The sequence below is a fragment of the Chroicocephalus ridibundus genome, chromosome Z, assembly GCF_963924245.1.
Source record: "Chroicocephalus ridibundus chromosome Z, bChrRid1.1, whole genome shotgun sequence".
NCBI classification, from domain to species: domain Eukaryota; kingdom Metazoa; phylum Chordata; class Aves; order Charadriiformes; family Laridae; genus Chroicocephalus; species Chroicocephalus ridibundus.
In genome coordinates this window covers 71,740,137-71,801,084 of record NC_086316.1, presented here as the reverse complement: position 1 = coordinate 71,801,084, position 60,948 = coordinate 71,740,137, and the positions used below count along the sequence as shown (strand labels likewise).

At 41.3% G+C, this 60,948-nt stretch overlaps 2 protein-coding genes across 4 annotated transcripts; both read right to left on the bottom strand.

The window, feature by feature from the left end:
• Positions 1 to 3,566: 3,566 nt before the first annotated feature.
• Positions 3,567 to 27,068, bottom strand: C9 (complement C9). Of its 2 annotated transcripts, none has more exons than XM_063321527.1 (12): positions 26,914 to 27,068; positions 21,286 to 21,379; positions 20,545 to 20,692; positions 17,054 to 17,201; positions 15,231 to 15,369; positions 13,797 to 14,015; positions 11,142 to 11,382; positions 9,633 to 9,761; positions 7,431 to 7,609; positions 6,995 to 7,223; positions 5,971 to 6,150; positions 3,567 to 3,726 (listed from the first exon to the last, which is right to left on the bottom strand). In XM_063321527.1, exons 1-11 carry the CDS (start codon positions 26,997 to 26,999, stop codon positions 5,993 to 5,995), a joined length of 1,770 nt encoding a protein of 589 aa, XP_063177597.1. In that variant the 5' UTR covers positions 27,000 to 27,068; the 3' UTR covers positions 3,567 to 3,726; positions 5,971 to 5,992. The 2 variants fall into 2 exon arrangements, with proteins under 2 accessions (XP_063177597.1, XP_063177596.1); XM_063321526.1 differs by having other exon boundaries at positions 21,286 to 21,433; positions 26,914 to 27,066.
• Positions 27,069 to 29,522: 2,454 nt separating this feature from the next.
• On the bottom strand, positions 29,523 to 57,116 carry DAB2 (DAB adaptor protein 2). Of its 2 annotated transcripts, none has more exons than XM_063321523.1 (14): positions 47,411 to 47,532; positions 44,267 to 44,386; positions 43,020 to 43,159; positions 42,190 to 42,288; positions 41,722 to 41,853; positions 39,863 to 39,946; positions 39,591 to 39,614; positions 39,026 to 39,088; positions 36,047 to 36,682; positions 35,068 to 35,221; positions 33,943 to 34,464; positions 33,315 to 33,406; positions 32,410 to 32,477; positions 29,523 to 31,703 (listed from the first exon to the last, which is right to left on the bottom strand). In XM_063321523.1, the coding sequence occupies exons 2-13, from the start codon at positions 44,358 to 44,360 to the stop codon at positions 32,415 to 32,417; spliced, it is 2,103 nt and encodes a 700-aa protein (XP_063177593.1). In that variant the 5' UTR covers positions 44,361 to 44,386; positions 47,411 to 47,532; the 3' UTR covers positions 29,523 to 31,703; positions 32,410 to 32,414. The 2 variants fall into 2 exon arrangements, with proteins under 2 accessions (XP_063177593.1, XP_063177595.1); XM_063321525.1 differs by lacking the exon at positions 47,411 to 47,532 and adding an exon at positions 57,059 to 57,116 and having other exon boundaries at positions 29,524 to 31,703.
• Between the last annotated feature and the right edge of the window lie 3,832 nt (positions 57,117 to 60,948).

Below are 60,948 nucleotides of genomic sequence, written 5' to 3'. Positions count from 1 at the left end.
AGAAACAATTTGAAAGAAAAAATATTAGATGTACGTAGCTACATTTAAGGTAGGTTTTGTTAAAGTTGGATTATGCCTGAATAATTTAGTATCTGTTTTACAAAGTTTAACTGGAATTTTAGGCAAAGGTAATACAATTAACTTGATCTATCTAGACTTAAGCAGAGTATTTCATATAATGTCCTTTGTTGGATTTTAAATGATGAGAATCAAGAGAAGATGTGACCTGTCAGAAAGACTGCGAGGTAGACAAGGAGCTCACTAAAGCAACATCAGTTTAGAAGTGGAATGGGAATTCCTGAGTTTAACTGGGATTACTAGCAGTGTTCTGCAGTCATAAGTCATGATTTATTCTGCTCAGTACTTGGGTCAGAAACCTGGTTCAAGAGCTAGGCCTATACCGACGTTATCTGAAGAGGTATTAAACTGAATGGTTCTACTAATACTGGAGAGAATCAGGTCATTACACAGGAAGAATGAGAAGACTTTGTGTATTGGAGTGGTAGAAGTCAACCAAAGTTTAATAATAAAGTCATATACTTAGGGCTAAGAACAAGAATTTTTGCTTTGAGCCAGAGAGACAGTAAGTATGAGGCACTGACATGCACATGTGAAAAGCATGTGTGATTCAAGTACACAGTAGGCAAATGATTTTAGGAGATGCACAAAAAGAATTTGTGTGGAACAGTGATGAGTGCTTAGAGTATTGTGTGCAGTTCTAGTTAACTATGTTGAGTGACCACGAATTTAAACTGACGCAGATACAGGTGAAGTCTTTTAGTATGAGTAGAAGGACTTCCTAGCTTCTGAAAGGGCACTAAAAGCTTGTCTTGTCTAACTTAAGAAAGTGGACATGAAATTGGCTGTGGCAAGCCTGTAAGTATCAGGAAAGAATGATTATTTATACTAAAAAATAAAGGATTGAAATCAAATGGATATAAATAGGTTGTGAGTACATTTAAAGTGGGAATTAGACAAAATTTTATATTCATTTATATTCATTCATATTTAATAATGATCTTCTAAAGAGGATTGAAGAAGAAGGAGATCAATAAGGCTTCCACAGGCTATATGAGCTATTTATGAAAGAGACTTACTGACAGGACAGGGAGGATTCTGACGTTAAGAAAAAAATCCGTTTGTCAGATGCAGAATAGTAACTGTACTGGAAAGATGCTTGGTCAGCATGTCTGGCCACATTGAGGGTTAAATCTCAGATTATGGTAGGTTTTCCTGGGCCTATCCTCTTTTCATTTTTTTAACCAGGAGTGTTTGCATGTGCAGCTTCTGAGGAATTGCTCTGCCTGCTAAGGATTTCCTGATTTCTGATAGCTCTTGATGAAGGTTCCTGCTGTTCCCACAGTGAGGCAGTAGCATCAGATCGTCCACCAAGAACAACTTTATTACAGGTGCACAGGGCAGCAAAGTACATAAATATTAGGTTTCAGGCTTTCTGAAATGTCCCAGGAAGACTGCAGGGATGCTAAGTGCACGTGTGCTCTGTCCATTGACAAAACCCTGTGTTTGCACTTGGGAACGTTAGTGGAAGTTAGTGGAAAGTTAGTGGAAGCCTATTAATTAGCGGAAGGCTAATTCCACTTCTGTGGTGTGAAGGGGACTGTTAATGATGGCAGGAACCAGTGAAAGGCCTTTTTTGGTCTGCCTTTGTAGCACAAGGTGTGATTCACTTTCTTTGGTCATCAGTACACTTTCACTTTCTGAATGCTCTCCTACCGTAGGGTCCCGGGAAGCACTTCTCTATCATAGAATCACAGAATCACAGAATGGTTCGACTTGGAAGGGACCATAAAGATCATCTAGTTCCAACCCCCTTGGCACGGCCAGGGACACCTCCCACTAGACCAGATTGCTCAAAGCCCCATCCAGCCTGGCCTTGAACACCTCCAGGGATGGGGCATCCACAGCTTCTCTGGGCAACCTGTTCCGGTGCCTCACCACCCTCACAGTAAAGAATTTCTTACTGATAGCCAATCTAAATCTACCCTCTTTCAGTTTGAAGCCATTACCCTGTGTCCTATCATTACGCTCCCTCCACATAAAGAGTCCCTCCACATCCTTCCTGTAGGCCCCCTTCAGGCACTGGAAGGCTGGTATAAGGTCTGCCTGGAGCCTTCTCTTCTCCAGGCTGAACAACCCCAACTCTCTCAGCCTGTCCTCGTAGCATAGGTGCTCCAGCCCTCTGATCATCTTCGTGGCCCTCCACTGGACCTGTTCCAACAGGTCCATGTCCTTCTTGTGCTGAGGACCCCAGCGCAGGACGCAGTCCTGCAGGTGGGGTCTCACCAGAGCAGAGTAGAGGGGCAGAATCACCTCACTCGACCTGCTGGCCACACTTCTTTTCATGCAGCCCCAGATGCGGTTGGCTTTCTGGCCTGCAAGTGTGCACTGCCTGCCCATGTTGAGCTTCTTGTCCACCAACACTGCCAAGTCCTTCTCCTCAGGGCTGCTCTCAGTCCATTCTCCAGCCTGTATTTGTGCCTGGGATTGCCATGACCCAGATGCAGGACCTTGCACTTGGCCTGGTTGAACTTCATGAGGTTTGCACAGGCCCACCTCTCGAAGCTGTTTTCTTTTGTGATGCCTGGTCTTTGGTACTGAATGTCTTCACAGTCGCTTGTGATGGGCAGGAGGCAGGGAAAGAAGGTTCCAGGGGACCCTTCCAGACCTGGACTGCAAGTATGCGAGGGACTGATCTCATTGAAATGATGGCTTTTACCACTCCTGTGTTTCCAAACCACTCAGCCCTTTTATACCTTTGTTCTTCACTTTTAAAAAGAAATCTGTTTTCTTGTATCTTGCTTCCATGTAGATCTTCTGGTGTCTAGTAGAATAGTTAAGTTAACATTAACAACTTTTCCTCATCAGGGACACAATTTTTATTTTTTTTAAATCAATTTAGCTGCCTTTTTTCATGAAACTTTGAGAACTATCCTTTCTCCCCACCCCAAACAAATTTTCCAGTAATTATCCGCTAAGTTCAAAAGTCACAGAGGAAGACTGACAGGTAGGTGCAATGAGGTACAATTGCCTCAGCCTTGTTTCCTTTGGAAGTTTTGCTAAAAATATGTATGGTAATATAACAACTCTTCTATCCGTTTGTAATTTGTCTCTGATTTAATGTAAAAATCTTTAACATATTGACATAGACAAGATACAATGTCAGGCTATTCAGCAAATGTTGGGAGGAGCAAGAGTAATAGCTCTAGTAAAGCTGCATGTCTTCATAAACACACTAGTGACTCAGGGTGTAAACTAGATGTAAATGGTGGGGTTGGAAATAAAACCACAAGGACATTTTGCTGAAGATAATGGCTCTCCCAGGTTCTTTACTAACAATGTACCGTCAATCAGCTGATGTTACATACATTATTCTGATACTCAGGCTGGACTTGAATTCTTGAAAATCAGTTTGAAAACATACCACAAAGAACTGTGAAAAAAACATTGACAAGGGGACACTGTTATGCCATTGACTAAGAAAGATAGGTAATGTTCTAATGATGGCCACAGAAAAATAAAAGATGGACCACATCTACTGCATCAGCTCATTTCTTTTAAGATGTTTATTGGTGTATTATTTTGTTTTGATTAGTGATCTTTAAGCTGCAGGTGCTTTTAAATCATGGCATTCCATTGTTCTTGTGTTGCTAGCTGGCTAGCAGAAACTGTGATTTGTAGAATTGGTTTGGAATCCATTGAAGATTTCTAAAAAAGGAGAAAAAATAGTAAAGAAATGATAGAAGACAGTAGCTACAATGTATATATTGGTCAAAATTTAAATGAAATAGTACTGTTGTTCACCAAGAACATGATTTCACTGTGTCTCAAATATGACTGTAATGTAAAGTAATTATAATGAAGAATGAGTCAGAACATATACCATGATTTTCAGAAGACTTAAGTATCTTACTTCTGCTGGAAGAGTGAGTACTCAATATGTTTGCTATATCAGGAGCCAAAGTTAGGTTAATTTTTTTAAAAGAGCTTTTACTATGCCATACCAGAGGAAACATATCTGAATACGTATGTATCTGCTGTCATGTCTGAATAGAAGCATGTCAATGATATAATGCAGGAATAAAATTAGGCTGCTTATGAGCATTTTTTAAGATAAGACCAACTTCACTGCATTAAGCAAAGGCTAACTTGATACCTTGCTTTTCACAAGAGGGCAGTAACACTGATCTGGGGCACATTCAGGAGTAGGGAAACACTTCCACAGAATACTTTATCATCCTGCCAAAATTAATGCTTCAGAGACTTCCTGAGCAAGCATGATTATCTACATGTTTGAGAACCTTCCATTAGTTTGTTTTGAGGTTTTTAAAATGCATATTTACTTTTGGTATGCCCACTGTGTGAAGGACCAGACTTCAGTTTGTTTTGAGTCTGTCACTTGCTAGTTTTATTTAGTTTTCCAGCTCTGTATCATATTCTTCTCTCATTTTCTCTCTTCCATCTGTGGAATAGCTTATGGATTAATTAGTTTTGATAGCCTGGAGATGTAGTGCTGCATGGCCCATGAGTACTGTTATGTTTTGCTGGCCATGCTTTCTTCAGAATCACAGAATCACAGAATGATAGGGGTTGGAAGGGACCTCTGGAAATCATCTAGGCCAACCGCCCTACCAAAACAGGGTACAAGTAGAATATTAGATACAACTGAACTCTACTTAAGCTGGGAGAAGGCAACCATAGAATAAATCTTCAAAGAAGAATCTTTAGCCTTCCGGTACCTGAAGGGGGCCTACAAGAAAGCTGGAGAGGGGTGTTTTACGAGGACATATAGTGATAGAGAGTAACGGCTTTAAACTGAAAGAGGGTAGATTTAGATTAGGTATAAGGAAGAAATTCTTTACTCTGAGGGTGGTGAGACACTGCAACAGGTTGCCCAGAGAAGCTGTGGATCCCCCATCCCTGGAAGTATTCAAGGACAGGTTGGATGGGGCTTTGAGTAACCTGATCTAGTGGGAGGTCTCCCCGCCCCTGGCAGGCAGGTTAGAACTAGATGGTCTTTAAGGTCCCTTCCAACACAAACCATTTTATGATTCTGATACATATTTTTGGTGCAGGCAGAGATCTTGTTGCGAGACTTACCACCAGGGTGTTTCAGTGGGGAAACACTAAAAATCCTTTCCCTATCTTGCCATCTCTTTTCTTCTTGTGGTCTCCCAGAAGAGAGGGAACTTATGGTATCATGTTAAGAATAAAACCCAAGCACTTCCTGAAAACTGTCACATCCAAGTGGCTTGGAAGCTGCTTGCTCTCAAAAGGTGAAGAAAGTTGAGACCACCTTGCCATTTTATAGACCAGAGCATCAATCCTCAAAATCCTACTTATTTTTTTTGGTTTGCTTTGCCGTATTATATTAAAAATAAATATATAAAAATATAATATATAAAATATAAAATAAAATATATTAAAAAATAAAAAAACCCTGACAAAACCTTGTAGATAATAATTTTCTTAAACTATTTTTTTTCCAAGCTAAATGTTTCAAAACTGCTACAACAGTAACTTTTTTGGATTTAAGCGTTCTACTTGTCAAGTAATAGAATTCAGACTCCCAAACTGTCTCTATATTTTGTTTCTGGAAAATATGTCTCTCTCCCTTTCCATAAGACATACCTTTTTTGATGGAGAGTCTGACTGGAAATGAAATCTGGATTTTAAGAGCTAGGTTTTTAGTTTGTTCTTATCCAGAACTTCATTTTAATCTTGGAGTTCTGTGATATGACATTGCTTGTCAAGAGTTTCAAACACAAATCTAAACATTCACAAATTTGAGCTACAGGGTAGCTGTTTTTAAAAGCTGTATCAAGTCACAGATTTAAGTGAAACATACCTTACCCATCACTTCTTCAACTGTGTCACTGAAATGCCCCGAACACTGCCAGACCATTTATTCTAAACAGCAATAAAACATTAGTACTTAGAGAGGCTAATTACCTATTTTTGAGCAGCATAACTATTATGGTTCTCCACAGGGCCGTTTTTCAATGCTTTCTCCCTGGCATGGTCTGCCCCCAGGTTCTGGTGTAGGATTATTACACTGGCGAGTTCGAGTGCTTTCTCCATTGATGCAGGTGGACCAGGCACTCCAACAGCTCCAGCCTCCATCAGTGACAACTGGTATTAAGACATCATATTAAGATTAGTCCAGCACCTCTCTGCCTTCTGTGCGGTGACAGAAAGATCAATTAGAGCTTTTTAGTTTGTACTTTTGAGGGTGGACAAGGTAGACCATTATTCAATTCTTACATTCTCGGTTGTGGTAACTCTGCAGATCACTGCAGCCTTCAGCATACAACACATCACACAGATTCGGCTTTTGAAAATGCCCTTGTCACTTGTAGCACTTGTTAAGAGCCCAGGGGTTTCAATATTTTTGTCACCCTAGGAAGCTGCCTGAATATCAAGTTCTAAGGGCCATTTTGGGCACTTGTGCTTTAAAAACCTGGCCACAGAGAATGAATTTACTGCACACACAATAAATTTTTTACATTTTCAGTTGCGGAACTATATTCATCTCCCTCTTCCTCTTTGTGGACCAATCTAATGTTAAGCTGGCACAATAATTATGAAATGTGATCATGTGTTAGCAAACAGTGCTTTTGCAGGAAACTGAAGACAAAACAGCTTATGACGTGGTGAGATTGCTTTTTCCTGAAATCAGTTTACCATTATTGCACCATGCTTCAATAATGCTCCTATTTACTTAAATGAACTTGGGGTATCATTCCAAGACAAAATAACGTATGTGGGACAGTGAACTCTAATTTAGAGTGCCCTCTTTATGGAAAGAACTCTGTAACTTACACTAACTTCTACACCATATACCCATGAGATTTGACAGCAGTAAGTATAAGGGAGTACTACAACATCCTTCTATCTTTATGAAGGCTCATTTTGTCAGGATATTGTTCACAATAACAAATATGCTCATTTTAGTCTGTCTGGAGTATTTACTAACCTTTAATTAATGTAGATCTGGGAATCTGACAAGCGATTCCCTTAAAGTAGCTTGAGCACATGCAAGTACAGGCTCCATCTACCAATACAAGGGTGCCTCCATTTTTGCAGGGTTCACATTTGCACACACTGTATTCGGTAATGTAGTCTTTAATTGCTCTTTCCAAATTTTGTTTCTTTAAATATGCATCTCTCATCTTAACTGGAACAAGTGTCTGTATTGGAGAAGGCTGTAGAAGAAAAAAGCCCACGCATTACAGAATTTTCTGAAAGTTCTGAATCCTTTTGATATACCCATCACTAGAGCAAGCATCTGAAGTAACTGTCAAGATGAAGAAAATACCTGAAAGTTTATCATAAACTTGGAGTATCACCTCCATCTTAGAACAAAAGCTTTCAGACTGTAAGAGCCATGGCTTTGAAGAAGTTGTACTTACCCGTTGCTGTATCACTACTGGAGCATCAACCAAAGACTTAGCCCACTGTATGTAATCCTCTACATTAACCATTTTGGATCCTCTCAGTAACATTTCTTTTATTTTAACAGAAAAGTCAATCTTCCCTCCATCAACTAAGGAAATGACATCATCAATGACAGCATCATCCTGATGTTCTGCTGCAGAAAGAAAGAAGAGAGGCTGAAGAAGAAATTTTAATGCCCATGTTATCTTGAAGAACAGTTGTCCTTTCAGCGCAACCAGTCCATCTCTATAAAAGGATCACAGAGAGAAGAACACTTCACTCACTCATTGGGGCGGAATTCAGTCTTTCTTTGCTCATACCTCTTATGGGGAGGAAATCTATTTTGCAAGTAAATTAGAAAACCCTATATCTGAAAGGAAAAGAAGGGGTAGTGTAAAATGAAAGACGTTATGGAGGTCATAGCCATTTGATAACAAGCCAAAGATAATACGAGTCATGCTACTGTATCACCTGAGCTGAGCCAGAAGAGAGCAGGAATTGGAGTAGTAGGAGCTTTTACTTCATAACTAAAACACAAGAACAGAGCACTGAAAACTATTGCCTCTGACGGGCTCAGTAGTAAATCTCCTTGCCTTTTGCAATTTTTAGGTCATGTGATAAAAGACTCATCTCCAGATGCACAAAGGAGCAGAGAGGACCAATGACAGGCAAAGAAACTTAAGTAGCCTAATCAGAGAACAGGGAGGCCCTGCTTGACTCCTCCTAGGCCTGTCTCAGCCCCACAGGGTGAGGCTGATGCTGAGTCAACAACAAGATGAGTTAATGAAAAAGCTCTCTGGATGCAAAATAGGGCATTTTGGGATTGCACAAACTCAAATACCTAGAGTATACTTACAGGAGTGCCATTGAAGATGTAAGGGAGTATCAAAGTGGCTTTAGGAGGAACGAGCATGGGAAAATACAGGGTTAAAGGCAAAAAAGGAGACTGATTGCATATAGAAAAGTGACTGATCAGTGAGCTTGTCTGCCATCTACTGTCCTTGACCTTTGCAGTCTGTTCTGGCTTACCAGTAAATTCCATTTCTAAGTTTTTCCTGGCTGAGAGGACTCTATTTTATGTACATACATGTGTAAGGAGATCTGTGTGCCAGCAACTGAAGTTGCACACTGGCTGATAGGGACATGGTATTTGTGGTGCCAATAACTGGAGTGGGTTGGGATACATATGTCAGTGTGTGATCAGTAGCAAATATCGAGCAAACCTAGCAGGTGAATGGGAGCCGGGTATCAAAGTGGCTGTTAGTCTGGCCTAGATATGTACATGTCTCTAGAGTGCGACAACTGGAGGAGCTGGCTATTGGAGTTACCAGGGGTTCTAGGCCAAATACTGGAGAGACTCCAAGGTCCCGAGGTTGACTGAGACCTCTTTGGAAGTGATGGTGTGTCTGTGTAAGGCATCTGGAGACAAGAGGATCCAAGGGCCAATTGGCCCTGCGTAGACTGAGCACCTAAAGCCAGCTACTGGAGGTATCCATTGTGTGTGAGTGTGGGTGTGTGTGTTGGTGTGCATCAGGTGGTCTCTACCAGCAATGGCAGTGGAGCTGTGGGCCTTGGGGTCTTATATATCCGGGTGCCAGAAACAGGGGAGACTAAGGATCCAGTTGCTGGTTCAATTGAATGCCTAAGGTCAGCTGCTGGAGGGATCTGTATTGGCTATATATGTAAATTAAAAAGGGGCTGAAATACCTGAGGACTGTGTTGCCTGAGGAGAACATCTGCTCTAGCTGACCCTGCTTGAGCAGGGGAGTTGCACGAGATGGCCTCCAGAGGACCCTTCCAACCTCAATCGTTCTGTGATTCTGTGATATTTCCCACTGACAGACTTTCACACGGATCAGATGGAGAGAACAGGGTGAAGCCATTGGTGCTGTCTGTGTTTGTCTGAGTACTGTGTTTTTGTCTATATTGATTGTGTGGCTAGCAATGTGTGTATGTACGTGTGCATTATCTAAGTGTGTTTGTATGTGTGCCTACTGGGAACACATGCTCAGCCTGGCTTGACCTGAGAGCATGGAAGTACAGCAGCCTTACCTCTACTGGTCTACTAGATTTGTCCTTTCCCTAACAGCAATAACTATATCTATTATAAAAGGGCAAGGAACTGGTATAATCTTTCCTTAAGCAAAAGATATAATATAAAATAAGGATATACTTACATCTGTCCTTCACATAAATCTTTTCACATTTACCACGATCAATATTAACATCGGCATCTAAGTTTTTATATGTAATACTGGCATCTAAGTGATAACCGAGGCATTTTTTCACATCTTCTACAGTGATACCTGAAAGTGGAAGTAATTAGGTGATTAGAGGGACTGAATGACCATAAATAATGTGATATTATTATTATTATTCTTGGAGAATAAATTTTAGAGATATTGCAAATGTTTATGGCTTTCTTGTTCCCATTTATCCTCTGCTTTTTGCATTTCCATGAAGTGAATGTGAGGATGATTGTATCTGAAGTGTCTGCACAGAGGCATGTGAGATCTACAATGATTCAGAAAATACCAAAACCCTGCAAAAAACGATTTCTGTTTTCCTTGATCTAGATGAAAGCAGATGTCCCTCTAGGGGCTACTCTTTCCATATTGGAATTGTGTCTTTCTCAGCTGATTATCATTTGGTCTTTTTATGTGCTAACTTGCTCAGTCCTCCCAGTCCCTCTCTCCCAATCTCAAACACGTTTCTCTTCTCCTTCTCCCAATAAAGTTATTTAAGTCCACTGATATCTTACAAGTACGCCATTCCCATAAGTTCTAATCCTCCTCTATCTGCTACTGCCTCCACCACCTCCTTTCTATTTATGAAACTCAGACTTCACTTGTGTATTCAGAAAGATTTTTGCTTAAGATTGGTACTTTAAAAAAAAATAATCCAGCACCGCAATCTCCAGGTGCTGAACAGAGTTATAGTGGGATACATAAGTGACATCTTTGCCCCATGTCCTTTTGCATAGTCTGAACATCTGATAGTAATATTGTTGTTGGTGTTGCATGCAGCAGGTACTTATTTTCTGATCTCCAAAATCAGCATGAGTATTGCCTTTTCTAACTTTATTCCAGAGTGTTCATTTTAATACATCACAAAACCATATACATCTGAACTGCACGTGAGGGAGGACTAAATTGCTACTTTCATATTTTAACCAGGGCAAGTAAAATTCCAGTGTGATGTTAAAGTCTATAAAAACAGTTTTAACACACTCAAGTACACAATGTGATTTCTAGGGAGTTCTTCAATTTGTTCCGTATTTTTTGCCACCACCATACTCTTAGACTGATTGTACCACAAGAAGGTACCAATTAGCAAATTGGATTTAAGGTTAAGGCAGATCTTCTAGGCGTTGGGAATCTCTTGTGAATCATTTCACACCAATTAGTATTGCTAATATTTTGAAGAGGTTTCTCTAAGATTTTTTTTTCTCAGTTACAGACTTACAATAGAGGCTTCAAATAATTTTGGAAATTACGAAGACTGACTCTCATCTTTGTTGAACTCATGTAATACTGTAAAGTCATTGGTGTGCCACAAGCAGCACACGCTGAACTGTGCTTTCCTCAGCAGTGCTCCATATACACAAATCTGTTCTCATACATCTCTGCATGACTGGAGACTTGGTGATAATCTGCATACCATAGCAAGACCAACAAAATGCATACCTAATCGAGACATAGCGTAATTATCCAGCACGTACACAAGTTCATATTTTCCTCCTACAGTTCCGGAGACTGCATAGTGAGTTCCATAATCTTCCAGGAATTTGAAATATTCCCCCTTATCATATTCAGCAGGCAGAGAGTTTAGATCATCAAGGAAACTATCTGTGAGACGGACATCACGACTCCGCATTTGGAATCTTCCCAGCTGAATCTTTCCTTTTATAAGCAGAAAGGTTTGGTTCTGAATGCAGGGAGAAGAAAGCAGATGAATGTGCCATTCTATCATGTGGCACAGCAGGAAAATGTGTTCTATTTTACTTACAAAGAAACTGCAGCACTTTTAAACATGACATTCAATCTAGCATTTAGGAACAGAGACAAACTTGTTTAATTCAAATTAGAAGTTCTCCAATTTAAACTGAGGAAGCAGCAAGACATTTAGATCATTTCAGTTCTTGCAGTTCTGCAGAACTCTCCCTTTACTAATTTCAGCGAGCACTTTGTGATCTATTTGACAAGGCCTTCTCTTTAACTACACTATCTACCGAAAGTGCCTTTCTGACTTTCATAACGTTGGAAAGTAATTCCATATGGCTCACTAGATAACGGAAGCTTCCCACTGAGGTCAGCTGGAGTTTTGTCTTTGTTTACCGTCAGAAAAGAACTAAGTTCTCTCTTTTTTTGGATCACTTCTCTATTATTCTCACACTGTCACAAGGAAGGGCAAAGCCCGAATTAAAAACAAACAAAAAAAGAAAATAACATCATAAAATGAAAATTAGTCAGGAAAAAATCCCACTGAGACATTCGACCCATACATACATTCTAACTCTAGTTTTAGTGACTGATATTTTCATAAATTACACTGCAGATGTTTTTATATCATAATGTAAATTAGGACATAGCTGCTGCCTGTAACACATTACATTCGTGAAATAGTTGCACTTAAGACTCTAAGCAAACACATGCCTTCCAAATCCCATTATAATTTGCAGTACTAATGTCACTCCCTTAGCAGTAGTGCCTAACAGGGGGTACATAAATGGGATTTAGGAACTGACCATCACATTTGCTGGCACCATTTAAAGGATCTTAAACTGCTGACTCAGATGCTGCTTAGGACTGGCAGAAATTTTCAGGCACAAAAATCTCTGTGAGGAAATTTTTGTACGTGCAAATATTCCTGCCATCTGGCATGTAAAAAATCCCTTGCTCTCCTGGTGTCCCCAGGCTGCTCCTGGCTTTAACTTGCAGGTGAGCCCTGGAGTGTTCTTGTCCAGGAACTGCCACTCTAATAACTTGCAGCAACATGAGTTTACAGTGATAGACCTCTGCTGGTGACAGAATATGACTCATTTTCTGAACTGATCTCTGAGCAAGAATTTGAGACCAAAACTCCTATGACAGGCCACTAGACTACGAGCATCCTGAGCTACAGAACTTGATCTTTTGTGTCTGTGGAGATAAATGCTTTGAGATTGAAATAGTCCATTTCCATCCCAAGAAAACTCATACCAATACAAAATCAGTGCTGTACGTCAGCTTTGCTTTGTAGGACAGACCTTTCTCTTCAGCATAATTTTAATTAATCAGTTATAAAAGTTATCTTAGTTTTCCTTTCTATCCATTTGATCTCTAGAGCTCTGAGTGTGTCCTAGACAACAAGGCTGACAAGAAACTTGAAAAATTGAATTAGTTGAGGCAGATCTATTCTTCCTTGCATGTGGTGCATTTCAGCATTATGGAGTTGATGTACCTTGTGATGGCATGTTGTGATCACATACTTTGGTGTATGTGGTGGGAAAGGGCATATGACCTGGTCAATTAATTTCACTAACACCCAGCTGCTGGATTAGGCCATAGTGAATAGCATGTCTAGTGTCACTTTTTGTGGTCTCTCTCTCTTTGACCTCACTAGATGCCAAGGCTACTTCTTTACTAGTAAATAAAATGAGGCCTTTCCTCTGTCTCAAAGGGCAGGTAGAGTGCTATGGCTTGCGTGCAGCCCCAAAATAGGCTTGCTTTCTCCAGACTGGCTCCTAAGAACATTCCCTTCAAATATGCTGCAGGGGACCACAGGATGGGCATTGCTTATGAGCGCATGAGAGCTGGCACAGACCAAAATCATGGCAGTATGCTAGTAAAACTAGGGATTATCGTATGCCAGTGCTAATGTCTGTGCCTCTTAGCCCAGGGTAGTTAATTAGTACAGACATACCTGAATGGCCGAGATCTGCCCTTTCAGTTTTCTACATGTCTATTTTTTATTTACCTAGTGTAGGTGTACTCAGTGGCAACTTTTTGTCCCAAGACTTGACTTAATTTGTCCACATTGCACAAGATTAGAGCTGCTCTTTAAACAGGATGATATCAAAGATCTTTGGCCCTTTCTAAAATCAAGATCCTGTTAAAGACGAGGGTGGTTGCTAGTCATCAGTAAACAGTGGGAAAATGAAGCTACATTTGGTTACCCTTTGGTCATGTCTGAAATCTTAACCCTAGTATTGCCAGTATTTCATTTTTGTGAATAAATGACAGAAAAGCAGCAGGCAACTAAAATACTTAGAAGGATTAATCTTGCATTATTCAAACACTGTGTAAATTTTACTGTTTGTAAAATAGTTACATTAAATCCTTTAGCTTGATTAAACTTACCCTTTCTGTGGAGCTTTGCAGGATAGAACTTAAACTTGAATTCTTGCTGTAGTGATACTTGAAATTTACTTCTGAACCATTTTTTTTACTTCCTTCAGTAGGTGTGTATTTGAGAGACAGGTCAGCGTTAAAGTGTTTTTGTTTTTCTACGTAAACCTCTCGTAACATTTTTACACGATCATGGTAAAACACAGATGTGAAGGTTTTGTCTGCTTTTGTCTTAGGAAAGATAATGAAAAGGTTGTATGAGAAAACAAACCAGGCAGTAATACGAAAATGTAAGTAGCACTTTAAAGTCATATGTTTTACATAGCTTAACAATACATTTTCTTACAGCTCTTTTTACTTTTAAAAGAAAACAAATGGAAAAATCACTTCATCCCAAACCACCTAATCTGGATCAAAAGTGGTTCAAAAGTGAACAGAAAACTGCAGTGACAACATTCAGTGATTGTTAAATCTCAGCATGTAACACTGTTAAAGTAATTTATGTGTGTCAACAGTTCCTTTACATGTAAGGAACTCCTTACATTCTAGGAAACATTCCTACATTCTAGGAAACTCCTTCCTCGAATGCAGACAAGATTTGCTAATAGGTCCTGACATCTTAAATGAATCAGAATTAGGATTTTTCTTTCTTTCCTTATGGCAGACAATAGCTAATTCAGAATACTTATTTTAGTGTTGCTTATTTTTGTATACTTTAGCAGAATATAGAGCTTTAGTAACTGAAAATGGTTATGCATCAAAATCAAATATAAGCAGTTATCTCTGGGTCAGATTTACTCATTTTGGGCAGAATCTGGTTTAAATTGTAATTGTTCCATGAAGTTCCTACTTACAGTGATAGGCAAAGCATTTGGTAAGCAAAATACTGCCTTGATTTCTGAAATGAACCTGACTTTGATGTTTCTAAAATCATCAGCATTTTTCGGGTTCAAATCTCAGTGGAAGTCATAGTCTGAATCTCAAAAGCCTATTTAATTTTTTTTCACTGGGAAAGAGGAAGTCATCACTCATTAGAAAACCCAAGCAGGGCCTGAGTATCATAATAGTATTCCTGCCTTTTTATCAGTGCCTTTTGTGTGTCCTTGAAAAAGCAGCTTGATTGCTGCTCTACCCAGTAAAAGGTATCATACTCCTTTCTGTACATCTCCTGTTTATCTCATCCACTCATGTTGTAAACATTCCAGAAATAGGTTCGTTTACTAGGCACAGGTGCAGCAAAGAAGATGTGGGAATTTATCTGGCACTGAGCTTAACTGCTAAAGCAAATGATAACATAACCTGTTTCTGTCTGGACTTTATTAAAAGCTTGATGCTAAAAAGCTGCTGCTGCCTGACTCAAGAGATACGCTGAGGCTTCCAAGAACATGTCAGTGTTCAGCATTCAGTTAAAGAAATCCTAAGTTGCACAGAGGGACTTAGACTTACATCGTAAACGAGAACATGCACATTCCATGGCTTGCGGTAGTACGTCCGGGTGTTTCCATCACGCACTCTTTCACAAAGACCATTGAAAAATTCATTGTCAAATGGGCTGGCCATTGGCTGCATCCCTAAAACATTGATTCTACAAGAGAAGCACATGAGAGGTTATGCTTCAAAAAAGGAGGTGTCAGCACCCTTGCCTGTAGACAATGGTGTTGTAACTGGAAAAGTCAGATCCTGTAAGAGATGGAGACTGTAGCTGTGGGAACTGAATCTTGCTTCTTCCACAGCAGCTTGCCTCATCTCTTGTGATCCTCTCATCTGTGTAGTGAAGATAACAATAGATCTTTTGTAAAGCACTTTAAGGGCCATGTATGAGAAATAAAAGATAAGATATTAAACACCAAACCCAGTGAGAGCATTAGGAATGAAAGGAGGTAAAAACCCATTTCTTCCTGACCAATATGTTTGTGAGGAAGCATTTCTTATAGGTTTAAAATGGACATCTCAACAGCTATTTTTAACCTGGTTTTTTCATAACTTATATTAGTTTGTTTCCTGGTAGGAACTTTGGTATCAAGCGTGTACAAGATCCATCAAATCTGTAGAAGGAATATACAGCTAGTCCTAGCATTATCTGTTCTCAAAAGGTGTGACCTTGTAGAATAATAGCATTGTCTGAAGCAGAGAAGAGGAAATCTGAACCATTACAAGTCCAGAGAAGAGGGCATATTGGCTGGATAGCTCTATGCTTCTATGTACTGATGTACAAAAGATACCTCCAAAAATAACTGCAAAAGATTCTGTATATGGTTTTTTTCCTTTCTATGTCTGTTTCATAGATCGAAATCTTTTCAGTATTTCCAGTATTTATGTTTGATACATGTCCTATCTGAGTGTAGATACGTGTACTTATGTCAGTGTAGAAAAGTGGCTATCAATTCATCAAATTTGCCAGTATACTACCGCACATCTATAAAACATTTTGTCATGGAAGATTTTAGCAATGGATTGTAATAGGAAAAATAAATAAAGTACTTCTAACTAAAAATGCCCGACTTCCCCATGCTACAGCGGCAGCATTTTTGCTCTTGTGCAGTAATACTATCATCAAAACCAAATGACAATAACGCATCCTTTTCATTTAAACACAAGGTGGTGCTGTCGTACTCTTTTATTTTCGTTTCTTCCAGTTTGAATAGCTGCCTTCTAGCTCGGTTTGGAGGTAAACAATATGTCAGACTTTCTTTTTGTTTGAAACGAAAGAAATCCAGCAGGGTCAGAGAAGAGAAAGATTAATTTTTTAAGTAGATTAATGAGGAAAACTCCTGTAAACAATGAGGATCTGGAAAGTGGAGAATGGAATACTGGAAAAAAGCCACAGGCAGAGTGCTGTTGCAGTAAGGCATCCCATTGTATAAATAATCAAGATACTTTTTCTCCTTTTTAGACATGCATGTTAGTAAAGTAATTTGTAATGACTGATTGGTTATGAAATATCACTTGAAACATATCTATATATCTATAAGCTTTACATTTAAATAGTATCGTGTATATTCATGTAACTTCTATATATGATACTGCGTATTAAAATAATAATTGATTTACACTGTCTGTATAAATATTTTATCCTCCCCAAGCAAACAAAATAAAACAGTAGTTAGGTGCTCCTTCCAAAAGCTACGTAGCATTTCTAAATACAAATGCGAACATGATTCAGCTTCTACTTTTCAGAATGTCAGTGTGCCTCAGTATTTTCATCTGGCTTTGGAGACAGTCCTATACTCTTCACAAGGGCTAATACTACTTTTTCTTTCGTTACATACCCTTGCCCTGCGGTCCTGCCAACTTCAGACACATCAATATCATGTTGACGGCATGGTGATTGCGGATCGGAATCACAGTCATCTTCATCAGAAAAGTCTCCACAGTCATTATCTACATTACATACAAGTCGTCGCTTTATACATCGACCTAGTCAAAGAATAAAACTTTGAATGAATACATTATTTTTCCCAAGATGGACTTTAAATGATATCCCCAGCTACTCTTTATTGAGATATCTTGATTGAGGGCAAGAACGAGATGCACATGCAGTGGAAGCAGGGACAGGTATCCTGGGAAGAGTATAGGGACACTGCCTGGTTGTCTAGCGATGGGGTCAGGAAGGCCAAGGCGCACCTGGAGCTGAACTTGGCAAGGGATGCAAAGAATAATGAGGTCTTCTGCAGGTATGTCAGCCAGAAAAGGAATGTCAAAGAAAGTGTACATCTCCGTGGTGAGCAAGACCGGCAAACTGGTAACAACTGAGGAGGAGCAGTGTGAGGTACTCAGCAACTTTTTTGACACAATCTTCACTGGCAATCTCTCTCCCCACTTCTTGAGTGGATGGTCCACAAGGCAGGGACTGGGGAAGCAAAGTCCCTCCCACTGTAAGAGAATATCAGGTTTGTGGCCACCTGAGGAACCTGAACATAAGGAAATCTATGGGACCTGACAAGATGCAACTCAGAGTCCTGAGGGAATAGGCTGTTGTAGTTGCCAAGCCAGTCTCTATGACTCTTCATGAGATTTGAAAAGTCATGGTAGTCAGGTGAAGTCCCCAGGGACTGGAAAAAGGCAAACACTGCACCCATTTTTAACAAGGGTAGAAAGTAATTACTGACATGTCAGCCTCACCTCTGTGCCTTGAAAGAGCATGGAACAGACCCTCCTAGAAGCTGTGCTAAGGCACATGGAGGACAGGGAGGTGATTTGAGACAGCCAGCATGGCTTCACCAAGGGCAAGTCCTGTCTGACCACCCTAGTGGCCTTCTCTGATGGAATGACTACATCAGTGGACAAGGGAAGAGCTACCAATGTTGTCTATCTGGACTTCTGTGAGAACTCTGACACAGTCCTGCACAACATGGGGATTTGGGGGATGGACTGTTCAGTGGATGAGAAATTGGTTGGATGGTCACATCCAGAGGGTAGTGGTCAATGGCTCAATGTCCAGATGGAGACTGGTGACAAGTGGTGTCCATCAGTGGTCCGTATTGGGACCAGTACTGTTCAATAGCTTCATCATATAGACATATGTGACACAGACAGTGGGATCGAGTGCACCCTCAGCAAATTTGCAGATGACACCAAACTCAGTGGTACAGTTGACATGCCTGAGGGACAGGATGCCATCCAGAGGGACCTGGACAGGCTTGAGAAGTGGGCCTGTGTGAACCTCATGAGGTTGAACAAGGTCAAGTGCAAGGTCCTGCACCTGTGTTGGGGCAACACCCAGTATCAAGACAGGCTGGGGGATGAAGGTATTGAGAGCAGCCCAGTTGAGAAGGACTTGAGGGTACTGGTGGATAAAAAGATGAACATGAGCCAACAATGTGTGCTTGTGATGTAGAAAGCCAACCATATCCTGGGCTGCATCAAAAGAAGTGTGGTCAGCAGGTCAAAGGAGGTGATTCTGCCTCCCTACTTTGCTCTGGTGAGACCCCACCTGGAGTACTGTGTCCAGCTTTGGGGCCCCCAGCACAGGAAGACATGGACCTGTTGGAGTGGGTCCAGAGGAGAGACAGAAAAATGATCAGGGAAGGGAACATCTCTCCTATGAGGACAGGCTGAGAGAGTTGGGGTTGTTCAGCCTGGAGAAGAGAAGGCTGCAGGGAGACCTTATTGTGGCCTTTCAGTACTTAAAGGGTGCTTACAAGAAAGATGGGGACAGACTTTTCAGCAGGGCCTGTTGCAATAGGACAAGGGGCAATGGCTTTAAACTAAAAGAGGGTAGATTTAGACTAGATATAAGGAAGAAAATTTTTACAAAGAGGGTGGTGAAACACTGGCACAGGTTGCCCAGGGAGGTGGTAGATTCCCCATCCCTGGAAACATTCAAGGTCAGGTGGACGAGGCTCTGAGAAACCTGATCTAGTGAAAGGTGTCCCTGGTCATTGCAGAGGGGTTGACTAGATGACCTTTAAAAGTCCCTTCCAACCCAAAGCATTCTATGATTCTATGATTCTATGAGATCTTTCTCTTTGTATATTTCTATCATAGTCATGAGGAATTTGACTCTTACACCCTGCCTCCTTCAAATGAAAAATACCCCATACTACTACATTTAATTATGAGTTTACTAAGGTGGCTAGGAAAAGCAGGTGACAGGAGAACTGCTGTCATTTGCAGAAACTTGTTACTTGCTGTGATTGTTTCTATATTAATATTTGATTATTAGTGTTGTTTTTTTAAAAAAATATATGAAGACAACACAGGAAAATAGTAATTCAATATCAACAAATAATTATTTCTGAATTGTTTAAATTTTTGCTATTTGGCCTATGTTATTTGGACACTGTAGTGTCCAAAACTATAGTAATTTGTGTTCTAAAGCAACAGTGAAGTAGAATTCTCCTGAAGTTGTGTATCACAGGTTTTACAAAGACTGGTGTTTTTTTTCTACAGGATTTAAAGATTTGGGGTAAATTTACCCTAGCATAATAAGCCAACACCTGTTGCTATCGACCGTCTCACCTGTAAGTGCCACACAATGGCTATGAAGCAGTAGTTAACCACATAGTTTCTCGTTCTTCTTTCTCTGCTTGCACTTCAGAGTACTTGAAATAAAGACAATACTGATAATGGCTTGGGACTCAAATTTCACTTACCATCTTTCCTTTTCTGTTTTGACTAGTTTTATTACCATTAAATTTTCTTATTTTATTTTGATTTATGATGAATCTTGAACATTACATTCATTCATATGCCATGCATGTATCACTTTAAAGTTTACATCTTACTTTGGATCTATAGGCATTCTGGTCTCCAGCTAGCATCTATCATACTACTTTGGTCAGTAAAACTCCCTGTTCATTTTGTTAAAGTTCCTTCAGTCCTAGTTTTTCCCAGTGATTTTTCATAAAACACTGATTCTGTAGCAGGTGGAGCAGTTACACTAGAAGAAAGGACACTCATAGTATGGTCAACTTTTAACCAGAGTACAAATTACAGGAGAAGAATTTAAATTAGATGCAAATTATAATGGGAGATGAGAGGAATATACCCCTCTAAAGCGTTGTTCATGCTGTGGTTTTGGCTTTGTGGCTTTGCATCCCACCTGTCTACCTTCTGAGGAATCTCTTTAAACCCTAGAAATAAGGGTTTAACAGTTTCGAGAAAGCATACCCAACTAGAAAAGCACTGAAGCATATCTTTCTTTTTGTGTATGCATTTTGTCCTGAAAGTAAATGGATTTAACTCCTTCACAGTACTAAGTAAAATGCGTTTTCCTGAGTTATTGCATAACTCGCTATGACACAAAAACAAAACCTACCAGAACTGCATTGAAAGTCAGCACCACAACCTGGTTCTGGTTCTTCAGGACAGACTTGGCTGGTTTTACAGCTTTGTGTATCTCCTAAGGTCTCCAGGCATGGTGTTCCACCAAACTGTCCAAATTGTTGAATATATCTAGAGCGATACTTGAAAGAAAAATAACACTATTAGCATTGCTAAGAGACAACACAGAACTACCAGAACCGAAGGATTTCCATCTGAACTTAGAACTTTTCAAAATGAATCATCTTTGGTGAAATTTTTGGTTGAAAATCCAAAGGCACAGCCCATAGTGTAAAAAAAGTGTACAGGAACATTGAATTAATAACAATGTCTTAGCAAGTATGTAGAAATAGTTATTTTTAACTATTTAGTTATTTCACGATTTTCATTATTTTCAACCCAGGGATGAAATGCATCATATATATTTTGTATGCTTCCAAGTCTTTCATAGAAAATGTATTGAAAAGTAACGTTCTTAACAGAAACATCCATTTGGCCAAAAAAAGATAATTTCTATCAACAAAACATTTTGAATGAGAACTGCTGACCAGTTTCGTACATCTGGATGTAGTCTTTTCTTACTCTTATGACTTCAGATCTGAAATTATGGGTTTCATCAAAACACGAACATACAATATTAAGAGTTGTAATCTGATATTTTTGCATTACCAAAAGGCAGACAGATAATGTTCCTTTGGTTGTGGCTTTGGAACAAAGACTTCCAACTATAGCTTACCCTTTGATAGGTGCACGGGTCGCAGGGGCCCCAAGCGCTCCAGCTGCTCAGCTTACAATCTATCGGAGATGGCGCATTCAGTTCTCTTGTTCCCCTGTGGAAAGCTTTTTCTGAAGAGCCGTTAAACAAAACAGTCCTGGGCAGTACACTAAAATCATATGCGAGTTTGTATTTAAACCATAGACTGATATTTTAGAAGCATCTTCAAGCTGTTTTCTTCTTCATTTTCACAACAGTACTTGGTACTTAGATGTATAAACAACTGCCTAATCTTAAATTCTTCAGTGGTTTAAAACTACATGAAAAAAAACCCTTGACTTAATGGGACAGCTCTTTTTTAGATCTCTGTGTGTACTCATGCTTTTCTGGTGGGTCATGTGATTGAAGAGAATCAAATAGCACATGGAAGACATCTGCAGTTCCCCTGTTCAGACAGTGGCTGTGTTGCCCATACTTAGAGCTGAAGACAAAGGCACAGCAGCACACCTCAAATAGATGAGGCACTTAAATACATGTCTCTGATTTTTTGAGCTTATTAGCTTTAATGGGTGTCGTGGTTTGGCCTCAGACGGCAACAAAGAACCATGTGCCGCTCGCTCGGGCCTTCCCAATACGGAAAGAATCAGAAGAAAAAGGCAAAACTCTTGGGTTGAGACAAAGGCAGTTTAACAGAACAGCAAAGGGAACAAGCAAACAACAACAATAACACGGATAGAGGAGTATATGAACAGGATTACGGAACGGCCGCTCCCCGACTGACCCGGGGCCCCCGCCCATTCCAAGCGGTGACTTCTTCCTGCCCCAGCAGCTCAAGGTGGGCATGGCTCACATGGGATGGAATACCCGTGTCCCTGCTGGAGCCCGGGGAGAATTAACCCTATCCCCACTGGAACCAGGACAACGGGGTTGCCCTTAAGCCTAGATAAAAGTTTAAATGCTTTCTTGAGTTGAAAGAAGACTCATAAATAGAGGTATTATTTGCCAATAAGCTAACGTATAGTTGGAAAATACAGACAAGTGTTTAACTATATAAGTATTCTTCAGTCGAACAGTTGAATACTTTGCCAGTTAGGCCTGTATTTTCTAGAGTTGCTCTTTCATTTCGGTGCCCAGTTTTAAAAACCATGGAACTCCAGGCTGTCAGTAAGTGAAAGGCTATCACTATATAGAAATCAAATTTATATGAAGCACACACAGTTAGACATTAAAACTGATGCACTGTAGGATGAGTTGTTAATTTTAAAAAGCAAGGCCAGTAGTTTACTGGTGACCTTATCTTTGTAGGTAACAATGCTGGAAAGCAGAGGAATGGAGGAGCACTGAGGTCTAGTTTGCCTGGTTTGCTCTCTCTAATTTACTCTGATTTGGCCTTACATGCTGAGTATTCATCTACTGCAAAGCAATTCTCTCTCTGCATCTCTCCATGTTAATGCTCTACAGTGGACCTTCTTTGCTGAGCCCAGCTGCCTGGCAGATCTGTAGCTGCTGCAGCATGATGTATGGGCTTTTGTTGCAAGCAGGGCCTTGCCCTTCACTCTTTGACCCCCTTCCCTTGTACAAATATGGTAGGAGTCCAAACAAACATAACCTGATTCCAGATTCCACGGGATTGAGAAATCTGCAGTTTGGACAAGGAAGGTATACCAGTTGGTTCAACTTTCTGATGCCATTTATTGTATGTTCAGGTTACACACGTAGTAAGTTGTTATTGAGACACTAGATCAACCTATGTCTCTTTGCAACTATTGAATCTTAAAGAGCTCAGGGATCACAGAGTAGTTGTGCAACCTTTTATGCACTCAGCTGTCCCTGGCTGGCTCTTATGCCTCAGACTTTCCGCTGTCACACACACCAGCAGTAAACATGCACCACAGCTGCTGCGGGAAGTATCTGTCACGCACTCCCACTGTCTTGCCTGCTGTCTTGCCTCCTAAACAACTCTCTTCCCAGAAGTCTCCTGACCTCAAGCTAGGGCCTGCAGTAATTGGATCCTCGGCTGAGGAAGTTGATTTTAACAGGTGGGATTCTCAAAAAAGAAAACAGCAAAAAGCACAAATATGCCCAATAACTATGGATAGCAGAAATAAGAAAAGAATTAAGAATTCTTTCCATACAATAGGTACCTCCCAAACTCTTAGCTGGTAGGGAAGTGTGAACCTTTTCCACACGTCCGGCACCAGGAATTGGGGTACCTGATAGAGGATGCAGATCCAAGTCCATTTTATACAGAATTCCCTTTCACTAATTCTCTGGTGGTGTCTGAGCACCTAAATGAATAACCCACTGGTTGGCAGATGAAAGTGATGGGAACTTGGGAGATGGCATTGCCTTGTTCTTACACTTCTCCCTGAGCATGCTTTAATGATCATTATCAGGAATAGGGTAATGGATCAGCTGTCTCTTTGCTCTGACCCAGAAAAGACTGTGATTAGATTCATCATGGTACTTTTAATCTGAGCCTTTTCTTCTACTTTCATATGCCCACTTAGGGGCCAGCTTTCTTTCTCCAGTGCTGTTGAGGTTTGCAGATCCAAAACACTCTGCAAGGTGTGCTTATGTACATTGGAATGATACTTCATCCTGGGAACTGATACAGATATTTGAAATTATAATTCCACCTGAATCTATGCTGCAGTCACACTTTGAGTAATATTAAGATTTATAACTCAAAGACAAGAAAGAAAAGGAAAGAAGTATACAGCTTCTCTTAGAAATGTCTACAGAAAAGGCAAAATCCTAGAAGGTAGCTGTATAGACATGGAGGCAACATCAGTTGCTTCAGGGGAAATGCCATCTGAATATGAAAAAGCTCAACACTTCACCATGAGAACAATTAAATATTGGAATAGGTTACCCAGGGAAATGGTAGAACATCCCTTACTGGAAACATACAAGACTGACTGACACGAGAGGACTCCTGGATGACCTAATCTAAGGCCCTGTTTTGAACAGAGCATGGTACAAAACCTCCAGAGGTCCCTTCCAACTTAGACTTTTCAAAGTATTCTACAGTTCTATGAAATTCTGGAAAGTTGTAATGTATTTGAAGTTTGATGTAGCCCTCCAGCCTCTTCAAAGACAATTAATTTGCCTGTAATTAGCTCATCTTACAAATACTTCAGCAATAATACAATTACTGTAACTCCATAATAAGCAGGCAATGCTTTGAAAAGTTGCTGTACAATATGCTATTAAGTATTTTTCCACAACTCAGCATGACAGTAACATCAATGGGGGGAAGAAATGAAAATCTGCTGGTCTGGCAAATGGATGAGAGTCACCTTGTTCCTTCCTGTATCTGCAAATATGGCTGCATATATGACCTTTCCATCTCTTTGCTTGTGTAGGAATGTAAACCTCTGAGTAACAACATCCATTCAGACATCTTGGGTTGAAAACTGACAGGTTGTCCTTAAAGATGGTAGGAGCAGGAACCCTGAGACACTAGACCTTAAAGATACCTCAAGGCAACTAATAGGATTTCTAAAGGCAGATGGATGTCTTATTCCTAGAAATTATCAGGTATTTAGGAAGGGAGGTATTTATTTCAGGAAGGATGGGGAGGGACCCTTTTTCAGGAAGAGTAATGGTAGGATGAGGGGTAATGGTTTCAAACTGAAAGAGGGTAGATTTAGATGGGATATTAGGAAGAAATTCCTTACTGTAAGGGTGGTGAGGCACTGGAAGAGGTTGCCCAGGGACGCTGTGGATGCCCCATCCGTGGAAGCGTTCAAGGCCAGGCTGGATGGGGCTTTGAGCAGCCTGGTCTAGTGGGAGGTGTCCCTGCCTACGGAAGGGGGCTTGGAACTACATGATCTTTAAAGTCCCTTCCAACCCAAACCATTCCATGATTCTCTGATTCTGTTTAGGTACTGTAGAAGTTTACATTGAAACGCATTTCTGAACTTTTAAATTATTACCTTAAAAATACAGCCAAAATCCCTCGCAGGCAATAAGAACTAACCATGAAGAGCAGTGTCTAGGAGGACTGCCTGAAGGAGTGATCAGACTCAAGCTAGTGCAGAACTTAAAGAGTCTCCCAAAGGTTCCTATAAGTCATTATTTTGACTGTAAAATAAAAATTCCAGGTAGGAAAGGCTGGGTTGAACTTTTCAATGCAAATAACACAAGGTGGCACAAGTTTTCACATAATCCAAACTGAGCAACTTGTGCAAGAATATTCTTTGGGTGATGTACACACGGCCCTGGGCCCCCTCCGGGTTAGTGTACAAGTTTCACATGATTTGCTGCAGATCCAGCTTTAGGGTTTTGGATTTACTTGAGGTTAGAGAAGAAAAAAAAATAAAAAAAAAATCAGAAAAAGCTCATTGCAAGTGAGTCTCTTGAACTCTGAAACATCAACAATGCATCCACTATCCAGATTGGTCTGGAAATTCAGAGGGACACATACAGAAAGAGCACTTTACCCAATATCATTGTTTAGAAAAAACAAAGATATTAGGAAAATTGTCAGGCTTGTCACCTGCACATTAAACCAAAGGACAAGGGGTTACTGAAAAGCCATGCTGAAACAGGAGCTACTAAGTCACACAATTTAAATAGGAGTGGAGATAAAGGTAGCTCAGCTACTGAAGAATGTCACTGAAGGTGGCAGTTAGGAGCAAGAACTTCAGAGACAAGCATGGAAATCAAAATACCTTCTCTGCTGTCCATTACTGGGGAGTTTTGCGGGACAGAAGAGTGCTCTTTAGAAAGGAAGAGCCTTGTATGGACTCTTTGTAATAATCATGTCTTCTGGCTGGACTGCTTCTCACTGAATGTATCAAGCCTGTGGTTTAATTAGATCTGAATACCAAAATAATAATAACCATCAAAACATAAGGAGAGAGGGAAGCAGCAGTCTTTATAGTTTTGAAGGCTACTCTTCAAAGTCTGTTCAGGTATTTCAAACAATAATGGCAGCAACCACCCTCGGGCCTACACACATGTCCAAGAGGCAATGCTCAGTTGTTCAGGCAGTATTCACATGCCTTCACAAAATGCTTCTCATACTGCAATTTAAGTCTTGAAGCAGATGGATCCCAATTTATTCTTAACGCACCTATATCTGAGACTCACATTTTTTCACCACTTAGTACTGACCTTTGTTATAAATGACATACAGACTAGGCAGCTATGTTTCAGGTAGTATATATTTTCACTTGTTTTCACATGATATTTTTGCAGGGACTAAGCCTTTAGTTCTCCTTCTAATGAATCTTCCAATGGAAAAACAAAGGCTAGATTTTCAAAGAATTAGAAACAGGCAGTGTAAGAGACTTCAGGAATTGAAGTACTGTCAGAAAAAATTGTGTGTCTCCAAGTAGAAGCAAATTGAGATTCGATTATATTTTCACAGTCAGCGTACAATAGATGAGTTGCCTGAGCTCCACCTCCCTGCACAAACATGGCTTCAACTGCTATCAGTCACCATTATTGTGCCACATACATCCAAAATAAATGGATAAACCATTTCTGCTTGACTCCTTGAAACACAGCAAGAAGTAGTTTCCTTTTTCGTTGAATATCTAAGCAAGCCACCATTAGAGATGTCTGCATTGGAGATTTATGCTCTGAATTAGAGAAAGAAAACAGTATAGACCTCTGCAGAAGACCAAGGACACTTACCTTCTAGTTTCCCCCAGAACTAAGGCAGCCACCTCTAAACTGCATAGTATCGATATAAGCTGCAGGATAACACACATGCATCTCATTTTGTAGCTGAATAGACAAGAATTGCCATGACTGAAGTCACAATGTCTTTATTTGTTCCCTTTGTTATTTATTACCAAGAGAACAAACAAAAAGCAGTGCTTACTGAAAAATGACAGTTGCTAGCCAAAACTGCCTTACGGTAAGTGCTCTAAAGTCCACTTGTCAGAAAATTCCACTTTTTCCTGCATAGAGACTGGGAAATAGTGTAAAGTAGTTTCAAGATTAAAAACAAACTATTTTTGTTTACTAGTACCTTTTAAATATGGGAAAGACATTTTCTATTTCATTAGAGATCAGTTAACTGCCTAGTAAAAAGCTGTCGTAGCAGTGACTCATGTAAGGAACAAATAGTTCCTAAAGCAGAGCTGTTTACAAGAGCAAGTTCAGCGCCTAACATCCTTGGAATCCTCATTGGAGTATTGGAGGAATAAAGTCCTAAGATTCCTTTTTCCTTCCACCCCCAGCCAATATAAGAGAGCAACACATATTTTTTTTGTGGTTTTGAAGAAGACTAAGACTCTTCTAGCTTTCACTCTGTCACCAAAACCCAAACCACAAGCTAGCCCTTTAGAAGGGCATTCCTGTTTAGTAGTTTGCTGTAATCCAGATTTAGGGCATCATGTGTTGAACATAGTCACAAGACAGAAGTAATTCATAAATAACACACTGTTTAGTGGTTAAGAATTAAGTGTCTGGATGCAAGCTTAAAATAATCATCTGGTATAAGTATATTGCAAATTGCTATAGATAAGTAAAAAAAAATTTAAAAATACTACTTTTAATTTTTTCTGTCCCCCCCCTTTTTGTGGCAGAGAGAGGAGAAGGTGGGGAATAGGACAGGCAGTTCTCCCCCCTCCCCTGCATTCAACTCTTAATTTCGGATATTTTCATTTAGATGAACTTAAATCTGATGCAGCCTCAGTCCAGTTTGCTGAGTCCAGTTGCACTGAACTCATTTGCTGAGCAAGAATGCAAGACACAGACACTTCTAATATTGTATTGTTTCATCATACCTGCTTCAGTTGGTGCTATATATACCACCACAGTTCATGGTTCTTTAAGACTGTGGAATAATTACTAAATTGGCTAAAAATACAGAAGTACAGCATTGTTCACACATTAAGGAAAAGTATAAAATCAAGAGGCTTCTAAGGTAGAAAATAGCCGCAGCTGGCATGAAGAATACAACACCTGTGGTTCCCTGATAAGGATGCTTGTGAAGCTGCATGAGGTATGGGGCAGGATGCAATTATTCTGCGGCTTTACATTATGATGTATAGCGTATGATACCACGAAACAGATAACTGCCAATTAGCTGCCCGCTCAACACTCAGAGCCAACATTTTGTCAAATTTTGACGAAATGCTGTCCTTTGTGTGAACTTTGCTCATTATAATATCATTATAATACCAAAACACACCTCCATCCTGAAGGCTACCCACCTCCAAGGTGCGACCACTCCTTCTTGAGTCTGCGCCCTGAATTTCTCATAAACTATACCTTTAATTGTGAAGGGAGAGAATTTTACACCAATCATAATAAAAGTATGTATGACTAAAGTCACTCAAACTCCACCTTGAAGATAACAAATAGTATAAATACAGCCCGAGAGAGGGGGGATACCCAGGGAAGACACCATCACAAAGAACTCCATTGCTGACTTCCAGGACCAGCCGACGGTCTGAGCCTTTCTTCCCCCCAGTAGGGACACCTTTGGGTAAGACTTAGACTATACCGAGTGCTTCCTCGGGAAACTTAGATTCTCTAGAGAAATTTCTCTTTCCTACATTTATAGCCAGGCTGTATCGTTTATAACTTTGTCACTCATTTTGTATACTTTTATTTGCACGTGCTTTGCAGACAGTGTATTTATCACTGGCAATCCTAAGAATCTGTTTAAATAAACGGCACTGTTTAAGTAGCTAGTCATTTTGGTTTCTCACTGAACGCGACCAAAGACTCAAGAGTGGCCGTGCTGGTTCATGAGCACGACTAGACTGAAGGTGCAGTCCGCTATTAGTGTATCCAAATCGTAACAGTTTAATACTTATTAAACGTGACTGGACTGATAGTGCTGAATTGGGCATCACTCAGAATTTAAACCTAGCCACACCTGGCCTCCCACCTCGGTGAGGGGTGTTGGAACGCAAGGGGGTTTATTTTCTGCCAAAACCACTTTGCCCCTTTCACGCAACAAAGACAGAGACTAAATCAGAGTAAACAACTATTCAAACTAAGCTAGCAGACCAGCAAGCATCTTTGGCCAGCTTATAAGAAGTCCTGCTAAGCAATTCTTAGTGATCATCCTAACAGCTGTTTCAAAACTCCAGCACAGTAGGACTGTTAATTTTAGCTTGACCAGCAAATGGTCATTTAGATGCTTAACTCAAATGTTGGTAAACATATTCCTTCACTCAAGCAGCAAGACAGCCAATTGGTGTTTGTTTTTTTTTTTTTTGTTCTAATGGTATCTTTGAGTACTAAATTATATGTTACCACACAGCCAAAGGGAAAAAAAAAAAACCAACCAGTGACTCTCTGTGAAGCACCATAAGACCTGTATTTCAAGCTGGATACCAACTCCCTTTCAGTAAGTTGTTTTCAACTCTTTAACCATACCAATCAAACAGTATTAAAAGTAAGTACACAAGCATCCATTCTATTTATTCAGTGATACATCAAGCTGAGTTACAGGTCTCTCTCCAGTACTAAAGGCTAGTCTAAACCAGTAACTTTTTAATGGATTTATTCTTTTTAGCTATATCCATTACAGGAGTTGTAAAATTTGTTCTGAACATGAGCTAAGTGTTTTAATTTAGTTTTCCCAGCATCAGCTTGACCTCCTACAAAGCTGGAACAGGCAAATTGGATTAAGGAAATTTCTGAATGCAATGCAATTTAAGTACCTAACTTCCATGGTCCTGCAGAAGGGAGCAAGAAGGCTTGTTTAGTAGCAGCAAACTCCAGCCGAGCAGCTAATGGGACAAGCTTCTAGCAACAGTTTACTAGGTCAGCTGAGGATTTTATTTTTTACTGTAGGATAGCATTTGTTGAACAGGCCTGATGCAAGAAGCTACAGAAAGACTTAAGACCTTGCTATAAGACAGCTATAGTAAGAACCTGCAAGAAAACAATTCTTAGCATGCTCTGAACTCCTATGGTTAATTAGAACACAAGATTGAGTTATGGAGGACAGAATCAACAGCCACACTGATGGTTGGTTGGTATGAAGAGTTGCTGTGTTTAATGTCATTAGGTAACATCACTTGAGATACTACAGTTTTATATAACAGCGTAACATCCATAAGTTTCTACATTTCCAGTTTGAGACAAATACTTAAATTCATAGTTTTTTTAGTTTGTTTTTTTTTTTTGCATTACAGAAAGTGCAAGAGAGGTTTCTATACAAGACTAATTGCAAGACTGTCTGAATTGGTACTCAGGAAGTATTCAAGTTGACTTTCTTAGGTCTCCAGCAACTGCTTAGGCATTTGATTTAACAATATTATTTCAATTTTATACTTAGTATTAACAGAAAAACCTCTGACACATCAGACATCACCACTGGCCAACAATGGAGCTGTTACAGTCAGGTATAACCAACTGCTTAAAGGATCTGTTAGTAAAGAGGCTCTTTAGAAAAGGCATGGTTTTCAAGAGATGGAGGACTACCTCACATTAATAGCACACAGGTGGTGCATCTGTTCACAAGGAATCTAGGCACGGAGTGAAGCCATGATTGTCTTTTTGCTTTTTTAGCATACTGGACACATGCCACGCTACACCATGTAACAACTCAAACTGAGCGACATCAGAGACGTTCACTGAGATATATGCAAGAAGCCTATCTGCTTGTTCCATTTGTCTGCCAAACCACCTTAACAGAAGAGTAATCCTAGTAGTTTTCCCTCCCTGAAAAGAGCCGTATTAGCACCAAGACAACAGTTAGGGTCCATGACTACCTCAGTGTCCGGCAACAATTGTTTCAGCTTATCTGACCCTACAGTATAGACCCCTAGTACTCAGGACTCCAGCAGTACTGTTACAGACCCCACAGTTAGTCCCTTTATTACACGTTTATGGCAGAATGATACTTTTACCTTTAGTTAAATAGACAAGTATTGGATGTTCTTTCCCCCACCATACAGTTTACACATTTGTGGCTCAGAGACCAAGTCATACCTCCAGTCACCAATCAGAACTGAGTGGTGTCCACTTACCTTTACAACTGGCTGCTGTTGTGACAACAGACAACTGACCGAGTTGTTTAAGGTGTGGAATCTTAGCTACTAGTTCTGTTCCCTTCTATCAATGCAACACTCCTTCCCCAGGTACATTCAGTTCCTATATTTTAGGACAGGAAGTGCTACAGAAAGAGGGATTGTGGTAACCATGTTTACAAGATGCATGACTTAGTGTTGCTAAGCTCTCCTGTGGAAGACTGCAAAGAACTAAAGTGAAGTTAATATCCCCAAATTTGAATTTGTGTCTCCAGCACCAGTCCAACTGTCCATTTTCTTTGCCCTGAATTATCGTCTTCACAGCATGTTCTTTGAGGGTTTGCGTTTCAATCCACCTGGACGTACTTTAGATTACAGACACCGTGGAATGGCAGCAAGAGTGGCAGACAGCAAAGTGAAACATGTAGAACAATCATGGTGAGAAGAGGTCCAGTTATTCCATTTGTCCTTTTCTGGTTATGCCTAGTATGATGAAAAGGACTTGGTGTTAGGTTCGCTATAAGATGTAGTTTTATTGCTTAAACTAGCTTACAGTCACTAAGAACAAAACTAAAGCAATAAATAGCAACATTTGTCTTCTGTTAGAAGCCAGACAGTATTTCAGGGGAAGACTTAGAGGTGTGACAGGGGAATAGATTTGCTAGTTTGACAGTTCATGTTCTGTAGTAAATGGTGTGAGAGTTTGGGTTACATTAGTTTCTAGTAACAAAAGCTCTCATAAAAGCCCCTATTCTGTTTTTACTCCAGTTCACCCAGAGTACATACCCACAATTATTTAGGGGATTAAACTTCAGAAAGCTGTATGGGGCATTGTGTGCTAACACTCTCCTAAAGAGCTACCTAGAGGAAATTAGTCAGCCCCTCTGAGTTTTGCACTACATATTTACTCATTAACTTTCCTCAAAGAAAGAAAATCTAGATCTCTTGTGGGCTTGACACTTAAGTCATTGGAAGAATCAAATCTTTATTTCTAAGAAAGTGAATCTGGCTAGGCTTAGCCAGAATGCAGCTATGTACATGTCTGAGTAGAGGTACCCCAGCAGAACTGTTTGCCATACTTCAGAGGAGCTTTAGATTAAGGTAGTGTAGTTTTTAGCCAGCTCTTTACCAAAGGTTTTCAGAATCAATTTTGAGAATAAAGTAGGCGTCTTATTAGTGAAATACTTACCTGATCTATGCAAATGGATTACCAAAAGAGTCACCAAAAGGACCAGAAGGTGGTTTCTGAGATTCCTTCTATGGAAAGAGAGATCATAGGCTCTTAGTGGATTTCCAGGTTTCACCAGGTTTACTCTGCATGGTTGTATCGGCTAGTTCTTGTCACAAACACCTTCTGGAAAGAATACTGCAGAGTCCCTACTAAATACACATCAACTGCACTGCTTTAACATAAGAAAAGGGCTCTAAAGCAGTGTCAGCAGTTATCCTAGTCTGAGGCAAGGTATCTTTCAGAAAAGCCGTGTGTGCTTACTACACGCTCATTTGGAGCTAAGCCAGCATAGTCATGATGAGATCTGTTTCAGCCAAATGCTAGATATCTGAAGTCAGCATTCTGGAATTGATCCAGAGTTTCTACCAAGGGCTTCAAGTGCTACATCCCAAATGGAGTGATGTGGTTAAGCTACTTCCTCCCCTGGGGGGTACTGAACATGGGAGCGTCCCATTTGTTCAGCAAGAGCTGCACAGTCCACACTGCTCAGTCTACTCCACAGAAAGGTAAGCACAATCAAAGTGGAAGGCTTCCCCAGCTACATTATTTTTTACAGTCTTTTGTAGAAGCTCCCAATACTGAGGAACTTCCTGCTAGGGCTTGCAGCTTCAGGAACTGGTTATGGACCCCGGTCAAATGGAATCACACTTAGTTAGCTGTCTTACAAGAAATGCTCTCTGTTAGTTTAAATACCAGCCTCAGACACGTAAGAAGTTTTGTTCCACAGCCTCTAAAGCCAGAACTAAGCCGATGCTCAAACACAGGCATCTCTCTTGTTAAGAGGAAAGAAAAGTTGGGTTTTTTGGGTTTGTATTTTTGCGGGGATGAGAGAGATTTTATTTTTTATTTTTTTTACTACTTACAGATGAGACAGTGAAAAGGTCTGTTTTAGCTTGACTTTCAAACAGGCCATCAGCTGGCAGCACACTTTGTCGGGGAGCAGGCTTTGGTGGTTCTAAGGAAAAGAAAGTAAAGCTGTTAAGTGATTATAGCAGTACTCAGGTCTCCCTGTATAGCAACCAAAAGCTAAAGCCCAAGCTCACCTAATTAGACACACAACAAACCCACACATGGAATTAATTTTGAGTGACTTCAAAATTTTATCTCCTGCCTGTCGCTCACTACACTTAAGCTAGATAGGACTTCTAACATTGTACAGGCCTCATTTACCTCATTCTAGTCAACTAGTTTAGGCACTAGATGTCAGTGTTTGGCCACTGACATCGATCAATTCTGTAACATTATTATGGGAGACAGTCCTTCAACCCTCTGTTTCAGTAACTATTAAGTCTAACTTAGTTCTACCAGAAGAGTAGTGGTCAGCCATCCCAATCCCTGAGCAGCTATCCAAGCAGAAGAAAAAAAAAAGAAAAGAGATTTTCCCAGTCATTTTGGCAGACAGCTTACTAACTTCTATGTCATCATGATCTGTACTATCTTGAGGAATGCCTACTTTACTACTAAAATAATTGCTGAAAGCTCCAGAAGCACCTGAAAGGCTTTGCTGCTCTCCTCTCCTTGCTGGTACTGCAGGTGGCTTTGTCAGCTGGAAGTCTTTGAACATTTCCTTGACATCCTTCATCTCTTTATCACCAAGTGGATCCAGGGCAATAAAAGCATCACTTTCTTTCTTGGATAGCTCCTTCTGAGGCGCAGCTCTAGGTGGTGGCTGAGGTGGGCTAGTTGTTGTTGACACAGAGGACAGTACAGATGGTGTCTGAGCTGGTAGTGTTGAAGATGGGAACACACTACTCTGGAAAGGATTTGCAGCACCGGATGGCTGTGCCCATGAACTAGATGAAACTTGTGCTGGCTGTGCCCAGAGACTAGAGGACTGAGTGGCTGCTGTACTAAAAGATGCAGGCTGGTTCCAGCTTGGCACTGCATGACTACCAAAGGCTTGAGTAAATCCTTGAGGCTGAGCAGGCACCATAGACCCAGGAAAGACTGGTGCAGGCTGAGTGAAGACAGGTGCCTGTGTACTCCATGGTGATGGGGTTACTGGCAAGCCACCTGGGGGAAGATTGTTATTACACAGCACTTCAGTGGTCTGAAGGAAGACCTTAAGCAAGAGTGTATCAATTCCACTTAGGGTACCAGCAAAACATTTTTCATGTACTGTTTGCAAACATCTGTTTATTTACACTCAAAAATCAAGTCATTTGGTGTGTGGGGGTAGGTGGATGGGATAAAAGGGGGTTATCATTTTTTGCATTGCTCCATTTCAATCCTGGAAGAACAGAATGGAGGTTAATATAAGAGGAGGAACATAGTCCTAGCACAGAAGTGACAGATTTATTTGCGATACAGTCATTTCTGTGTAAATGATTATTAAGACTGCAGCAGTGTTACCCTAGCCCTCCAAGTTGTGCTTGGTTCACTTGAACCTTGTGTACCCAAAGGAGCAATCTGCTGTCAAAGTTTAAGCAAGAAACTTTAAGCAAGAAACCCTGTTCTAGTTAAGGTAGCAGAGTTTAGGCCTCTATTCACAGAGCTTAATAGTTTAGGGCAAACAGCACATGAATTAAAGGGCATGAAGTAAAAGAAAATCAAACACCTGTTTTGATGTTAGCAGATATCTTAGACTAGAGCAAGACCTTCACTTTGTGAACTAACCTAGACAAACCAATGAAGGTGCTGTGGTAGGATTTGTTTTGAAGAGATCCAGTGCCCTAGTTGGCAGAGGTCGTGTCTGTGCCACTGAGGTCAAACTAAGGGACTCTGTAGTCGGCACAAAGAAGTCTGAGCTAAATAAGTCATTCGATGAAGTCTAGAGAGAAAAAAAACAAAAAAAGCTTTGTGAGATGGCATGGCAGAACACATGCTAGCATGATCAAGACTCCCTAACTCCAGAGCTATAAGCTTTTATTTCAGCTACAGCAGAGCAGGGAGCTTTGATGTATCCTTTAGAGACCAAGTATGAGAGTGTCAAACTTCGCCATTTTTTTCAGGCTTACAGAGATGCATGGCATTAAGTAGGTATCATATATAGCAGTCACAAGTCAACAGCAGAAGAATAAGACTTAAAGTCACTGAATTATTTGCTGTCATAACGACCTCCCCTCTGTCCCCCACCCCGCTAAACGTTCCTCCTCAGCCTGCAGCGACCCCTGGAGTTTTGGCAAGGTTAGCAAGAGTTTTGCATCGTTTGAGTGCAAGACAAATGCAGCTGACCCCAAGACATCCCGTGTCTAATCAGGCAAGTCATTGAGATTGACCTCAGTAGCACGTACGGAGAAACTACATAGATTTCTGCAAGCAAGTCCTAGTACTTCATTACTATCATAACAGCTTCTGGCATTCTATCAAGTGTCAATATATGATGTAGCAGCATACTTACCAGCCCTTTACAGAAGTATGGCAGCATTAAAGAAGAGAGCATATAATTTAGTCACCATAGCTACTATGAAGCATTCACAAATATTAGAATTTACCATGGCTGCAGAGAGGTTAGGGTGAGCATGACAGGTAGAGAAGTACATGTGTTGCAAGCTGTTTAGCCATTTACACAGTATGAAGAAAGAAAGCCTTCCTTTACTCAGCTTCCCTAAATAAGAGCATGCATAACACCACTAATTACTTGAACATTGTTCACCTTGACAGACCTCCTTCCTCTTCCTGGCTTCGTACTTTGTGGTGGTGGGCTAATTGTTATAGACTCATGTGACATTAGCTGGACATTGCTTTCAGAATCCAGCTTTACTCCGTTCTGCAGAGGTACTCCTGTGGAAGGACCCTCCACAAACTGGTTTGATGGGGCTTTAAGAACGCCATTCTGTTCTTTTTCTGGTACCCCATTTGGAGTTCCTGTTGCAGGTGACTTACTCTCAAGTGGCCACTGGCTTGTTAGTGCTTCTCGTTTGCCAGTTCTGTTAGAAATCTGGTCAAACTGTTTACCAAAGTAGTCGACATCATTGTTTGGAGCACCATTACCCACTGGTGTCAAGGTACTCAGACTTTCCTTCTTCTGATCAGCAGATTTTAGAGAATCAAATGATGTTGGTGCAGATTTGTCGGGCTGTGTGAAAGGGTCATCACTGAAAGGGTCTGGATTAGGTGTAGGAAAGAAGCTGAGATTGGTAGAGAGAGAACTCTCAGGCAAGAAGGGTGGCTGTGGCTTTGGTTGTGGAAGAGAAGTTGTGATGCCATTCGAGAAGAGATCCTCTTTTGTAAAAGCCTGTTTTGTCTCAATTTCAGAATTTAGATCCACTAACAGAATCTCTTTAGCTTCCTATTTGTTCAGAAAGAAAAATAAAGTTAGTTTTATGTAGGACTCGCTGCATAGTACATAAGCTCTAGAAAAACAGCTGCAAAAGGAGAGATCCTAGTATCCAATACATTATACAAATAAGTATTCAGCATCACAGTGAAGCTGCACCAGAGCTTCATCTTATAGGTAATTAAAGCACGCATTACAGCTGTGGTCAAATAACAGCTACTTAGTTTCAGAACTCAATGCTGAAAGCACCTGTTTTAAGATCCCTTAAGTTAAATATCAGGTGCTTGTTCTATAGCCTAGAGACTGCAGAGTCATGAAGCACTAATTACACCTAGGCTTTCACTGCAGTCAAGAACCCCTGTTTCAGTTCCAGTCCTTTGTTTTGACAAGTTGTGAAATCACACTGCCTTAGCGTGACTTCAAGCTGTAGTCTCAGCTTAGGAGCAAGACTGGAGAGCTATTTGCCAGTGGAAGATGTTAACATACCATCTCTCCAACAAGCAGGCAGTAGAAGGGTAACACTTGGTCACTAGCTAGATTGACAGCACCAGTTTTATCTTGGCTGATGGTGGCTTACAGTGCCAGAATAAACCAGTAGGATTTTTGGGATCATACTGAGCTATGGCACAGTTTATGCAGAGTTTTGTGGAGTTACGCCACATCTTGAGCTAGGGCTACTCATCTAGAATGGCCAGGAGTCCACTCTGAGGGACTTACTTAAGGATTCACTTCCCCATAAAACAAGCTTCAGCTTTAAAGGTCTTTAGCAGAGTTTCTGTAATAGTTCTCATAGCAGCAGAGGCATGTACTGCTAGCACGCATTTCTAAGACATCTGACTAGAGAGGGGGCCCATGCATACCTCATGAAATTCAACAAGGCCAAGTGTAAGATCTTGCACCTGGGTCAGGGCAATTCCAAACATGGATACAGGCTGACCAACAAGTGGATTGAAAGCAGCCATGTGGCTAAGCACCTGGGGGTGTTGGTGGATGGAAAACTGAATATCAGCCAGCAATATGCACTCACGGCCCAGAAAGCAGATCGCATCCTGGGCTGCATTCAGAGAAATGTGTCCAGCAGGTTGAATGAGGTGATTTTCTCCCTCTCCTGTCCTCATGTCAGATGGGAAAGAGTTAATTTTCTTTCTAGTAATTGCTGTCAAAGGAACGTCAATAATACCTATTGTTTTTAATTGTTGCTAAGTGATAGTTACACTATTGAAGGACTTTTTTCAGCTTTCCATAGATGAACAGACAGAATGATGCAATAGCCAATGAAATATTCCATACCATAGATGTTATGCTCAATATATAAGTGGGGGTTAGCCAGGGGGCAGGAATCCACCATCATTGCTTCAGACAGTGCCAATTCACCAGGCAGTGAGAGTGACCTGGTGTTATTATTTTTCCTTTTCTCTTATTGTTTCTATTAACCTGTATTTATCTCAGCCCACGAGGGGTTTTTTCCTCCCTTTCCTTCCTCCCCCCCCCCCCCCCCCCCCCCCCCCCCCCATTTTTAGTGGGGGAAGAGGGGGAAGGTGAGCAAGTGGCTGCAGGTTCTACTTGCTGGCTGGGGTTAAACAACAGCAACTCTTGAGACCCCACCTGGAGTACTGTGTTCAGCTCTGTGGCCTCCAGCGTAAGAAAGACACAGACCTGCTTGAGTAGTTCCAGAGGAGGGACACAAAGATGACTGGGGGCTGGAGCACCTCCCCTGTGAGGACAGGCTGAGATAGCTGGGGTTATTTAGCATAAAGAGAAGAGAAGGCTTCAGGGAAACCTGGTAGAAGCTTTCCAGTAACTACAGAGCCTACAGGAAAGATGGGGAGGGACTCTATCAGGGAATGTAGCGATAGGACAAGGGGTAATGTTTTTAAACTGAAAGAGGGTAGATTTAGATTAGATATTAGGAAGGAATTCTTTACTGTGAGGGTGGTGAGGGACTGGAACAAGTTGCCCAGGGAAATTGTGGATGCCCCATCCCTGGAAGTGTTCAAGACCAGGTTGGGCAGGGCTCTAAGCACTCTGGTCTAGTGGGAGGTGTCCCTGCCCATGTCAGGGATTTGGAACTAGATGTTTTCAAGGTTCCTTCCACCCCAAAACACTATGACTAACAATATAGGATTATCTCTGTCATGCAGTCTGCAGTGAAATCTGTTGGGTAAGAATGACATTAGCTACTGTAGTTAGTAAGAAGTTACTATTACATCCCTAAGACACTAGTACAACAGTAGCTAGACAGATGGCCCAGTGAAACCAGAAACCAGGACTAACAGAGTAAAAACAGATCTTATTGCTAGGACTAAGTTTGGTCTCAAAGCAAGAACCATAACAGATAGTCTAGACTGTACTTACTGTGGGACTGCTCATATCAGGAGGAGTTGACATATCCCCAAACAAGTCCATTTGGTCAGCTCCCTTGAAGACAGAAACATTGAAGGAATTGGTATCTGTTAGAATTCTTGTAAGAGCAAGAATCAAGTATTATGCAAATATATTGTAAACACACCTATAAATACTGCATTTTCCACACAATGGGGAGACAGTCAGTTATGAACTGCTTTATGACATCAGCATAAAGTTCCAAAATTTAACCTACCAGTTTCATTTTGTCAGCTTTATCAGCAGGTAGTGCTTTGCTACCATTTTGTAATAGATGTATAACAGTGTCAGCAATAATCAGAATATCAGAACTTGCCTTAAGCAAGGGACTTGCAGGCTTCAAAGAGCAAGTGGTGGAAGGACTTAAGTATGAGGGAGATCACTACTCAGTACTAGCTCTGTAGGCCCATTTTAATCCCATTTCGATGTAATTGGGATCTTACATTGCCTCCGTAATGCTGGCAGTGTAAACAAATTCAAAACTAGTTGTGTTGCAGCAGCATGCCTAATCAAGTGAGGCTCAGTTGGAGCGACTTACCTCAGTCTTACTTGCTTCTTCACTCTAAAAAAGAAAACAAGGCTTTTAGTACCTAGTCATCATGCAGAATATCCAAAGGCTCTCACTTTGGAGAGCGTACCAGATCTAGGAGGCAATCAAACTGCTGTTTCAACTACCAGCTGATAGCTTCAAGTGATCCTGGATTTAGACAGACCTCAGTATCAAGTCTTACATGAGCCCAAAAGCCAAGCCAAAGCTGAAGCAAGCTTTATTTCTATGCAGACTGATGCAGTTTCGGTAGTCTTACTCACTTTTTTCTTGTCGTCTTCTTCCTTCTTTTTCATATTATATATTAGTTGGAATAGGTCCTTAAGATCAACAACTAGAGGCTCAGCCTGAAAAAGAATGCAGATTTTAGGCCATATAGTACTTCACAGCTTGCTTCAGTAGAAGTCCAGGGAGCAGCAAGACAAAATTCCCTAAATGGTGAACAGTAAGGTTGAGACAACAGGAAAAGCAAGAGTTTAAAGGACTATCTAGTCTCCAACACAACAGAGCTTGTGCAGAATACAGGGGTAATGGGGCAAAACCAGCTTGGAACTGTTGTTAATACCATGGAGAAAGTGGCTGTATTTGTGCTAAGCCTGCTATGTTTTTGCTAAAAAGCTTGTAGTGCAGTATTTCCTAAGTGCATGGCAAGTCCTAATCAAGTTTCCCCAAAAGTGCAAAGTTTATCTAAGCTCTGTGGTAGTCTCATGAGAGGAAAAACATTTTGCATCCATCTGTTTTCTACCAACGCCGACACTGAACCTGGAGAAAGCTTCTGTAGCTAATACTACATTTATTTTAAACTGGATGCAAATAGTAAATCGGTGAGGCAGGCATAACATAAGATGATCATCACCTCAAATGTGCAGAACAGATACCACTTAAAGCTGGCATCTGTATCAGGATGAAAATTTCACATGAATTAGAAAGGCACAGGACTCCCTGCACACCCATTAATGAGAATGTTTGAGTGGGTGCTGACATGGTGGCAGGTTCAGCTGTACTGATTTGGAACCCTTACTTGAGGCACGTAGAGCTGTGTCAGTGTCTAGAGTAGGACCAAGTCCCTCTGTTCAGCCACTAGCTTTTTCTCAAGCAGATAATCTGTTGAACAGATCTCACTGTTTACGTCTGAGCATCATCCTCCTAACCAAGGGTTTTAAACATGCAACTGCAGGAAAAGCCATTTCAAGAGTTATCCATTTCGACACACAGTATAGCTGCAACAGTCTAGAGCTGCAGAAGACCTTACTTTTCAGCTAGACAAGTTTGTATTAAAAACAACTGTCAGCAAGTCAAGACTTGTCTACAACTTGGCTAAGTTCACAGGCTGGCAAGCAGCACCCTATGGTGAAAAGCTCCGAGAGAACAGGCTCAACTCCGGAGCACACACTGAAGGCTTTTGTACTTAACCTGTGATTCCACTGAAGCCAATACGACTCAGAACCCTGATAAACTAATAAACCAGGCTTAGGAGAGGGTGTTACAGCTGCTACTACAGTAGTAGTGTGCTCCAACAAGGAGCCCCTCAGTCCCGCCTCTAGCGCGTCTGAAACTGCCCACAGGTTCTCCATGAGGGCAGACAGGGATGTGTATGAAGAAGTTACTACCTTTGAAATGTTGGCTTGTCAAGTCATAGTGACTATTAAAAGACATTACAAGACAAGCTAATAAATTATAAGTATCTAACTTAAGTTCAGGGAATTTAGAAATCTGCATAATACTCTGCAATAGTTCCAAGTAGCTTGTTTCCAATGTTGCTTATGTACGTATTCTCTTCAGAGACAAACCCTGCGGATAGGATTTCTGCATGGGGAAACTTATCACAGAAGGATCAGAATTCGTCCCAGAAGTAACTCTAGGAGGACCAGACCTGCCATTCACTGGCTCCAGAAACACTATTGCAATTGAATAAGTCTGTTTTCACTGCTGCACAAGACAAAGCATCACCAGAACTAGATTAGCAGAGTTCTAACATCATTCCTGTTAATGCTGCGTGAAGCTCTGGCTATTCAACTCAAGAATATAAGACTACCAGCAAAACACTACATCCTTGTCACATGCTAAGTGTTTATACAACAGCATTACTCATAGCAAGTGGAAAAGGGTGCCTGATCCATACCTGTTGTGCTGTTTTTATGGCAAAAAATTGGTGCTGGCCTTCTCCCCCACAAATATAGCCAAAGGCACGGTTGTCTGTTACATCACGAGCAATAAAGGAGATTTTATTTACTGGATGCTCATGCTCTATGACCTAGAATTGGGAAAAAAAGAAACAACACCCTATTGGTTTAAATTGCTGGAGACATGATAGCAGCTCTTCTCTGTAGTTAGAATCATTGAGACTGTTAGAAGGCTTCAGTTCAAGACTCAGACTTACCAGCCTTTGACTAACCGCAATAGGATGTAGCTATCTTTCTGGCAGGAGGCTTCAGCATTACAACCCATTTCAGAAGCCAGTTTTTATATGTGGGAGGGGTGGAGGTGTGTGTGCAATGCCACTAATGAATCCAGTTCAGATTGGTCTAACTTCCAAGCACCTCACTTGCTTTAAGAATCACATTAAGCGATTAAGTCATATCTTACTTACCCCAGTTTTCTCATCTATTATCTTGATGCCAGAGAGGGAGATGTTCACCCAGATCTTCTGTTTGTGTTGACCCTGGGAACGGGCTGCCACGGCCATTCCCTGAAGAAGGTGAATGTCAAGAGTATTGATGAGACATCTGTTAGATTGAGCTTTAATTTGTTTCCTTACGTTCCTCTTAAGCCTATGGCTGTAACTGTACTAGTGCTCATCTAGTTATTCCTGTGCAACTGTACAGTTAGAGCAGCATTCTCTTGGAACATATGCCTGACTAGCTTTGAAGCAATACCTCAAAACTAGATTGTCTTTCCTCTGTAAATGTTTTGGAGCTTTAAAACTTTTTATCTTAGTTCACAAAACTGCTGCAATAGCAGCATCTTTACCAGTTTTCCTGGCCTGATTGAAGCTATATATGAGTGTCCTGCACTCCAGAAGAAATCATCTTTGCTGCTACAAGGTCTCAGTTATTCTTTGGCCTATCTCTTGGTGTCACTGTTACCACAGGATGCCACCTTGAACTTTGATTTCAGTGTTAAATTGCACAGAGTTCCCCCTTCCCCCTCCAAACCCCAATGTCACTATTGTGATCAAGTTCATACTATTATCATCCCTACTGGATGCCTACAAGAGACCCAAAGGAACATATTCCCAAGCTATTAGAGAAACACTGCCCTTTGAACTGCTTTAGAAGTAATAACAGCACCATCCTAGATGGATATTACTGTTATTACTATGTTACCATTAAGCAGTATTTGAAGTTGTGCCAAAGTGACTACTGATCTACTTTCTAAACGGCACCCAGTTGTTCCTTACATAGCAGCTCAAGCCCTTACCTTCAGCTTCATCATTGAATCCTGACTCATTTTGTCTCCTCTTGCCTCTGGGACATCATCAATGCCAATCAGTTTACCTTTGTATTTTACACCATCACCTTTGAATCTAGCCAAGAGAGATTCATCTGTCTTTTCTGGCCCTGGAAACAGAGAAAAGGTTGTGCTTTTTTGAGAGAGAAATGTTTATGTCATGGCTTTGAGATCTTTTAAAAAAAATATACCATATAAGTCCATACTAAAAAACTGTCCCGTGAGTATAGCTGACTAACAACCCTTAGTCTTTCCAGTACTGTGTGCACTGCAAGATAGTCACTCCTTTAAGGTCACACTGCTCTTGCAGAATTTGTCCTCCGTTCGGAGAGTGTTGCCCAGTGCTTAATATCTGGGAACTTCACAAAATTGTTTGCCACATAAAAGATTGAAATATTTATGGGCAACATACAAGTGCGCATAAGTACTAGGCAAAAACACCAAGCAGAAATAGTACTTTCCATGGCCATACAGGATGTTCAATAAGCCCTTCAGATGTTAGCCCTTAGTTCTGGTGCAGTCAGCTCTCTTCTTGGTGTGCAAGAATCTCCCAGTTCTGTGCTAGAACTTTCTATCAGCACCATAATTTCTACAACAAGTCCTGGTACCCCATCCCAGCAATCACTTGGGATTTTAGCTGTATTTGCTGTTTCTGCTGTTCTCACTACTTCTTAGGGCTGCTTGGTTTTCTTCTCTGCATGCTAAACATACTCTGAGCACATACCTAGGTATGTATTTGTGTAGAAGGTAATTATACTTTCACGACTTAATCCATGAAAAAAGAAGTTTATTATCTGATCTACAATAATTCTCATGAAATGGGTTCTCTAGCTTCTTTGGACTAGAATCTGTACCTGTGTCAAGCACATCACTTCCTCTCTGAGTTAGGGGAGGAAGCAAGTTCAGGTTCAGACTGCCAGCTACCAGGACGGTCCTGGGTCTGGTCATCTCTTCATCAGGCTTTAACTTCTCTGGACTTTTGGGGACTTGTCAGGCTTAGCAAATGAGTCACTTAACAAGTGGAACTGAGAGCTTTAGAACTTAAAGCTAGAAAAAAGCCTACCTCTAGTTAGATTTATTTTTTTTACTCACTCGTTCAGCCAGCTTGAAACATCAGAGTTATTTTAACTATGCTGTGAGTGACCTTAGTACTAAGAAAGTGCAAAAGATTAAGGGCACTAGCTAAGGGAAGTGTTCAAGAGTTAAGAATTTCTTACCTTTCTTTTTTTCCTTCTTGGAAGGTTGTGCTTTTGCTGGAGCCTGTTGCTCAGGCTGGGTGTTGACAGCAGTAGTTTCAGCTTCAGTAGACATGATGAGATGGTGGTCAGCTCTGCTTGCTGTAGGTTTTAAAAATTCAAATAACAGTAAGTAGGCAGATATGATATTTTACCCTGAAGAATAAATATTCTTATTAGACCTGTTAGTCCAGTTTCGTTCGTCTGAATGCTGAAGCCCTCTAAGGCCTGAAAGTTTTAGTGGTGATCATGTAGAAAGTCTGACTCACTGTCTGTTCATCTCAGACTACACAGAGTATCAAGTTATGTCCGCTAGGTGATGAACTCTCACCTTGGTAATACCTAATCAGTAGATCACACTGACCTACATCCACAGGCTGTACTTGCATCACCCCGTTTTAATCTGTCAACCTTTAGCTTTTTACCCTTTAAAGCTATTTATAGAACCTCCGATATTTTGCTATATTCTCCTTCAGCACTGCCAGCTGCATCTTTGTAGTAGGATAGGGGAGAATGCAAGAAATGTTTGCAAAGATGTCTTCCAAACACCCATGAAGATGACACCAGAACACCCAAAAGAGGCCACTAGATCTTATTCTTGTGTCTATAACTGGCAGAAGTCTGAGGTTATACCACCCAACAGGTAAAAGCAAATAAATTCCTTAGGCTGCAGACAGTCTGTTCCAGGAAAACACAACAAAACAAAGCCCAAAACCCCACGCTCTTAACAGTAATCAAGCAAGCTCACGTTTTTCAAAAAGAAACCCCTGCAAGTTAACAGCAACTATGAACTAGTATGACTTAACTTTATGCCTGAGACCTTTTTGCTTCTGAGATATAACATACATTAGAAAAATAGTCTGTAGTCACCATGTTTTGTTACTACACAACCAAAGCATTGATTCACTCTTACCAAACAGAGGGACTCATATTGTCTTTATGGAGTTCTGAAGGTCACCTATACCCAGCCAGAAAGGACTGGACATTCACTTCTGCTACAGAAACTATTCCATGAATCTTCTGTCTGGGGTATTGCAGCAGCTTCAGTTAGTGCCTTCAATTTTAGGGTGACAAATGAAGCCAAGAGATTGTTTAGATGATTAAGTAGCTGGGTTAACCTCTACTAGCAATTTCCCCTATATCCAGGCAAGCAGCCACAGACCAAGCCACCCGTTTTATCCAGCACACATTTGAGACATACTATGTACCCAGAAACAAGTGCTGAAGCATTACATAGCCTCTAGCATTAGAGGTTTGTAATTCTCAATAGCCTATTCCTCGTTTGCCTTAGTTACACCTAATGCTTTATCCACTACTTGGGAATTACTTTCAAGGTTCTGCTCTCACTCCTGCCTTCCCCCTCTTCCCTCAATTCATTACTAAATCAATAGCTACAGACTGATTCATCCAGCTTGTCACTTATAGAGTAATGGATGTCAATGCTTAACTGCTTCCTAACCTAGAAAGAACACAAGATCCTAGGACTTTAAGAGAGAATTTAATCTCCATTTCCATTTAGCCAGGAGGGATGCCTTCAGGGACCTAGCTGTTAATATATGCAAAGTTAGATCTAGCCGCTTACTAGGTGGTTTGTGAATTGCATTTAGCATTGCTCAAGTAAATCAGAGATAAAAATGCTCATATGGGAAAGATCTCTGGCAGCTATACCCATTCTGCTCTGTAAGCAAACTATGTGGCCACAGCTAGGGAACACCTGATGCAAGGGAACAAAGGTGTCGCTGTGAAAACTTCAAGTGATTCTGAGTAGAAACAGATGTTAGAGGAAGAGTTGATATAGCAGGCCATGGTTATTTAGGAAGTGTTATCACCTGAAGACTGGCTTGTGTGCCCATTCAGACAAAGAGGCAAAAAGAAAAGCTATTACAGTCAACAGGGACTTTGCAGGCTACTTGCACCAGTACTAAAAAGGAGCATGCCAATTAAAAAAAATAAAAATAATATCACACACATTAAACAGGTAAAACAAAGACAGCTGAATTCTCCTCTAAAACTAAACTAGCTTGCCTGCTGGTATACTTTTGGATGGAGATAGTCTTTAGACTTCAGCATGATGAGCCTCTCCCTAGATTTATCAAGGCCTTAAGAAACAGAGAGGAAGGAAAGACAGAGTTAAGGCTGAATCATTAGTTAACCACCCACCCACATCTGGAAGGTTACTATTTAGAGAACAGAAGGAAAAGGCCTGGAGAAAACAGAGCTAAGATTTGCTCTCTAGGAGCTGAGTCATAGCTTTAGGACATTCTGCCCAGCTCCATGCTGGAAGAAGAAATAACATCCCCAAGGCACTAAGTCCTGCCTGTCTGTGATTCTGCTTCCCCAATTTAATTGGTAAAGCTACACCCAGCTCTGCTGTTATACAACCACAGTAAGTGTCTCATTCTGAAACAAAGAGGCAATAACAAGCAAATAACCTAGGGAGGAGTAAATATGCACAAGCAAGACCTTATTTTGGCAACTGTAAAGTGGTAGCAATCCAGATGAGCAGTTGCCATCTTTAAACTCTAGTCATGCATCCATTATTGCCATCTGCCTCCATCCTGTGGAAGCCAGACCACTTATTTGCATACAGCCAGACAGCACAAAACCCCAAGGTGGAGGAAGATGGGCAGGGATACACACAAGTCTGGCTGAACCCTTGCAAATAGTCCCTGGGTTACTGTGGAGAAGCACATTCTCAGCATTAGCAATGCAAGTAAATGTTAGTGAGGGCTTTCTGGCAAGTTTACTCTCCTATCTGAGGACTGTCACAGCTCATCTCATCTGGTGGGAGTTCACAATACATGGCAGTTTTTTTATCAGACCTTTGGAGAACTCAACGTCTTGGAGAATCATACCTCAGGAGCAAGAGAAAAAAAATTAAGAATGCAAAGATAGACAAGGGCTGCCTTAATACATATTCATACTTTAAATAATTACTTGTTGACATCTTAGTTAAGCCACAAGACTAGCATAAGGTTGCCTCAGGCTTTACCTTAAAATTTCACTGGGGTGAGGAGCAACATTATGTAGCTTGAACTAGCAGTAATCCAGCCTGCTTGCGGTACGAGAGTCTCAGCCACAACTAAATTTGGATGATATGCTTTGTCACACTTAAATTCAGCTTACCTTAATGGCAAGTGCTGGTGTGCTCTACATGCAAGTAACTAGAATTAAATTAAAATCTTCTCTTTGTAGGTCTTGCTCAGAGGCTTCCTGTCACAGTACTCAGTCCCTTAGCATTTGCTTACCCAGCCTGCAGGAGTAAGGCAACAAGAGACTAGAATTGAATTACACTTGAATTCCAAGTTCATCTGAAACGAGCCAGCCAGCAGTGTGGCAAGGTTGGAGATGCATGTGCTTTTATGCAAGGACAGTCATGCCGTCAGTTATACTGGCATAGTGAAGAACAAGATCATTCCCACAGCAACTATGTCAGCAGACCGTTAAGTGATGACTTTTGGATCTTCTCCACGTAGATAAGTCAATTGCTGTTGCCACAACCTAATTACTAGCTATGCAATTGAATGTCTCATTTTAACTCCTATGCTAAAAGCACTATTTCAAAAGTCTTAGACTGCAGATTTATGGATGTTGCTACCCTGTGAGAAGCACCCCAACTCTTGCCTGTGTCAGTAGATAAAGGCCATATTTTGCTCACCCTCTTTTCAATTTACTCCAGAAAGGGCTAGTTAAGAGACCACTAATAGTGTCTTCCTTCTTTCGCATAGAGACTATCCTGTGAAGAGCGAGTGCTGATCACTCCTTAGGGAAAGGCCATTTCAGGCCCTCAACACACAGGCCTTGAAGTACGAGCAGTTACCTACTGTCTCAAGTCAGGCAACTCTCCTTTCAAGCATTGTACCTCATTTCCACACATCTGCCCTGGGAAAGTCGGTCTTAAGACTTTGGGCATACCATGCTTTTGGTGTCTTCTCTGTACTGCCTACAAGGAGAGCTGTTGTTAGTGACAAGTCATCCTTGAAATACCTGTTTCTCAGCAAGACTTGAAGCACATGCCAAACAGTTTTGTTGAGCAACACTGTTTCCCTTAAGAGATGCTTTCACAATTATCCCATATTTCAGCAACGGGTGGCAACATGGTAGCTACCCTTAATGGTTATGTTTTTGTCCTGTGCACAGGGGATTGAGAATCTTCGTTATGGCTGTGGCCTGTCATGGGATTTAAATACCAGACACTAATCCCCACCCAACAGGCAGGCTTCTTCCCCTCAGCAGACAAAGAGAATTGTCTTTGTTGATGAAAACTTGTCTGAGAAGAGTTTAGGGACATTGAAAGAGTCAAAGGCGAGGCAGATAAACTAAACATCTGCTTAGCAGTCTAATACTCTGTCCTTTTCACAGCCTGTGCACCTTCTTTGTCCCTTGATACTGCAAGTGCGTGATTCAGCTTAGAGTTATTGCTTGTAAATATTAACCTCAAATTATAATCTGAGAGGCCAGGAGAGGACAAGAGAAGCTTTTACTGCCAAGTGCAATATAGCCTGTTAGGATGAAGTAGTAACCGGAAGCACAGCAGTAGTTCAAGTGCTGACCATGCTTCCAAGGCAGGTTGTTCCCTCACATGTGCCTTCTTAAAGAGTTTGCCAAGTTCTTCCGATTAGAAAGTTGGATCAGGACCTGCACAGTGTATCCTTAGAAATATCTCTAGCCGTCAAGTTCCTGACAGAGGGCTGTGTTCAGAAGGCTGGTAACAGGCTGTCCACCTGAGTGAACTGAAGACTTCAGTTTTGCAGTCTGAGGAAATAGACAAAAGGCTAACAGCAATACATACAATGACTAGCAAGCGTCAGAGCTGTAAAGCCATGTACATTTACTAATAATGAACTATCTTGACTAGCGGCATTCCACCCACATTAGAAGTATAATAGTGCACTTGTGTGCGCCCTTGTATAACTGACTGACATTTGCATCTTAACAAATCCTCGTATGCATAACTGACTATCACATTTTCTGCCTAGTTCCTACTGCAATCGTAGTGCCCTAAGTAGCCTTGAGAAGCACTAGGTGTGCATTAATAAATCAGAAACACATGAATGTGCTGTTCAGACCTTTGCCTTTTAAACAGGGTCATTCATGCTGAGGAGTCAAATAAAATATCATCTTAAGTATTTTGTTTCGTTACTAGAACACCCATTGCTCTAGCATCTGACAGTGTCTAAGAGTTCAAGTTGAATAAACCTTCTGTAACATGACACAAGATTACTATGATTTAGATGGAAAATTCCAGTTGCTTGTTCTGATCCAAGCACTACCATTAGTTTGTTTCCTCTATTAAAACAGTTGAATTAGTCTGTTAGGAAGTAACACAGCCAGTAACTAATGTACCTGAAAGATAGTAGCTTTACCTACACATAGGTTAAACCTCCTATGTATTTTTCACACGTAAATAACAAGTACCTGCTTGAAGACAAGTGGTGGAAGAGAGTTCATAGGCAGATTGGGAACTGTTCCCCTCTGGTTTATGCCATGTGTAGAATGCAAGAGCAGCATTATTTGCTAGAAAGATGACTGAACACAAGCTCCTATACTGCTAAGTCCAACCCAAGCCCTTGTGTTTAGTCTTGTAAGAGAGACAACTGAAAAGGACATTGAACTGCCTTGCCTGACAAGTGAAGCTATCTGTCATTCCCTCAATCAGTAAAGTCTAGATTAGCAGCCTGGTCTAATGGGAGGTGTCCCTGCCCATGGCAGAGGGGTTGGAACTAGATGATCTTTAAGGTCCCTTCCAGCCCAAACCATTGTGTGATTCTGTGTGTGATGCCCCCACCACTCAGTTTCTTTTGTGATTCCTTGATAGCAGAGAAACCAAGACCAGTGTTTTCAACCTTAGTTCAAAAAACCTGTTTAACTGTCTTGTTTAGGCTGTAGGTAGTTGGAAACATGATTTATGGTTAAGAAGTCATTTGATTAGTATCATGGCCTCAGTTAAGCCATGGCCTGTTAGTCAGAATATTTCCAGACTAACAGGATTTTACTTTAGGGAACTTCTTTCATGCAACTTGCTTTACACACTGTTTGATGTTCTGACCTCTCACCTAAGAAATGGTTCAATAGTTTGTGAGGTATTAAGGCAGACTTATGCCAAGGGCTTCCTCTGACAAGAGGAATACCCTTTAGGAATAAACTACAACCATACTTACATATTGCAGGATATGGCACATAGTCCAGGCATTTTGATCATTACAACCAGTAATGAGAAACAGGGAAGGGTGACATTCATCTACTTAGTGGGACAAAAGTGTGGTAATGGACACATCAGGGAATACCTCCTTCATGCTGCTACCTTCCCCTAGTTATCAATGGCAAAGCAGATGAAGATCTTAGTACACCCATTAGTTATGTCAGATACAGATGTTGGCAGGTACCGTTGCTGGTGCTGGATCATGCCTGTGAAGCTACACAGAAGTCTTACCATTTCAGTCAGTTTGCCAACTGCTATTTCGTCAGTTGAACAGAACAGTCTGTTCTCATATCAGTGCAGTCTCCTCTGAGCTGTTTGGTTTTTAGCAAGAATGTAGAAATTCAAACTAAGTTCCCGAAAGTGTTTTCTGCACACCTGAATCACAGCCAAGTGAACATCACTAAGTTAACAGCTGGAACTGAACAGGTCACTCCGTTCACATGGTGCAATTGGAACAGTACCTTTTTCCTATTGTACTATGCTTTTGAACACATAAATTCTGATGAGATAATTAGTTACTTTTCAACCCAGCTACCACACTAGCTCTATTTTGAATTTTTCTTCCACTTGCCATGGAAATAAATACAGCTGTTGCAGGAATATTAGAACAGAGGGCTCAGGAAAAGTCACGACCAGTTTACACAAGCTGTACCTGACTAAGAAGTATTGCCCTCTGTTTACTTTAAGGGAAGAAAGTGAAATGCTTTTCATGAGCTAGTGCTATCTGGTTCCCTGAAGACGACATCTCAAGCTGAAGGGAACCAGCATTGTCATAGTGTGTTTGATAGTTATTCTTCAGACAGGAACTTCAGTATCCAATGGTAAAGTCCAGACACCTAGCTGGTCCATCTCAAATTATGATTTGTTCCAGGAATAACACAGCATTTTGCAACAAGTCTTGGTAGCAACCTTTCCAACATCTGTTCAGCATCTAGCATTCCAACCTATTAGTTCACTTCTTAGATTAAGAAATGCCTTCACTCCTAGTACTAGTAATACCGGCATCTGAATTCCAGATTCTTCTTTTAGAAAGAGATTGACAGATATCCCCGTCTGCTCTTTCCTGATAGCTATTCAGATGGTAGTACAGGCTTATTATTAGTTTACATACTTCGATTATCTAAAAGAACTTTCTTCTTATCAGTCTTTCAGAAACACAGCATCCTTTGCAGCATACTAAGAGGCCACCCCTCTGTATCACTCTACCCACCTTCCAGTGCTGCAGCCTCATAAGTTAGTGGCCCCTGAGCAGAGTTCAGTTGTCTGTTCCAGCAATTGCTCAGGAAAGTGTCAACTGCCTTCTCACAGGATGAGGAATCCCAAGCAGTGTGCCTACAGTGATCTTCTGTCAATACTACTTATTGACACTCACTGCATATACCAAGCAATATGGAAGCAAAGCAGTTGTTAATCAAGGCAGCTAGTGTTTACTCAGATGCAAACTATTCTGAACTAGACAACAGCTCAAACACTTCGTTTCCAACTGTAGTCCTAACACCCTCCTGCCTAGAAGGACTGTTTCTGATCCTCTTGGTAGTTAGCGTAGTGAAGGACTCTTTCCAATAATCATGCTTTTCACCCCCTTGCTCAGAGCAGCAGCTTGACACATATTGAAGCTGTTATCATAGGTTATTTCAGCTGCATGCTGTTAACTGTCCAGTGCTGGCAGAGTTATCCCGCTTTACAGTTTGGGTGTGTGCAAGCTGTACTGAGAGATATTGCATATGTTCTGTATAGCCTGTGCTGAACTGTAAGTGCTCTGTACCTGTTCACAAATGTATCTCTATGAGCAACAGGATTTTGCTGTATTATTCTTGTGTTCACCCAACCTAAAATGATGTAGTCATGGCCACAGTGTCAAGTACTGTAGTTTGCTTACCCAGTCTGATGATCCCATGAGCAGCCAAAACCCTATCCTTACACAATAATTTCAGCAGTATTTGAAAAACCCTCTACCTAGCCCCCAGCTACTGTGCCACTCCTTGACATAAACTGTTGTAGCAGCCATTGTCGCAAGAGTCACTCCATACAGTCTCTTGTAACAGATACAAGTTACATTCATGATGTGTTATTAGAAGACAGATGAAAATTCTGTTTGCACCTTATGAGGGCAGGCTCTTCTATAGCCATTTCAGTCCTCAGGTATTGTGAAGCATACTGCTTAATGCAAGGATTACTCTTCCCTTCAAGATTAGTCATTACCAAGGGCCCCAGCTCTTCCTCGTATATACAACAAGAAAGGCAATGAATAACTAAGACAGACACACATCTAAAGAGGTGGTACAGAGAGATCTATACCAGAGTAAAAGAGGATTAACCAGGAATTTCAGAGCTATGCTACAGCTCCTTCATTAGCTATCCTACTAAACAACTAGTAAAGTTTCACAAATGACTCTGCAGGAAGTTTCCCTATTGGTAATTGTAGTTACACATGTTTGTGATGTACATTAGAGCAAGTTTACATTATTGCTCCTAAATCCAGAGTCTAAAGTAATCCTGATGAGGCTGTCTAAGATTCTATCTGTATGACGGTCTTGATATCATGTTATGCAGATGCCCCCAACCATCAGAGGCATGCAAGGACAAGTGTCAGCCTTCAGTCCTGCTCTAGAGTTTAAGCCCCATCAGCCAGGTTAACAGCTGTTTGCAAATAGATCTGCTATTCAAGCTACTACAAAACTCGTTCTTACTCATATAGTACCCCCCAGTTCTTACTCATATAGTACCCCCCAGTTCTCACTCATATAGTACCCCCCTTAAAGCAGAAGTCACCCTGTTCTGAGAGAGCACAAGTGATGTTTGTAAGGTAGACACAGACATTGCAATATGAACACTGCATCCCTAGTGTTCGCAACTTGTCTCATCCCTTCCTAGGAAGAAAACAACATCCATAGGCGTTTTAGCCATAGGGCAAGGGTATGAGAGTTCTATAGGAGGAGACTTGCTGTTGTGTAATGTATGAGCATTAAGAGTTGAGTACACTTTGCTGGAGGAGACATTTCCTAGTTGAAATTGTCAGGAAGCCTCCTGACTGCCAAGGTAAAGGTCTATTATCCTGTCTCTCAGACCTACTTGTTCTGTTCAAGAGATAATCCTCATCAAGTATTTCACCTCTCATCTTATTGCTTAAGGATGCAACATGAACTAACAAAGCAGCAGGAAATTCGGCTCCAAGGCCAATAGCCTGTCCTTAACTGGACCTGTAACATCCAAGCTTTGAGATTTAAGGTGACATGCACCAGGTATGAAGCTTTATTAGAAGTTTATAAGAAAAAGAAATCCCACAGGTAGCTGTGAGTAAAGGTCTGCAGGACATTTCATCCAAGACACTTCATCCTCAAGCACTCCGTAGCATATGCAAGGCACATCCTTTCAGGTGGGGGGTGGAACTGAAATGGTCTATGCCCCCTACCACCAGGACTGACAAGAGTTAGATGGGAAAAGATGCTTTGTTCAGCACTCAGCTGCCCAGCTTGTATAAACAAGCTAATCCTGTTGGAACTGGTACCTCTTGTCTATTGACTAGGCCTGCCACTATGCTTCAGCCAGCTTCTTTATAACCCGGAGACCCTTGAACCCAGATACAGCCTCAAAACCAGTTTTCTAAAGTCAGTTTGTTTTGTCACTTATGGTACATAGACACCTTATTCTATTTGATCCTTCTAATACAACCCAAAGTTGTATTTCTGTGGAGCCCGTGCTAAGGTAGAGGAGTAGTGGCTCCTGCCTGTGTTTCAGAGCAGAAGCTTATTAAGACCTCTTAGCATTCCTCCTCCCCTACCCACAAGGCAGAGTCTTGATTCTACTAATAATCCTTTATTTTACAGACAAGATCTAGATTTTTCTCTAAAATCCTTGCAGACTACAAGTTACCTCCATGCTATCTCTTAATTTCTTTTGACAGAATCTAGCCAGCAAGCAGGATTTGCACCATCAGTACTGTTTCCAGAGCAAGCTGGCTTTCTCTGGATATGGAATTTATTGCTTCATTGTCCAAGCAAATTCATGCTTCTGTAGTGCTCACATATTGCTAGTCTTGCTGAATAAAGTCCACAAACATTCCCAAGAACTGGGTTAACCCAGCAGGTCACAAATGTCCTAGAAGTATAAAGTTCACCAGGAGAGAAGAACATCAATAGGAGAGAAAAATCTTAGTTTCTGCAGCAATATTCAGTGACTACAGTATATTATGCTCTTTTGTTTACTTCATACCTCAAGCTATGTTTTTTATCCTAAACATCCTGTCCAGACATCAGCCCTTGATTCCCCCTTCCTTGTCACTAGGTACATTGATTTGCTTTCCCACAGAGGCAAAAAACTAAGAACTTCTTTTGCCACCCTTTGTGTATATTATATTCACCTGTTTAGAGTGCTTCTTTCCATAGCTGCTTGTGAAGTAAAGGCAAGAAGTATATCCACAGCAGCTAGTGGTCTGCAGTGTCCAATAATAGGGTTATGCAGGCACTTTGACAAGCAAGACTCTTCTCAATGAGAAGGTGGGTTGTGTACTGCAGAGGTAGAGAGATACTTAGAAGCACAGCGGAAGGCACATGTTAGAACGAACAACCATCTCTACCTTCACAAAAGGAAACATGCAGAGTCTTTGGCATTTGGCCCATCCTTCCAACCTCTGGTGCTCAGCTAATACCTTTGTTTGAAGTAAGAGCACAAGAGATGAGAAGTATCATAAGTCACAGGACTATTAGAGTAGCACTCACTGTTCTCCTCTCTGCTGCGACAAACACACAAGACCCTCTTAGATTGCCCTTAAAAGAACCATCTCTTCCTTTATTTAAGACTTGGAGTACCTTTAAGACATGGAGTACCTGGTATTCACTCCATTTTACCCTGAACCCCTGTTCTGATGGTTCACCTGACATTCATTTAGCATTAACAGCCTCCTTATGTCTACAACTCCGTTCTCCTCCTCCAAAAGCAAACTCTGGTGAGTTACTATTAATAGAAATTTCTGCTTTAGACTTGACGATGTCCTCAGACCATTCAGAGGTTTTTGGAAACCTGATTATATATACCTCAAGAACCATTACGCTGGATGCAACTGCAGTGATTCTTTGAACAGACATGATGGATAACTCCCTCAGACAATCCCCCTTCTCAACAGAAAAGATTTTCTTTGGATTCTGATTCACCTCTCCAATTAGCCACCTGCTGCCTCACCCATCTCCTGGAAGGTCTGACTGGAAGCTGATCTGAAAGCCTGCTAGCATTGTAACTGCCTAACAGGTCACTATCAGACAAAAGGACAATATTTTCAATTTACCAGTGCCTTATAACTCTTCATCACCAGATAGAATATGTAGCTTCATAACTACTTTTCTCCAATTGAATCCAAACCTCTATTTTGCCTGCTACACAGGTGTTCTCATCCCTAAGCATAGTTATGCCTATTCCTTAGCATACAGCGGGCAAATCTAAGCTTACACGCTCTCAGATTTGCTTCATTTTGTGAAGCTTTGCTTATAGAAGTTACAGAAGACTTATGAGGAAAAAAACCTGTAGCATTTTAAGGCAAGCTACCTTCACTAAGAGGAGATTAAAGCAGTTTCTCTCCCCCACCCCACAAAAAAAAATATATTCAAGTTAATCCTACCTTACCACTGGCTTTGCATGCTTTCCTAGTAAGTGCTAAAGTAACTAACCTCAGTGTATCTGAGTGATAGGAGATCTGATATAGAAAAGGCCAGCTGTATTGACAACACCTGCATTTATCTTACTGCTAAGAGCTCAGGCCCTACTCCAACATAAGTGTCATCATGTGATGATCATTAGACTTTAAGTCTCACCATCTGAGAAGTCAGTTTCTCTGACAAGGTGGAAGACTCATTCCAGAAAATCCTGGACATCTTTAACTACCCATTTACCACAGACACATTAGCATCCTGAGATTCACCAGCAGACAGAGGGGTACCCAGCAAGGATGCTCTGTCCAAGAAGACAAAACAAAAGCCCATCCCTGCTTCACAGCATCCCAACCCTTTCCTCCTCACTGCTACTACAGAGATTCTTTCATATCAGTTATTTATGTGAAATTTAGTGTTTATATACTTCTTTTTTTCTTTAATTTCCCCCTCTCCACACACAAAAATGAAAACGCACTTTTATTTTGCTCTGTGCTCAAGCTCCCCGCGGCCCTGCCGGAGCGGGACGCCGGCGGCTTCCATCCCGTCTCAGCCGGGACACGCTCCCCGCAGCCCTGCTCCCCTTCTGCGGGGCCGGGGCCGCCCCAGCCGCTGCCGGGCTCCCGGCCAGCGCCGCCGCCGCCACCTCGCCGGCTTCGTGCGGTGGAACGCGGCCCCGCCGCCGCTGCCTGCCCGCGGCTGCGGGGGGATGCGAGCGGCCGAGTCCGGCGGAGCCACGGCCCGGCGGAACCTGCAGCAGCCCCGCTTTGTTAGCCCCCACCGCAGGCACACGCTGCCAGCTCCCCGGGGAAGAGCACCCCCCCCTCCCGGTGACAAGTCCGTTCTACCAACCTCCGCTCCCCCCCCCCACCCCAGCCCCCGCTTCCCCCGGAGGCTTTGCAGGAGCCGAGCCCCGCTCGCAAAGCTACTTACGGGCTAGATCCGTGCCGCTCCGTGCATGGTCCGACGGCTGCTGCTGGTAGCCTGGCTGGGTCCGGGGGCCCGGTTAAATATTCGGTTGTAGTCTCGCCTTCAGATTAGTTAGCCACTCACAGCGAGAGATATGGTTTTAATCAGATGCTGGCAGCTGAGGACTACCCAGGAATGTGCTATGATGTTTTTGCTGCTCGGTCCCGGCTACTCCCCCTCAACGTGTCGGTACTCAGAGGCTTAACCCCTTGCGAGCCGCCGCTCCGGCTCCCCGGGTTGCGGGGGGGGGGTGGGGGTGCTGGGGGCCGCGACAGTCGCCTCCCGGGAGGGGGTCGGAGCCCCACGGAGGAGAGGCCGGGAGGGGAGTGAGGTGGGAGACCGGGGGACCCTGCGGGGGCGCCGAAACCTGTGGTGCCCACAGTTTGCAAGACACAGGTATTTATGCTTCTTTGGCAGCAGTGGGCCTGAAACGCTCTTCTAGAAAATGGGTCCCCGCATGTGTCTGTGTGAACGTGGGTGCGGCGGTGGTGTTAAAAAAATGCAAGTGCAAAACAACAGCTTTTTTTTTTTTTCTTCTCTCTCCCCAAAACCACTAAACCCAAAATACCACCCTCTGCACCCCACAATCCTTGGCTAGCTGAACCAAAATATTGGGTCAGTGCAATTCGGTTTCTGGGTCACATCCAGACCTGACCTTTGTGCTTCCCACTCATCTTTATTCAAACATCTATCATGTTTTGTTTCCCAGTGCAGTACAGCTGTTTTCCAACTTGTATGAAAGTGCCTCTGATAAAAAAATCACATTTTCGTCCTTGTAGCAGAACTTTTTTTTTTTTCTCAAGGCTGTAAATTTAGCATAACAACTATTTTCTCAAAACAGTGTGAAATATTTCTGTCCAAAACTGTGATTGCCCTCTACAGCGATATCCAACTTAAAAAGAGCAACACTTTTCCTGCAGTTTTAATGCACTTGATATATATTTCAAAGTGTTTTGGAAGAGGGAAATATTTAGTACATAATGATTTTACCACCAGGGACTTTAGGGTTCAAAACTGGTGGATGTGTTTGGTCATTGTCCACATCCAAAGCTACCAAAAGATACAATACTTTCCTTGATATGGTGTAGTACTCTTTTTTTTTTTTTTATGAATAGCAAAATCTGTAGGAGACCTGTGTCTCAGGTGACTGAAAGCTGATAGTTGCATCTAGCTTGCCTGTATCTGTCTTTTATTTCAGAAGGGCTAATTTTAACCAAAAAGGACACAAGGGATATATTTTTATACACTAGCCTAGTGTTCATGGAAGGAAGTGCATGCCACATAAAGTAAGGAGGCATTTGCTACAATTAACAGGTTGCTGGCTATGCACATGTCAGTATTTGGAGGATTAGATCTGAATTCCTTGGGACACTGTTGTATTCATGTTTAACAATGTTGGTTTTGTACAGCTTGCACTGCACTGTACATTGTTTTGAACACCTTGTGCTAGACGCCTACAAGCAGGACCGGAGCTTCTTGGTCCCGGGGCAGTATGTGTTTTAAAGAATAATACTTTGCTCAGCATGCTTTGTGGGAGTTACACAGACTGCCTAACATGAAGGATGACATTGTGCTTAGTTTAAACATGGTGCGGCAACAAAGCAACTTCTATAAAGTAGCCCAGCCTGGCGCTAGCATAAACACGATTACCATTTGTGCTTTGCCCAATGCAAAACGCAGGCACATTTCCCTGGAATACCTTGACTGGTTGCACTAGCGGTTACAAATATGATTTATACTATCTTTTTCTGAACTTAGAAGGGTTGAAAATGCTTCTCATTTTCCAACAGAGCAGTTTAAGAGCCCTTTTGAGGTGCAATGAAATTACATCTACTACAGAAATGCCAAGGTGTCCTTCACTATCTACCAGCACTTGGGACGTCAATAATAATCTCACAGAAAAACTTCTTTACTGATAAACAGTTAATAACTAACTGGAAGAAATTACATTTTTCTTGGAGAATAAAAAAATGTCTCAAGTCTCGAAGGGCTGCACTGTCTATTTTGTAATTCAACTTAGAACAGCTCCCCAATGTCCCACATTGTTGAGCTAAATGCTAAAATTCAGAACTGTTACATTAAACATGTGTAATAGGATTGCCTTCTAAATGTAGGAGGAATCCAGGCAGAAAGCCCCACAGGAATTCAGTTATTTCGTCTACGCTGCGCTGCAGGACTTAAAGGGCATGCTTTACACTTTATGAAAAGTAAAAGGATTTTTACTTCTCTACAGTAAAACCATAATCAAATGGACAATGTCTATTACAACTTTAAGTGTGACTATTAAATGATTATAGTTGAGAGAGTGAGTGCTGTTTTCCAGGATGGTGATTTTTTTTCTCTCATATTTTTGCGTCTGATCTTACTATTGCTGGTTTTTTTGTTTTAAGTTAACTGCTTATTGTACAGAACAATATCAGCCTCAACACTTCCCAAACACAAGCCTTTTTTCAGCACACCTAAAATTATCTTGAAGTTACAGCTGGAAACCTTCACCTCAGTGAGTTTTTCTATCGCTTTTCTGGACAGTAACTTGGCCCAAACCGCAATATGTCATTAGGAGCACTGGGATTCTAGTCTGGGTGGAAACGGGGGCAGCAGCGTGAAGTAAAATCACCAAAGTGCAGAGATCTTCGGAAGACATCAAGTTTCATGAGTGCCTTCAAAGTGGTATCAATAATAGTTTGTGAAAAATCTGCTTGCAGCAAAGCAATGTGGTAGCTAATCTTGCGATGGCTTGCTCAGGAATGCATGGTTTATTATTAAAGTAATCTTTTAAGATTTTATTGGAATGTGCTTCCACAGTGGTGTTGCTGCCTTTGTGGGCTTTACTATGTGTGTGTCATCTTGTCCATAATTAAACTTTTCACCGACAGACCTAGGACCTTTTTTTTTTTTCCTTAAACCTCCCACTTTGAATGCTGGAATTTCATTTGAACTTTAAATTCTGCCCTGGAATTTGCCATAAGGTAAACTGTCTGCTCTTGTACACTTCCCTGCCCTGCTGCAGATGTTGCAGACACACAATAAGTGACTGAATGTAACAGGACTTGCAAACTTGTGTCTTAGTGTTAAAAAAAGGCTGACAGGAATGATGTAGGTGTTCTGATGCTCAGATTGTCCCTACAGAATTCTCGCTTTAGAATACATGGAAATAAAAATTAATGGAAAACTGGCCTAGAATGTACATTTTCAGTGAAGCTTCACTGTTGTCAACTGGAGAAGGCAAAGTATGTCAAAGGAAACATGAAGGAAGAATTTGTACTTCAGCCTTTGGACTTCTCAGCCAAGTTTCTCATGTGACTTGGACTTGCTGACCACGACTTTTTATAAATTCAGTTAGATAAAGTCCACAGAATATTTGAAGCAAAAAGCATCCTTGCTATTTTAAAATCTAGAATTACTATCTATAGCTCATTTTAGTATAGCTCTAGGCATATCTCTGGGAAATGCAGTCCACGCGTTAACAACCTCAGTACCCCAATGCTGGATTATCAATAGACCTCAAACTTGTCTTGGAAAGAGCTTCTCTGGGAATCAACAATAGACTTGAATAATTATTTAATTGAAGGCTTGTTTGTTGAGGCCCAAATTTGATTGTCTCAGGCTTTGACTGCCACAGGGATTTAAATTTAAATTTAAAGTGTCAAAGGAAGTGTGGCCAGCAGGTCGAGGGAGGTGATTCTGCTCCCACTGTGTTGAGACCCCATCTGGAGTACTGTGGCCAGCTCTGGACTCCTTAGCACAAGAAGAACATGGACCTGTTGGAGTAGGTCAAGAGGAGGGCCACCAAGATGATCAAAGGGCTGGAGCACCTCTCTTATGAAGGCAGGCTGAGAGACTTGGGGTTCAGT

Excerpts from the sequence above, each read along its gene's own strand:
- C9 (XM_063321526.1), bottom strand. The coding sequence starts at position 26,999 with ATGAGATGCATGTGTGTTATCCTGCAGCTTATATCGATACTATGCAGT. Across the intron at positions 20,693-21,285 it reads ACCCGTGCACCTATCAAAGG|TATCGCTCTAGATATATTCA; the intron begins GTAAGCTATAGT and ends TTTTCTTTCAAG. Across the intron at positions 14,016-15,230 it reads TGCATGTTCTCGTTTACGAT|ACAAAAGCAGACAAAACCTT; the intron begins GTAAGTCTAAGT and ends ATCTTTCCTAAG.
- DAB2 (XM_063321525.1), bottom strand. The coding sequence starts at position 44,360 with ATGTCTACTGAAGCTGAAACTACTGCTGTCAACACCCAGCCTGAGCAA. Across the intron at positions 39,089-39,590 it reads AAGAAGCAAGTAAGACTGAG|GGAGCTGACCAAATGGACTT; the intron begins GTAAGTCGCTCC and ends TCTGTCTTCAAG. Across the intron at positions 32,478-33,314 it reads ACCTTTTCACTGTCTCATCT|AAGGAATCTCAGAAACCACC; the intron begins GTAAGTAGTAAA and ends CTCTTTCCATAG.